The sequence below is a fragment of the Lineus longissimus genome, chromosome 19, assembly GCF_910592395.1.
Source record: "Lineus longissimus chromosome 19, tnLinLong1.2, whole genome shotgun sequence".
Taxonomy (NCBI): domain Eukaryota; kingdom Metazoa; phylum Nemertea; class Pilidiophora; order Heteronemertea; family Lineidae; genus Lineus; species Lineus longissimus.
Genome location: NC_088326.1, coordinates 9018428 through 9090516, shown reverse-complemented (window position 1 = coordinate 9090516; position 72089 = coordinate 9018428). Strand labels below are relative to the sequence as shown.

At 42.4% G+C, this 72089-nt stretch overlaps 5 protein-coding genes across 7 annotated transcripts in view; 4 read left to right on the top strand and 1 right to left on the bottom strand.

Moving 5' to 3' along the window:
* Positions 1-11874, top strand: part of LOC135502923 (uncharacterized) — a 12542-nt gene extending 668 nt beyond the window's left edge. Inside the window, exons 2-3 of one of the 3 annotated variants that reach the window (XM_064796124.1) lie at positions 9822-10324; positions 11007-11874. In XM_064796124.1, the coding sequence (XP_064652194.1) occupies positions 9842-10324; positions 11007-11273 (750 nt within the window). In that variant the 5' untranslated portion in view covers positions 9822-9841 and the 3' untranslated portion in view covers positions 11274-11874. Of the gene's footprint in view, positions 1-3353; positions 4026-6451; positions 8148-9821; positions 10325-11006 lie in introns of those variants that run through there. The other 2 variants (XM_064796123.1, XM_064796122.1) reach the window with 2 other exon arrangements.
* Positions 11875-17494: 5620 nt separating this feature from the next.
* Positions 17495-20237, top strand: LOC135503124 (beta-1,3-galactosyltransferase 5-like). Its single transcript, XM_064796487.1, has 3 exons — positions 17495-17607; positions 18467-18549; positions 18936-20237. The coding sequence occupies exons 2-3, from the start codon at positions 18511-18513 to the stop codon at positions 20034-20036; spliced, it is 1140 nt and encodes a 379-aa protein (XP_064652557.1). The 5' UTR covers positions 17495-17607; positions 18467-18510; the 3' UTR covers positions 20037-20237.
* A 4421-nt stretch (positions 20238-24658) lies between these two features.
* Positions 24659-33218, top strand: LOC135503343 (galactoside alpha-(1,2)-fucosyltransferase 2-like). The gene is made up of 3 exons (XM_064796887.1): positions 24659-24800; positions 26962-27057; positions 30033-33218. Exons 2-3 carry the CDS (start codon positions 27018-27020, stop codon positions 31112-31114), a joined length of 1122 nt encoding a protein of 373 aa, XP_064652957.1. The 5' UTR covers positions 24659-24800; positions 26962-27017; the 3' UTR covers positions 31115-33218.
* A 3151-nt stretch (positions 33219-36369) lies between these two features.
* On the bottom strand, positions 36370-43478 carry LOC135503185 (uncharacterized). Its single transcript, XM_064796623.1, has 5 exons — positions 43044-43478; positions 40515-41141; positions 39660-40237; positions 38955-39102; positions 36370-38678 (listed from the first exon to the last, which is right to left on the bottom strand). Exons 1-5 carry the CDS (start codon positions 43389-43391, stop codon positions 38586-38588), a joined length of 1794 nt encoding a protein of 597 aa, XP_064652693.1. The 5' UTR covers positions 43392-43478; the 3' UTR covers positions 36370-38585.
* A 16001-nt stretch (positions 43479-59479) lies between these two features.
* Positions 59480-69847, top strand: LOC135503490 (polyadenylate-binding protein 4-like). Its single transcript, XM_064797106.1, has 9 exons — positions 59480-59952; positions 62280-62473; positions 62722-62840; positions 63535-63694; positions 64049-64357; positions 64656-65034; positions 65355-65623; positions 66056-66280; positions 67042-69847. The coding sequence occupies exons 1-9, from the start codon at positions 59760-59762 to the stop codon at positions 67096-67098; spliced, it is 1905 nt and encodes a 634-aa protein (XP_064653176.1). The 5' UTR covers positions 59480-59759; the 3' UTR covers positions 67099-69847.
* The last annotated feature ends 2242 nt before the right edge of the window (positions 69848-72089 follow it).

Sequence of the window (72089 nt, the reverse complement as noted above, 5' to 3'; positions counted from 1 at the left end):
GATTAGGATCTAAGAGGCCCTTAGATATTGTCGAGAAAGTCAAGAGTTTTGTTTTTCCTGGGCAAAAACAGATAAGTTATCTTTTGATGTCATTGCTGTCGTATAACAGTATAACCGAATAATGGTCGTGGGGTGTCAATGATATATCAATTGATCAGACTCCTACACCCATCACACCACTTGACCTAAAAAAGATTCTTGGGAGACCATTTAGATCAACATTTGACGGGTGTTGAGTATAAGTACAAACAGTCGGCAATCTAGGCCATATTATATCATTATCTGCTAAAACTCAGCCTCGTTGCTAAAACTCAGCCTCGTTGCTAAAAGTGTCCCCTGTGACCATACAGTTACCCACATCTGTTTCAATCTTGCTGATATTGGAAGAATAGGTTACTCGCTGACCTTTTATGATATTTATCCTCAAACATATTATCCTATTTAGCTCCAGTAGACTGATTAATAATCCTAAATAATCCTGAAGGGTGTGGTTGCCCTTTTTGGCAATGTTCTGGGAGGCTTAAAGGGCATTGAGGGTGAAATATCCACTAGGCCTCTCTCTTGATATCTTGACTAATGGCATGCAAAATGTTGATTTCATATTTCAACTGGTCTCTGCTATATCATTGGTTATAGCCATGAGGGGCAGGGTTCCAAAATGCCAATCAACAGAAGTGTAGAGGTGTAGTAGTTGCTATGGCTAGGGCATTTTCACCATAAGTTAAGTTAGTTCATTGTCGAGTTTGAAGTAATTAGTACATACAACTTATTGATAATATATCTCAAATGTCTACTATAGCCCCATAGGTTTATAATATTTATGAAATTGTTTATCTTTCACCCATGGGTGGATGGAACCCAAGTGGTCAGCATGAGCTAGTAGCTAGTTAGTTGTCCAACATACAACATGCTTGGGCTTGTTTCTTTTGGATTGCTATCTAGTCAATCACGGATGCCTCTCCTTCGCGGAAATAGTTTATGGCTATATTGAGCGTGTCCTAATTAGAGTCTGACCTGCTTGCAGCGGATATGCCACTCAGCGTAAACCGAACCGAGGCCATCAGATAACGTGGGAACTGATATCAATTACATAATCCAGGTCTGGATCGTAGACTGAAAGAATGCTGAATCTTATTGTTTACAGAATGAACCAAGAATCTTCGTCCTACACTGGTCTATCATTTTGCATGATTTGTTATGCATTTTCTTTTAGGCCGGGTCTATTTGGCAAGCCTGGCTTGCCGAACAGGGCAAAAATACTACCCTCTTTGGCGAGCCGGAGAGGTTACAACATGTTGGCCAATCAGAGAGCAGTGACGTCATATTCGAATTTATATGCGCATATTTAAAAATGGCCGACTTCCCGCTCTTGATTCAATTTCTGTTACTAAACTCGGGTTTTGGTCAATAATCCATGAAGAAGCATGTACATGTACATGACTGTATGGATTTACAAAAAAAGTCATAAACGTGATTTAACTGATAAGCATGTTAAATGCATTAGTGTGCATTTCTAAAGGCGTTTCACTGTAACTCCAGTGTTGCTGACCGTGTTGCCACGAATGTATAATGAGCTCCTGGATGGTTGAATATGCATGAGATCGGCTCTCCATCTAGGGCAGAAAAAAGGCGCTGTTTGGTGAGCCGGGCTTGCCAAATAGTCACTTCCTTTCTTTTATCACTGCGAGATCTTGTGATATTCGGGAGTCGATGACACCGTTAAGCAGACGGAGCTATTTCCAAAATAAAGATCCGGTAAGGTGCGATGATGGGAATGGTGCTTTATCACAACAGGGGTCATGTTTGCTTCAACCGGAAGAAGCGGGCAATATTTTGAACAGCCCACAAAAATAGACAGTTGTGGAATGTGGCGGGAACGGAAAACTATTTGGGATGTTAAGGGGGGTTCTACACTCGGGGGTGTTAGGGGAGTTCTACACTCGAGGATGGGGGTGTGGGGTGGGGGAGTTCTACTATCGGGGGTGTTAGGGGAGTACACTAGTAGATTTGGGGGGGGGGGTTCTACTATATTAGGGATGTTAGGGGGAATTGGCAATTTTTTCGCTGTGTACCGTTTATTTCTCGACCAAATTATGTATGAAATGTCAATGTTATGATTTTTTGGTGGCCATCTGCTTTCCATTCAACGGACGAATCGACCAATTTGCGCTGTTTTGACCCTGGATTCTTTTTTCTAAAATTTAAAAGTACATTAAATAGTCCAACTCATGGTAGTAAGCTTATGTGCCAGTAAATATTTCCCTCCGAGTATATGGATTCTCTGCGCTTTTAAAAATATCTGAAGTATTGACAATCATGGCCGCTATAGAGCCATGTACCATAATCCGTCAGAATACAATAGGGCCGGACACCATTTCCACGAGGCATATTGTACTTCTACAGCTGCCTCGTCGTTGTTCCAACTCTGGACACAACGCGCCAACCATTAGGCCATAAAGGAATTCCTGCATGGCTGACGGGTCAAGCCGTGCCATATAACTTTGGGTACAGAACAGCCGCATCGTTCGCACATCGATCGGACATGTGTTTATGCAAAGGCCTTTGTAATGAAAGAAACCTTTAAAGGGCCAACTTGGGCATAAGACTTGTTGGTTTTCCGTACAGAACTGGCTTCCAGCAGGCCTGCAACTTCTCCAATTTCCAAATAAGACCACTGAAAAATCCTTGAACTGCAATAGACAATGCAATAGAACGACTGGTAGCATTTGGCTGCCTGAAATTTGCAAGCCAAGTCCATAATTGCCTCGCAACACTGGCGAAAATTATTAGCAAATATCAGAATTAGCGTGATGCTACCAGTGGCAGCGTATGCCGTCATGCATGGGCATTATCTTCCTGGCTATGTAAATCCAACGCCCAAGTTTTCCCTTTAAGCAATGTTTGGTTTACTTGGTGAAATACAGAAATTATACCCAGTACACTAGAACAGTGGGCCACACATTGCAAAGACATTCACAAAAACAAAGGGCAACAATTTAATTCTTCATGGAAGTGTTGGAACTGCTGAATATGTCTTTGCCTCACGATCCTCGAGTACACGGAAAGGAGGTTGCACATTTGCAAGCTTTTTTGTCGTACTCTGGCTATAGGAAGGGTAAATACCTTTGCTTCCCCCGTCCACAACAATCAGACCACAAGTGGTCATTTTATGAGGAGCGCTGAACTAAAAAGACATTTTCTTACATGCATGTAATCCGAATTTAGTCGCAAACTACCGGACGACAACATGTCGAATTGAAATGCCAGTGATAACGAGATAATCTGTTTCTCAAATAGATATGGTGTTGAACGCCGAAAGCGCCTCTTCATTTCCCCCTTCTCTACTTTTACAGGGTTTTCTCCAAAATAATTTCAGTCGTCTGCTTCCCGGAAGTTCTCCCCTCATCTTTCCGATAGTCTTGATCGGGCACCGTGATATCCACTCAACGGGTCGCGCATTATCTGCTGTATCATACTTTGCAATCGTTGCATATAGAGATATGGGGATCGCTCTCGCTATAGAGGCTGCAGTTGGGGCAGCGGAGGCCGGCGCAGCTGCAGCGGAGGCCGGTGCAGCTGCAGCGGGGACCGCTGAGGGCATCGCCGGCGCTGCCGAGGCAGGGGAAGCCATCGCCACCGGAGCCGAGGCGGGGGCTGATGCTGGAGCGGAGGCCGGGGCGGAAGCCGGGGCGGCTATTGAATCGGGCGGTGAGGCCATTGCGGGTGTCGTCTCAAAACTTACGGCAGCCATGCTGAAAATCGGCAAAATGGTTGCAGAATTTCTGGTAATCGACGCCATCTTCAAAGCTGCCAAGGCAATTCTGGATGAGTTAACTTCGGATCCGGCGGCCAAGGCCCGGGCTCAGAAGCTGGCGAAACTGGTAGATGTTCTTACCAAAAGCGCGAGTATAATGCAGGACATCTACAAATGGTTTAAAGAGCATGCTGACGACACCACCACACTGAAGGGAATGGATGTACCAATCAGCGGGGTTGTTTCATCGTTCATGCCTCGACTGGGAGCGGTAAGTACGATTAAATTCGCAGGTCACACACTGACAGTTACGGGTAGTTGTAAAACAGGAAACACAGAAACGAAACAGAAACGCAGAAACGCAGGAACGAAACACAGAAACGAAAAAGAAACGGGTTTTCATAAAAGTTGGAATTGAGGCGCAGGCATAGGTGGCACCTCGATTGTAGGCATTATTGAAGGAGCTGTAGAGGCATGTTCCTAAAATATGCAATGTGACGTCAGTTCATGCAAATTAATGAAGTTGTGACCTATATAACACGCATGCGCAGTGATGTGCTGGCGGGAAAGTTGATAATGGCCGAAATGACAGATGTCATTTTTGACAGATCCGATCCATGTAAACACAATACCCCACGCGTTATTGTTGACGGAAATGATTACAACCAATCGCGATGGTCACATTTTCTCATTTAATATGTGTGTTACATACGTCACAACCTCATTAATATGCATGAACTGACGTCATAAGGAACATGCCTCTACAGCTCCTTAAATAATGCCTACCTACTCGATACTTTCCATGACCAAGTCATTGTTATCGTCGTTAAAGTAAACTCTGAGGATGACTCCATCAGGGGCACGAAGGGAGTGCAAGTGTAATAAAAGCTGAAATATGCACTCGAAAAATGCAAGGCCTTGGAAAAAATGAAAGCAATACCATAAAACCAACTCCATTTCAAAATGTAAACAAACACACGTGGCATTGTTAAAAAAACGCGAGCACGGCAATGTGACTTCATCTGGATGACGCGCACGTGCACTATGTTTACATTTTGATGTCAACTTACTTGACCAATCAGAAGCCGGTTGACGCGTTCTCCCTAACAGCAAGTTTCCGGATTTTGAGGGAGGTTTATACTCATTTGCATAATGTATGAACTTCAGAACCTAGGAGCACCGCTATCGCTATCTTGAGGCATTGAGGAGGCTAAATGGGATATTGGAAAATGAGCATTTCTTCTTCCATCCGAGAGAGTACCAGTTTTTGTTACACCAGGTTTCGCGGCAACAACCATGGCGACAGGATGGTGTCTGAGGACCAGAGTTCGCCACAGGAGTGGCGGTTCCTGCGTTTCTGTGTTTCGTTCCTGCGTTTCTGTGTTTTTGTGTTTCTTGTTTTACAACTACCCGACAGTTACTGTGTTAGTCCACAGTCCAACTTTCCCAAAACTTACCCATACAGGTCCGATAATATGATAGTATTTCAGCAATTACATGTACATCTGATTTGATATCATATGAATGTATTGTGAATAGAGAGACACAAAATGCTTACATGTATAATGTCAGTTGCTGTCAAAAGCTTAAAGGACCATTGGTATTATGATGGGTCATCATATTAACCGGCTGTCGGCTGCTCAGTCACCTCTTATTCTACAAATTAAGTAGTTTCCATCAACAAATTGCACAATAAAAGGAACAATTCAAAATCAGACTGATCGCTTTTCCGATGTTGACTCCGATTTGACCCGACCTAGCTCTGTATGCGTCGATCATTTCCATGTGGAGCAATGCACTAGGAAGGCGCTTCCTGTAGCGATGGATCTACCCTATGACGACTTGGTGTAGATATCGTTTTTTCCGACGTCACGCCGATGGCGCTTCATCACCCCGCTACTGCGACGATAATAGAAATGACGTTGCGTCGTAATAGCGGGCTGACGTGAACTCGGATATCGGCGTGCAGTCACCTGGCGGGAAAAGTCTGTCACGCCAGGACTTGTGCGTACCAGAAATAATGAATAACGCGTTGAGCTGAAACAAAATAGGGAAAAGCATCAAACACGTTCAGAAAAAAAGTTTAATGGTGAACCAGAAGAAGAACAAACATACTGCACTAAAAAGTCGATCATTCCTTTAAGCGTTACCCAAAGTGTTTTCACTAGCGACCATCTTGGGGAGTACATGTACTTGTTATCATCTTGATTCCACGACAGTACAGGTACAAATGATCCACTCATACCTTCATAGAAGAGTAACAAAAAATGCCTTCAAGATGGCCGCCTGTAAAAAACAAACTAGTCACCGTGCTGAGGCTACTGTAAACACTAACACAGCTTTACTTCGATCCTCAATGCTATCTGCAGTTTTGAAAAATAAACGAGTTTACTAATCCCAATACTTTCACCAATGCTCAAAAGTGCACGTTTTAGATTTAATGGTGCTAGTTGTAATACGCTTATTCAACATGTTCAACACGACCTGCAATGAGTGTAACAGTCTGCACAGTGGTGTTGTTCATACGGTGTAAAGTATTTTGTGCACAACTCATACGAGGAAACAGAGGCAGGGAACAGGGAACATTTTGCCGTGTGCTTAAGATTGTTTAGTTGTCATTGTGAACGGGGAGAAAGTATGATCGTATAATTAAGCGACAATGCTGATACAGGAATTCTGGTTATCTTCTCTATTCAGGCAGCCCAAGTTCTGCAGACTCTGTCGACACAAGTGGCAGCGAAGAACCTGAAGAAAGACAAGATCACAGACGGGGAGGTGGAGGCCTTGCATCATGGCTTGGACACGGTCGCCCAGTGCTTCCAGGCGCTGAATGAATTCAAGAAGAAGAACGAGGGCAAGGTGCCACTGTTGAAAGGCGTTCCAATTGATGACGCCAAAGTCGCTTCTATTGCCGACCCACTGAAAAATGTGTAATCACGGTTTGCCTAAGAAAAATGCGTGCTTTCCTGGAGAAGAAATGACGATACAAAGAAACATACAAAAGATTGTTCATTTTGAGGGGCGTTAGGCCTGCATTCATTATTTTTATCCGATTTATACCCCTCCAACACTGTTATGGGAGGGCCTTGTTTCTATTGTGTTGCAAAGGTAAACCAATAGCTTTACCCACCAATATTGATATGATTGTTACAACATCGCCTTATTCTGGAAATAATCCACATCGCGAGGTCGAACTTTGCTATTCACCTGTCCAGTGCGGGGCTCGGACAGTGTCAGCAAATCACTGTCCACTACGGTAACAACAGCGCTAGCAGACGACAAAGACAGATATGAAAACTCCAGCAGATTCAACAGCGAATAATTCCTGTTCTATGGCACTCGACGTGGATTTGCTGGTAGACATTTCTAGATGATAACTTAAAGACATCTGTTAGTAGGTTTATATTGATGTAGCTGTCATGAATAAGCAGAAAAAGTAGTTTTTTGTAGACCATATCTGCCTATCTGGAGAAGATAATTGCACGTGCTGTGTTGTGTAGCATGTACACCAGAATAGGAAGATATGATTACAATTCAGGTTACAAAATGCGCTTACTTCTCCCATATCTGCCTAAGTTGTGAAGATTATTGCATGTGCTGTGTTGTGTAGCATGTTCACCAGAATAGGAAGATATGATAACAAGCACTTGGCTCAAAGTGCTTTATCTAGTGTCTTAAAATGCAATAAAAGACGGCAGACTGTGCGCTATGGTTACCCGTGTCACTGTCATGACTGTCCAAGTGTAACCATAGCGGGCAGTCATGGCAGTGCATGAAAGTAACCATAGCGGGCTGTCTGCATTTTATAGAACAATTTAAGCCAAGTGCTTGTGATCAAATCTGCCTATTCTGGTGTACATGCTACACAACACAGCACATGCAATAATCTTCACAACTTATGCAGACATGGTAGAAATAAGCTCATTTTGTACCCTGAATTAGGCATATGACTTCAAAACACTGTTTTGTTCTATACATTCAGGACAGCTACACTGATACAAACATATTCACAGATGTGTTAAAGTTATCATCCTAAAATATCTACCAAGAAATCCACGTCGACTGCCATAGAACAAGAATTATTCGCCATTGAATCGGCCAGAGTTTTCAAATTTGTCATTGTCGTCTGGACAATGACTTGCTGACTCTGTACTAATCCCCACACTGCTATCTTCTAATTGATTTGTAGTGGCATGATCTCTTTAAAAGTCGCGGCCCGACCAGAAGGACTTACCCCGTCTAGGGATAGCAGTATTGATTTGATGACAAATACAACAAAAAAGCCCGGTGAAAAAGCAATGCATGTGTTACATAATTAGATGTTTAGTTCCTTCTTCAGTTAATTAGCAGACATAGAATTTTATATGACAAAATAAAGAAAACATTTATGGAAGACGCACACTTTGCATTTTTTCTTTTCAGTTTTCCAGCAAGTAGTAATACTAAGGTCTGTTTTGGTCTGGGTCTGGGATTATTGAGATCAGATTTGGTCTGGGTCTGAGATAATTTACGTCTGATTTGTCCAGGTTAGAGATAATTCAGGTCTGATATGGTCTGGGTCTGAGATGATTCAGGTCTGATAAGGTCTGGGTCTGAGATGATTCAGGTCTGATTAGGTCTGGGTCTGAGATGATTAAGGTCTGATATGGTCTGGGTCTGAGATGATTCAGGTCTGATAAGGTCTGGGTCTGAGATGATTTAGGTCTGATATGGTCTGGGTCTGAGACGATTCAGGTCTGATATGGTCTGGGTCTGAGATGATTCAGGTCTGATAAGGTCTGGGTCTGAGATGATTCAGGTCTGATATGGTCTGGGTCTGAGATGATTCAGGTCTGATATGGTCTGGGTCTGAGATGATTCAGGTCTGATAAGGTCTGGGTCTGAGATGATTCAGGTCTGATATGGTCTGGGTCTGAGATGATTCAGGTCTGATTAGGTCTGGGTCTGAGATGATTCAGGTCTGATTAGGTCTGGGTCTGAGATGATTCAGGTCTGATTAGGTCTGGGTCCGAGATGATGTAGGTCTGATTTTGTCTTAGTCAGGAAAAATTAAGGAATGATTTAGTTTTGGTCAGGGAAGGTTAATGTCTGATTTTGACAGATAAATTGGCCACACCACCGACGCGCGGGGGCCGCCGCGTCGCCGCCCGAAATAATTGCGCATGCTCACTCAGTAGACAAGGTGCAGAGAGGGTGTAGTATATTCATCTACACACGTGGTTTCAGCAATCTCAACTGCTGGACCCCGGCTGCCAATCTTTTTTCCAAAACAGGATTGCCATTGCGTTGATTCCAAAATGTACCAGAAGGTGAAATTAACATAATTATTGCAACATTCAGTTACCACATTCAGTTACGTCATCGTTTTTTGTGGTCACGTGATCACTGGCAGGAGTCGCGTGATTATTGGCAGAAGTCACGTAAAATTCTGCTGACTTTTCGTCCTGCGCACAAAAAAATCCTGCCCGGAAAAAAATATTCTGACGCATTTTGCATTCTTGGATAAAAAAAAGTTTCAGAGCGATTTTTTTGGCAGAACGATTTTTTTTTGCAGAATATAGAATTTTTCATCCTGTGAAGTAAATTTCGAATTCAGTCTGTTGTAAAAAGGGTTCTGAACAATATTTTCAGAATTTCTGATTGCAAGACGGCTTCCAGCATTGAAAAATAATGTCCTGAATAAATTCCGCTAAGGCATGCCATATATCAGTCACATGAACACTCGGAGTTTGAAAGAGATTTAGTCTAAACGAAAAAGAGAATCACGCGTAGAGAAAATATCTTGCACGCTTCGATGACAGCTAATTTGATTGCACCAAGTTGAAAAGACAGCAGAGAACTTAAGAATGGTGACAATTTTGGTATGAATGGTACCAAAGATGACAACGACCGTACACGAACCTAAATAGCAAAAACAAACTCTTGTTTGGACGGACACAGAATTGAATGCGATGATAATAATAAGAAGAAAAAAACCCAGTATGAACAGATTTGAATAATCTGCACGAATCTGAATTTGAACTGGACGGGAGAATCTTAATTATGTGCTCTGAATATATCATTGCAGACTTACCATCAAAACCCGAAATGGCAGAGTTTGAAGAAGTTTTTGAAGTGTTTGAGGAGGCGGAGTCGGGCATTGCTGAGGAAGGAGAGGCAATGGAAGGATTGGACGCAGAGGAAATGGAAGAGCTTCAAGAAGAAGCCAACGTGGCCAGGCAGAACGTGTCGACTCTCCGCTCGGTGGTCGATTACATCAAGGACCTGAACATTCCCGGAGCACTGAAAGCCTTCACAAAATTCGTCGTGAAGAACGCCGCCGTCGGGGCTATCTTTTACGGCGTGACCGTCCTCCTCAGCAAGCTGGCCAAGCAGTCGAAGGGCAGCAAAGCAGCGCAGGCCAAATACGAAAAGACCTACGCCTTGAGTACTCTCATCGACGACATGACCAAGACTTCACAGAAGGCTGTCGACTGGATGAAAGCACACGAAAATGACACCATCGATCTTGAAGGAATTTCGATACCTCTCATTGACATCTTCACCAAGTACACCGGACCGATGGGTGATGTAAGTGTATAGAAAGCGCAAAGGGCATATGTGCTGTCACTTTAGTCGGTGATATCCATCCTCCTTGTAGTACAAACCGCATGGGTGTATAGGCTTTAACAAATACCAGACTCCTGTCTGGCACGAGATGAAATTAATATCGATGTTTTATTTACTGCTCCCACGAAAAACGGAGGACGAATTTAATGTGACACCGGGGTATGCACGGGCCCGGCAGCGAACATTTTTCCTAAACAGGATTGCTATCGTCGCTGGACTTGTAATTTCTACCAATAAGTTTACAAAGTAGAGAGAATAGGTTGAAAAGGTGACGCCTAGGATGGGATTCGATCCGGGCCTGGGATCTACAGCATTGTCGGCAACAGCTCTACCGATGTAGCCACAGTGGGTTTTTTTGATTTCTTTTAATTAGCACTTCTTCCCTCAAATCCCTGTCATGCCTGTGCGTGGGTTTGTGGCTTTTTAAGACTTTCTTTCAAAAACGGTTAATTAGTTTTTCTTCTCTCCTGGGGTCGTGGTCGCGAACATTGTTCCCACAAAAACATACTTGATTGACTCATGCGCGAAAATATTTTTCCGTAAGAAATATTTCCGTGTAAGAGATATGTAAGTTCCTTTAACCCCCCCCCCCCCCCCCCGCCCATTTTGCACTCGCATCTACCTTTTTTTCCTTATCCTGCAGACAATGGAGAAAGCCTACGAGGTGGCCAAGGATCTTACGACAAAGGATTCGAAGGGTAAAGTGACGTTCAACGTGCCCACCACTGGTCAGGTGAACACCATAGTCGATTCGGCGAAAGGCTTTGTTGATGCTTTAGACGGATTCGTCAAGTTTGCTGAGGAGAAGCAGTCGAGCTACCCTCAGCTCGCAACACTCACTGTAACGCACAGCGATGTCGTGCAGCTCAACACTGACCTCCAGAAAGTCACAAGTATGCCGTACTGTTAAAACGTGTATTAATTATAGATGGTCGTGAAGTATATCGTGTCAATACTTCTATATAATAGAAAATACTAGGCATAGAGAAAGATGGCAGCACATCCCGGTCTAATATAGTGGCGGGTCAAGCGGGAAAAATAGAGAGATCGAGAAAATGTTATGAGAAATTCAGTGTCGCTCACAATCTCTTCTCACCACAAAAAGAAACTTTGCGTCGAAAAAATACCCAATACTGTCTAATGAAAAAATTTGTTATCTTTGCGTGACTGATGTGCGAAAGTGATATATTTAAAGTACAATGTGGTCATGTTTACAGAAAGATTACGAGAATTGAATTCAGGCCACACCAATTTACGAAAACAGGTTGAATCTTCAATGGTTATGTAAGGACTGCTTGGTGCACTGAGATCAGCCGAGTGAGGTTTGTAAATAGAACGTTGATCAGTAAACAGTACTGCTCGAAGCAGGCACGTGGAGATGAATACTACCCTAATCGGATCTGCAGGAATAGGGAGATGAATATTGCCCTTAATAAATTGCTTAGGATTCTTCTGTTTGGCTTGATTTATAAATGTGCGTTTAATAAAAATGGATGATGTATTATAAAAAATGGCCTGAGAGTTTTCACTTGACAATGATCAAATGCCTCTGTACCTACTTTTTCTAATGTGTCTCTGCTGGGCATGTTTTCTGAGACTTCTCATGATGTTTGCCAATCTGGTAATAATAACGTCCATACACGTGGGCAAATGCCATCCCTCAAACAGCAAAACGCCAGTTTCCAGCAGCTAGAGTGCTATACACGATGTAGGTAAAAAAGGTACAGGAAAAAAGGGTACTGGAAAAAGGTACTGGAAAAAAAAGGTACTGGAAAATAGGTACGGAAAAAAGGTACAAGATAAAAAAGGTACAGGACTTTTTTTCCTTAATTATACATAAGGAATTTGAATTGTTTTCTGCATTGTACAGCAGTGCCAAATTATTTTGATCTCGAAGCGAGCTTGTCTTGCTGTTGCTTTTAAGGTTTCTCCAGGATTGGGAAGTACCAGTACCTGTTTTTCCTGTACCTTTTATTCCAGTACCTTTTTTCCTGTTCCTTTTTTACCGTACCTTTTTTACCGCATACCGCTATACACGACCTAATCAACACATTTTGATTTTGCACCACTCGCAAGGAAAACATACAGACCCTGACGAAATGTCCTGTTCGATAAACAATACGCAATAAAATTCACAGACGAATCTACCACTACTAAGACTAATCCTAGCTTGCGACTGTAGTTCCAGAACAGACTATCACTTGGGAACTCCACCCCTGCTAGTCTGAACAGGAGATTGAGGCTGACTGGCGTCTCGCAGATCGTGTAAATAGCAACGAGGGAGATAACCGTGAGTGTAGCTTGTCTTTGGCTGCGGTCTCCTGTTTGCTCTTTGCCACGATAGGCGTTAAATGCGGAACGCTGCCTCATATTCCGTCGGAGGGTGACGAGAAGAATTATATTCATGATGTAAATTAAAAACAAAGGTGTGAATACAACCATGACGATATATACCATGTCAACGTTCAGATTCCAATCCGAGACTATAATCATGAGCTCTGGGCTCCCCGTGCATGGGTTGCTCTGCTCCTTCAGAGAGAGTGAAAAGTACCTCGGTATGTGGCACGAAATTGCAGCGACTACAATGACAATAACTACCTTGTTGAGGGTAGATTTCGTACAATGCGACAGGGCCCAAAGTGGAAAAACAATATTCAAAAACCTCTCAAAGGTTATGATTACTACTAGCCAATTACGAGTTTGTAGCGGGATATAATACAATGGGAGAGTAGCCCAAAAGATTTCCTGGCCGATATGCACATCACTGCGAGTAAACACTTCGTCGCTGTTCTGAACGTAGCTGAGGATATGTCGCACCGAGAAGTACACCAAGCATGTAGTTAGAAACCACATGTCACAGCCCGCGAGTAAGCGGAGAAGATAGACGGAGGTCTGTGAAGCATTCCGAATCTGTCGAAGCACAAGCATGTTCAGACAATTAAGGAGAATTCCGAGAAGGGCCACTGGTGTTATGGCGCACATGTAGAGGTAGAATACATCAGCGTAAACCTGTTTGTACGAACAGACCGGATGAAAGAGCGAATCAATTGTTGAAATCATTTTCCCCAGAATTAGATGTTTTTGGCACTGCCCTGAATCGCGGACCAAATATAGCGAATTGGTCCTTTTCTCAAAAAGCGACCATTCTAGAGACTCGGCGCTCGAAAATGGAGCTGATTGCCAAGCATGACAACAACATCCTGCAGTGTGATAAATAAGCCATCGCCGCGTGAATTAACCCAGAGAGACTTTTGAACATATCAGAAATATGAGATGATACTAATACAAAATCGCTTTTAGCCAGCGGGCACTTCTGCGCTGGCTTATTATCCCCACCGGCTTGAAATTAATAAGCAGTCAAAAAACATAGACTTACCTTATCCAGGCCAATTGATAGAACGATTTGTTTTTACTTTCTCATGTATTGCAATCATTTGAAAACGATTCCTATTTTCGACAAGATTTTCAGAAACTTCAAAAAAATAATGTCGTATATGAATGTTTATTGGAAGTAACAATTTGGCAAGCCCGGTGTGACAGTGGATATATTCCCCTGGAGTCATAGTCCGGTAGCATTGTATTTGACCAATTAAGCAGCATGATCTAATGTACCGCTAACCCTAACCAAAACATTTAGCAATGCGGGCTATTGTTACACGGACTATCAGCCCTAGGACTACTATCCCTTGCACATCGGCTTGATTACCTAATAGCGACTTTTTTGCCGTGAATGGAGAGCCGAACTCAATAATCTTTAGAGTTGTCGAAGAGCTCATTATCATTCAATGACAAAGCGGTCAACAACACTACTGGAGTCACAGCGAAGGACCTTAGCAACGTACCCAATGCATTTATTACGCTTCAGCTAATCACATACTCGAGTATATTCTAAAACAGACATTGAAATAAATAGATATCCTTTTTGAATAATATTTTCTGCATGCACAAGTTACTTACTCTGGGCGTAGTGGGCCTGCTGGTAGCAGAGCGTGTTATATAATTTATATAACTCCGACTCGGCATCATCCCCATTCGTACTGGTGACATCGGCGTCCACACGAACAACGCCAGGAACACTTGGCAGTAAGGCGTGACCATCGGTGGTGATATATTTTGTTGCTTCCATCACACTTATTTCAATTGGCATATTTCTCGCATCATTTGTGTTAAAGATGAGGCTGACGGCAAGGAATGCGGCCAGTTAGACGTCGACCGAAGCTAAATGGGCCCCTTCTCATCACCCCGGAGTGGTAGACCTACTGCTGACTCCAAATCCATAGAATAAGTTTTACTAACGGTCCTTTGCTTACCTCGGATTTGTCTAACTTTGCGCCATAGATTTTCTAAAGTGGCCCGAGAACATTTGTAAATTGTTCACCACTTTGTAGGGCCCTTTGTAAATCCCCAATTTCACTAACGTCATCTAGAATACTTGATAAAGAAGGCGCCTCTGATCCGGTTTCAACAGAAAGAAACACTCGCCTGGCAGCAAGCTTGTCTTCTCCGATGGCTTCCTCATCAGAAAAGTCTTCAAGGTCCGTTGATGTGGCCATTGCCATTGGTGGTGATGAGGAGGCATCGAGCTTTAGGAGGAGTCGATCTGCAGGGGGTGTTTGTGTTTGTTTTTGTTAAGACCGTTTTCTCTTATTTTTAGGCTTGTCCGTCTGCCCCTCTAAGTACTTTTCGCGCAACTGTTGTTGTTCCGATGCCAGAGTTACTCTCGGTATGATCAGTGATAACGATAAGGCTGAGGCGCAACTAGGAACAGTCATATCTGCAGCAGGTTGGTCGCCTTGAGGTAGTACTGCCATTAAGAAGCTGTCGGGAGTAGTAAGATCATAGGCATAGTTTGTCTTTGTTGAAGAATCGTTCGTTTTTGTTGAAGACCTTTTCCTCTTCTAGGTTTGTCCGTCTGCCCCTCTAAGTACTTTTCGCGCAACTGCTGTTCCGATGTTCGAGTTACTGTCGGTATGAACAGTGATGACGACAAGGTTGCGTTGCAGCTGGGAAGGGTCACATCTGCCGCTTGTTCGGCTTGATATTGATTGAGTGCTGCCAATAAGAAGAAGCTGTCGGGACTAGTGAGATCATAGGCATCGTTTGGTTTTGTTGAGGTCTTTTTGGTCTTACTTTTAGGCTTGCCCGTCTGTCCCTCTAGTCCTTTTTACGCAATTGCTGCTCCGATGGAGGCGTGACAGCTATCGGTGTGACCAATGATGACGACAAGGCTGGCTTGCAGCTAGGAACGACTGGGGTGCAGCTGGGAAGGGTCACATCAGCAGGTTCGTCGCCTTGATGCTACTGGATGAGTGGTTCCATTAGTAAGCTTTCGAGACTGAGATCGAAGGTATCATTGGTGATGGAATTGAAAGTGTTTAAGGTATAATTCGCAGGAATAGTGTTTGTCTCTGGCATAGGCGCTTTTGGAAATTTCTGGAGAAGAGACGGCCAATGGTTGTATGGGTCAATCCAGCATATGTACAAATCGGCATTTTTGACATCCTGTTAACAATAATTTGTCGTTGCATTGAAACAAAAGCCCTCTTTTTCGTCAGTTATCACTAAGCAAAATAGGTGTTCATTGACAAGGCTTAGCTATTTTATAACAAAAGCTCGATCTCGTATTTTTCTCGTATTTCGATCGTATACTGTATCAGCATCGAAATCTCCCGTGAATCAGCTGATGTTTCTAATCTTCTTAGACTCCCTGCGGCTAGAGATTCTCGTAATTTCTCCAGTTTCGAAATACGATCATAAAACGACATTTTACGAGATAACTCGATGGCATTGGTGGGATTAACGATTTACCTTGAAATCCCTAGGGGGCACGTTATGGAAAAGCAGATAGTGGTTTAATGGCCAACTTTCAGTTCGAACATGGACCAAAGGCGGCGCTTAACAAAATTAGAGTAGACATCTAAATATGCTGCGGGAAATCCCTGCAACCTATCTATAAATATACATAAATCTGTAATATACAGGAATGATAGAGATTGATTTGTGTCTGAAAGAGATTTTGTGACGCCTTGAAGCACGGTGGTAGGCTAGTGGTTACAGTGCCAAACATCAGACCTGTGAGGGATACTCTGTCTGGCTTTACTTAATTCTGGGCTGAATATTTAGACGCTAGAAATTGTAACAACTCTTGTAGACAAACAGATCTTCGGAAGTTTAATACCCCTGATATTTCACCATCTCGGTACACTGGTATCTCGGAGATAGCTCCCATCACTGATGTACTGCGAGTCCCTGCAGCAATACTGCGTTCACAATTTCAACGAGCTGAACTCTCCCAGATTAGCAAATGTAAACCTCAGGCTCCTGTGAGCGACTGACAAGGAACAGCCAGGGGCCCCCTTTTATACAAAGTAACGGGACAAACCAGTTGTCACAAACAACAATTAGCACATTCCAACCAAACAACAATTAGCACATTCCAACCAAACAACAATTAGCACATTCCAACCAATATGTTTACGCGATTGACGTCATCAACATTACACAAATTCCAATGTGGGGGTTCCCCGATGCGGTTGCTGGGCACGCTGCGTCACAACAACAATTGCTTTTACATCAAAGTAACTAAATAAGAGCCTAGTTACAAGGCAAAAGGCAACTTTGGCCGCAACAAGACCCATTCGGATCATGAGTTCGAGTATCTATCAACCCACTTTTATGATGGAAGACGTTGAAAGTTTTCTGAAGTGCTTGGTGGCCGCACTTTAACCTTTTCCCTTTCAAAGGTGAAATGAATCTAGTTGTAGGGAAAGCTTGCATAAAAGGTTACACGTTTACTACTTGAACCCCCCTCGTGCACCAGGGTCAATATCAGGTTACCTCCATCGTTAGAGTTGTCCTTTGTCCAGTTGTAGGTGCTTTTTCGAAGTCCCATAAAAAGTATCGCAAAAGGGCTCTTTTCAATTTAAACAATTCAAAATATGTCAGGATTAGTATCATTAAATCATCTTCTCGTGCAATACTCGGATCAGCCACTCCCCGTGCGGTTTTGTTATTATAGTCCTTTCAAATGACATGTCACAGCCGGGATTTCGCAGATTTTCGTCCGATTTCAGGTTAATGGCGCTTGATCGATATAATCATACGTGCAGTCGCAATAATAAATGACACTGTGTCTCAATAGCGGGGAGACGAGTCAGCTCGGATCTTTGCCGGAAAATTTGTAATAAATACAAGACAGTTTTCACAAAGTAAACAAATAGTTGGACGGCAACAACATTGATTGTGTAAGTAAATAGTTACTGTCTTCTGTAGCGCATGCGGTGTTAAGATTATTTCTCATATGTTTCGTTGTGAAGAAGTAGTGGTGAGTACGTTTCAGATGGATGTAGTTTGGAGGATATGAGGCAGGCGTTAGGGCCGTTTCGGTTGCGGAATCCACCGATGACTCGCAGCAGCGTTAGTGCCGTTTTTGGTTGTGGACGTTAAAAGTTATGGCCGTTTTGGTTGTGGAAGCAACGTCGGAGCAGCGTTAGTGCTGTTTTGGTTTTGGACGTAGGACCATTTTAGCCATTTTGGTTTGGGACTCAACTGATGACTACTACTCCCACATACATGTAGTTTGGTTGAAAGATGTATTGACGTGTTTTTTCTGTGTTTCTCCTATTGACAAGTCATGGTCTCTCACGTTGTGTATGTATGGAAACACTGATATATATAGAGGACAAGCAGAGATGTTACCCCGTCGGCTACTGATTATTTTAATAAGGAGTTTTCGCAATGTCCACGAAACGCCAACGCCAACGTCTATCGCATTGTTCGACATCGTTATCAGGAGGTCTAACCATGAGATAGGCGTTAACGTTGGCGTTTCCGGGGACTTTTCGAAAACTCCCTATAGTGTTTATGACAAACCCAATGCAGCTCCTGCACTCCATCCTTACTCTCATGGTTTTGGACTCCCTTTGTTTTTCATAGAGTGTACATGGAAGTGTATAGACGTACATGCGGGATGTAAAAACCTTGGGGGGGGCATCGATTTGGCGCACTCTATCTGACCAACCTGTTTCACATTAATGCATGTCTGTGTATTACGCAACGTGCATTCAAATAAATTTGGTTACCAACGCCAGCTAACTTTTTTAGGCACGCCTACTGGTAGACCAAAGCATACGAATCAAGCTGTGGGCATGAGTGCAAGTGTGGACAAGTGTGGACGATTTATGAAGGTAAAGTGTATGGCTTGTTTCAACTTTTAACTGAAATTAATGCAACTATCAACGAATCCAAATATCCTGCACCCCCCCCCCCCCATCCTAAAGGGTTCGACACCTTATCACCCTCATATGAATTATTAAAGGTCAAGCATCAGTTCAGCACATTTAAAAAGAATAGTCAAGACTACACCACTTTGCAATGACGTAAGATGTTCGACCGCAAGAACCCCTCATCAAAGTGGTGGACAAAGCTGCACCACCCCTCTGCACCACCCCAAGGCTACAATGAATACTGGCTCATTACGTGGTCTTCAGGTCTGGATCAGTCTAGACCAGTCTAGACCAGTTTTTCTGGACCAGCTGACATGCATTCATAAAAACAACTTTATTTATTACAGATGCGATCCCTTCGATTATTCCATGGCTCGTGGGGCAGAATGGTTTGGACGGGCATGGTTGTGATTTGCCTGATATTTCTGATGATCGTCTGTTTGAAACATTATAATTGGACTCAATCACAACATTTGACTAGTCATATGGGATTCAGAACCATCTTTAATACCTCTGTACTAAAACGAGTTTGGAAGGCATCGAAAGATCCTGACTCATTTCCGGTGCCAGTGTCGACACATCCCTCTGAATCTGCTAAGTTTGACGATGAAATTTGGCGCCCAAAAGAAAATATGCCGATTATACACAAAGATGCGAAAATATTGATCAACCCCATTAAGCTCTGCTCTCCCATCAACTCTCAGGATGTGTTTCTATTGGTGTTAATACTTTCGTCTACGGATCATGTTAAACAAAGGGATAATATTCGGCAGACTTATGGAAGTGTGACGTCTTATAAGAGCCGGCCAATACGTCACGTATTTCTGTTGGCAGAACCCAAAGACGAAAACCAGCAATCAAGGATCAAAGCAGAGAGCATTTTGCACGGAGATATTGTTCAGTTTGATTTCATGGACACCTACAGAAACCTATCCATGAAATCTAGCTCTGGTTTAGCCTGGGCGAAACGATTCTGCCCACGCGCCAAATTCATCCTGAAAACCGATGATGATTATATGGTGCTTCCGGGAAGAATGGTAGATTACTTTGATCATATTTCATCAGAAGAAGAAAGGGTGCTTTACAGTGGTTACGTTGTGAACACGTCTCCGCCTATTCGAGCAAAATCGAGTAAATACTATGCCTCCTGGATCGAGTACCCCTACCGACATTATCCGCCTTATGTCACAGGGGCGGGCATCATGATGTCAAACAATGTCCTAAATCTTTTTCGTGATGCATCAAGAAAAGTTCCAAGGACTCCCTCTGAAGATGTATATCTCGGTCTACTGGCTAAGATGTCGAATATTACGCCAAAAGAAAACTTTGAGCGTATAAAACCAGATATACCTAACAAACCTAGCAACTTGCCAGAAAAAGTACTTGTTTTCAAAGCTCCACTCTTTGAAATTACCAAGAAAATCTGGTCCAAGTATAAAAGTGCATGAACAGAATGGCATGAGGTGTGTTTTCAAAGGAGCATTGGCCATGTTTCCATCATAATCTATAAGCGAGAACACCGTTTCGTGTGCACATTCTTTTGAGAGTCTGGGCTCATGTATTGTACCACTGTTGGTGAATATATATCGGTTGAGTATTAATCTGGGTTCGTAGCGCAAAAAGACTAATATAACTGTGTTGAGTGGTTGTTTTGGTGGTGGTGGTGGTGGTGGTGTTGGTGTTGGTGGTGGTGGTGGTGGTGGCGGCGGCGGTGGCGGCGGCGGCGGCGGCGGCGGCGCGGTGCCGGCGGTGGAGATGGTGGGGGTTGTGGGGGTGGGTGGGGTGGGGTTGGCGGTGGCGGTGGCGGTGGCGGTGGCGATGGTGGGGTGGTGGTGGGGGTGGTGATAATGATAATGATAAAGATAAATAATTCATTTTCTTTAATTTATTCATAAAACCTTCCCTATATGAGCGATGGAAACAAATATACATTTGAAAGATACATTTAAGAACAATGATATAATATTAAAAAGCTGAGAGCAATAATTTTAAAATCCTGTGGTTGTGCTTATTTATCTGTTCCGATGTTGACTCTGATGTGACCCGAGTTAGCCCTCCGTGAATCGATCCTCTTAATACGGACCGATGCACTAGCAAGGCGCTACCTGGAGCCATGGATCTACCAGTTGACATCATAATTGACGTCAGTAATACAAAGGAGAATGTACGATACCCCTTGATTTATTGGTGTAAATAGCCTATAAGAAAACTGCGTTTTCTTGCCCATATCACTCAATGAAAAAGTAGACAAAACGTCATTCTCTTTTGTATTACTACGGGCAATAATTCGGTCTAAAAAACAGAATCGATCGCCAACATGTACAATTCATAAAATGCACATGCGGCATCTGGCAACTTGGACAAATGTGTTTATTTATTCAAATTCACTGTGCCATAAAAAATATGTACAGAACATAAAACATATACTTAGTACTTTACAAATATACAACATGGCCACATCAGGGACAGTGAATAGGCTAAAGCCTTTAATTGACTGCCTTTAAAAGACAACAATAGCGTTGATGAAGTGTATCCCCAAGCATAGCATACATCATACGATGACCGCATTGTGCTTTAATCGGTTTTCGCGAGTAATTTCTGCACTGTTACTCCAGTCTCACTGATCTAAGATCGTCATTATCTTCCTGGCTAGGTAAATCCCACGCTAGCTAGTAGAAGTAAAACTGGATACCGTCACTGTAGTTTACAACAATGTCCATCGGTCCCTATTGTTGGGCTGTTGTGTTGCTCCACCGACGCGCGTTTCTGCCCCTCTAGGCTTCATCAGGGTGGCTGGTGTTGACTTGCATCCAGATAAATCCCACGCCCAAGTTGTCCTTTTAATAACCAAGTCGGCCTAAAACTTGCACAGTTGAATGCCATTCAACATGCTCAATTTTGAATAGACAGTGGGTTGGTGAGACCAATTTGTCCGATGGTCCTGACATCATGTTACGGGCTGGCCTATATCGATTTTGCAGTAATTAATAATGGAGCCGTCGTAGATCGGTGAAACTTGAGTAACACAAACAAGTGGCATTGTATTAAACAGAGAGACGGCCTTACAACTGCTCTGCCGAAGATTTATCTTCATTACACCCCACCCAATGTTTCCAATTTTCCAGCGATTCCAGTACGGATCTTGATGTGCTGAATTGAAGACTTAGTCAGCAAGAAGCATGCAAATTGTAAGCAAAGGGTTTCTAGTAGAGACGGTTCAAACCTCATTGTCTTCTATCTTTTAGAGAAAATAAATAATGTATTACCCACTGACAACAGAGCGTAAAAATAACTTAACATATGAGTTATTTAATTTTGATGTGTATGTGACGGTAGTAAACAGTTTTTCAAAGGACAAGAAACATCGATAACTCCTGGGGTTTTAAGCTTGAAAAATAGAAGACCGTCTTGGACTTGAGAAAAAACCACTATCATTTTACCAAAACCAGTTTAATATGGCAGTCTGGTCTGCCACGGCTGGCTGTGGTGTTTCAGTAAACAATCACTTGAACAACAGTGATCCGATGATCATGTCATTTAACAGATTTCATGCCTATTATCAAATATGCGAAATTCGGAAAAACCTACAGATTCCGATTCCAGGAGAAAGTAGTTAAAACGAATAATAACATTAACCGGAGAAAACTAGAAGAATTATCAGCGAGTTTGGTTTGTAAAACCCTGCATCTACCTGTCAATCTCATCCCCCATCCCGGTTTCTCCTTCATTGATTCAGCTAGATCCGATTTCGATTGTCACATACAAGAAGGTCCCCACATCAAGACCAAAAAGCCAGTCCTTAACAAACAATTATTCAGTAGCGGTTCTCTATTCACGATCCAATTATATATTCTAAGCCTAATCGCCTTCATTCTTAATTTGTAAACAAGCTTGTTAAAAACAGTATACATCTGTACTAGTAGATTAGTTTGTGTTCACCTGAGGAAGGAGTAAGATTTTCGAAATGCTTCGTGCGCTCAACCAGAAATGAATATAGACAGCGTATATAGACAGTGTAAATAAATATTTTGAAGATGACGTGGAGTGTTGTTGATATTATTATGGATGTTCAAATTCCTGGACTCTGAACCAAAGCTTGTCCTTTGTAATGTTGAAGAAGCTTAGGGTCACTTTCGGCAGTAAGTGCCCATCGACCGGTAGCAGAGACTGTGAACCACAAGAAGGTTCCCATAGAAAATAGATTATGTTATTCCTGTACCTCAAAGTCAATCGAAGACGAGGTTCACTTTTTACTGGCCTGTACGAAATATTTGGATAGACGTATAAGATATTTTTCAAGTACATGTATATCTATAGAAACTGGCCTGGTTTCGGTAATTCCACTTGAACACAAATATTGTGTTTTCTTTTATCAAATTTGGAAACTTATTGTGAACGGGCGGCAGCTAATTAAATCGATGCATATATTCGAAGAAAGAGTTTGATGTCAGGTCAGTAACGTTTTGTCTAGATGCTATTTTCTTGTTAATGATTATTGTTGGTGAGAGTCTTCCCTGCAGAGTATTACTCAGACGTGTTGTCTTTCACTTACGAGTCAGTTTAATGTCCGCTACTTGGCTTTCATTTCTTATTCAGATAGTCTACTGCTTAATTCCAGGCAGTCTGCTCTCATCTGTGGTAATTTCATGAGATCGCACTCTTCTTGGTACATGTTTTTTTTATATCATGATTTAAAAATAATGAGTAGCAATAATGAAACGGTCAAGGATCATTGTGCTCACCATATAGCTCAGTTGGTGATTAGGAATTCCTCCTGGTTAAGAAACATGCCACATGTATAGTATTTAAGTCGAACCAAAGTCGGTATGATATGTGATGTATCGTTGCTTGGAGGACCTACCATAAAAATATCATCGCAAACAAGTCACTAATAAGCGAGATATTGCACTTTTTACTTTTTTTAGTTTCGGCCTCCTGGTGGCCAAGTCGAGAATCAGATCAGATCGAAATTCGATGTCCGAGGTAACGTGACGTAGGAGGTCATGTGTACCAACTTTCAATTGAATGCTTTAGCGGTTAAGAAACATGCCACAGTTGCACTCAAACGGCCAATTTACGCCATTTGGCCTCTGTGGACTTGAAAATTAGGTCAAATCAAAAACCCGTATGATATGTAATGTATCCTTTCTAGGAGAACCTACCATAAAAATGTTATCGAAACGAGTCACTCATAAGAGAGATATCACACTTTTAAGGTTTTCACTTCTGGCCCCCTGGTGGCCAAGTCAAGAATCAGACCAGACCGAAATTCAGTGCCAAAGGTCATCTGACCTAGGGGCTTATTTGCTCAAAGTTTAAAGTTCATAGCTTTAGCGCTTTAGAAACGTGCCACTGTTTTTTAAATAGGATACGACGGACGACGGACGACGGACGACGGACACTACAGTGTTGTATAGACTCCCCTACGGTTAGCCAAAAAGCTACCTTTTTCTTTTTCAAGGTACGACGAGCGGTTAAGGTCTAAAGCCCACCGGATTTCTTGCCTCGAGTGAAATGGAACAGGAGAGGAACAACTTAACTGAAGCAACTATCCTTTTTGTTGATATAAGACTTTGTACGAATGAATCTGCAGGCCGCTGTTAATTCATGTCACGGTCTATGTTAAGATTTAAGATACATCACACATGTTACAGGTGGCAATGGATGTTTAATTTTTACTGTCACTGCGGGCGCATTGATTCTGGCACATATGTTACCCGTTCCAGCAAAACCACTCGCATGTCGCTCTGAGCTTGGCAGGTTGAGATGGACTGTTTGTTCATTTCACTGTTGTCTGCCTTTTGTAAAATCTGACGACATCAATTTCTTCTATTATCTCCTGGTGTTATCTAGGCTGATCTTCTACATCACATATGTTACAGGCGGCAATGGATGTTTAGTTTTTTACTGTCACTGCGGGCGCATTGATTCTGGCACATTATGTTGCTGGATTAAGCTTCTGCAGATGTTGCGGTCGAGAGAACCTCGTCACTAGTGGTAAAAGAGTGGATGCATTAGCTGAACTTGGTTTATATTGTATGGGCAAAAGATTGTCCTGATTCGACCGCTTATAAATATTAATCTTCCCAGCATTGGGTTTGAGGGTCTGCTTGAAGCCAAGCGAGTTTCCAAGAAGCCGTGTCTTGACGCCAATTGAAATAGATGAAACAAAACTGATAAAGAACTTTACAGCGGAACATTAGATTCTCAGGGTAAGTGACGTTTTCACACGTAGCAATTCGGAGGTTCAAAATAAATTGAAATTAAGCGTGAAGTTAGACTAAAGATTCTACAATTGTTATAAATAAGATTTTCAGAAACGGCGCTTTGGTCAAGGTTAGAAAAAGGTGATGAAGTTGACAGTATATTTGTGTATCAACTTCCGCCAGAGCACAATGATACTTGGTAAAATGATACTTGATACGTTGGCAAAAACATAAATGAATAAGTTTATCTCTTTTCAATATATCATGATCGATATTGTCACATGTATCGGGTCATTAATTAGAATATGTACCGAACTTTTATAAAGGATTAAAAAACCCTTAAAGGATTAAACACGTATTTTTCATTGGTAACTGATATTCAGTACACACTAATACATGGATACTACGCGCTTTTGTACCTTTTGTTCAACATTAAAAAAATGCACATCAAAATGCACCATACCTACTGTCAGACCAGCGACCGTGGTGGTGTTCTCAAGTCATGATTCATCTGAGAAGATGGTCGTTCAGTCGAAATGCGCCAATTTATTTTCGATATCGCACCATGATCAGACCATTCACCTCAAATTCAACACCACATGGAGGAGTTTCCACAAGTCAATTTCCATTATGCAGTTGTGACATATGCTGACTCAATTCCAGCTTTATTTGTAGTATCACAAGCACAAATTATCCATAAGGCAAAATTGGGTATTTGTAGCCCCTTTTTTCACCTCTAACTTTGCTTACGCAAGATATTTCCAGGCAGATTCACTAAAACCGGCCTGCATCTTGTAGTGGCACCTCTTCCAATTTTACAGCCTGTAATTCAGCGCACTTAATCTAAAACATTGCCTCTGAGAGACAATACAAGACTTGTGGTAGTATGAGAACATATTTTCACAGGTTTATGGTCTTTATCGATAATAAAGCTTTCAATATTATTCCAGTCTAGGTTGACAACGATATTTTGCTGGTATCAAACCATTATTGAATATATTAAGTGATGTTCGATGCAATCACTTACCAACAATCTAAACAACATTGTCGTAAATCAGTGCAGTTAAACTGGTGTAAAAACACTAAGTTCTATCGATCAGCTCTTTTGTATATGACACCTTGTGTCAGACAACAGCTTGTGATATTCTGAACTGATGAACGGTCTTGTCGGGCGCCATTAAAAAATGTGACTCGCTCTACCAAAACTAGGCGCTTGTCGCATCTGAACTTGACAGGTTGATACGGACTTGTTGTTCATTTCCCTATTGTAGACCTTTTGTGAAATCTATTAGAAACTGATTTGGTCACATTTCACAAAAGGTCTACAATAGGGAAATTAACAACAAGTCCGTATCAACCTGTCAAGTTCAGATGCGACAAGCGCCAAGTTTTGGTAGAGCTGGTCACAAATGTAGTTTCAGTTAATTGGACATGCATCAACCCCAACTAAAGCTGGCACCACTTAATGGTAATGCAATTAACCATGAGAAGTGCTGCTATCTAGTCAATGGTGAGGCTTTAACTAGAGACACCAGTAACTTTGAAAATATGAACATTATTTCGAAATGATTTTAGATAAACTAGTATGAAACCACAAATGTATCATTGTTGGTACGTAAAGGGTTAACATTGTATCTAAATCGGATAGATTTATGATCAAATAATATAATTCGGGTATAAGAATTTAATAAACTCGATTTTTTATGATTTATGACAGGATATGTTTAGCTACTTATAGGGGCTACAGATACCCCGAGTGTACCTTGGTCAGAAAAGTGTCTCTGAAAAATTTACTTTTAATAATGACATCAAATGCCGGATACAACATTCTCTACACTCAATACTGATCACCTGAACCATGTTTCAAATGTATCAATGCTCTGCAAGTGTGGAAAATTCAGACCTGTAAAAAGTTCGATCCCAACTTATTTTGTGCATGTGTCTCATTTGTTTACTTCTTTATCAGGCATTTCCAGGATCAGGGAAATATCAGCCTTTGGCTCACGGACAAGCCGTGTGTTGTATTTAAAACAGAACCTAGTGCTTGCTATTTGGAGACTTGTTGAGCCATCTTATCTGTCAAATTTGTGTAATAAAAGCCACCATAATATGGTACCAGTAGTCTCTTACATGATTCTTAAAACTACTACCGGTCCCTTATCCACAGGTAAATAGGTCATACTGATAAAACGGGTAAAACACGTGTGCAAACAAGACTGGGTGATGGACAATGATGAAATTGTGTCAAAGAACTGGTTAACAGGTAAGTAGGGAGAAGTAAACCATCATCCATGCATTGCCCTTCCCAGGCCGGAAATCTTGTAAGATTCTTGGATTAGATATCATCCAGTTCATTGCATATGTACATACACACTCTTTACAGGATTATTTTAAGATCCTTAGTTAAAAGGGTGGCTTTTGCTTATTGATTCTATCATAAGACTCCTTTTCGTTGGTTTTCGGTTCGCGCACAATGGGTTGCATTTTTCTCAGGCATCGATTTTACCCCAGCACAGTAGAAAGTACGAGTTTTATTAATTTTAAAAGAGTTTGTTGGCATGTACCAACGATTTTCCCGCCTAGAAATACGCTTTCGACTCCTGCCAACACATGGGCTACACGTGCCTTCCTTTAGCCTGTTGCCATTGGGCTCCGCGGGTGGCACTGATCGGCCACTGCCGCTGGGCCTAATTTTAAACGATTTTATTTATAATCCTGTCTTCGGCTGGAATAAACTGAAAAGTTTTACTTAAACATATTCTATATGACGCGAAAAAATTGTTGCCTGTTAGTTCTCATATGAGTTGCCTGTTTCATTCATAAAATATACGAATTTGGTTATTATTATTGTTATGCACTGTCAGATTTAGTATAACAAAATCTTTCATGTTCGAAAATCGGCGAACATATACGTTTACCCTACGGCGAGGTTGGGGGGGGGGAGGGGGCAATTAAAAGTCGTATAAGAATAAAGTGGCCGAGGCGAAGCCTTTCAGAGGTGACAGCGGCCAATTCAAATTTTGTTCATGCGCAAAAATAGGATGTTGCATAACAAGGTGGTTGTATACGTGATTTTAAACGAGGAGGTTACGAAACGCGAGGTCGTACTTCTTTTAGACGTTTGGTGGCGCTGGCAAGACGTGTTCGCATGTTTTTTTAAACAAAGTCGTACTTTTTATAGACGTTTGGTGGCGCTCGCAAAAATCCAGCAGACGTGTTCGTGTTTGTTTTTTTAAAACGGGGTCGTACTTTTTATAGACTTTTCGTGGCGCTCTCAAGACGTGTTCGTTTGTTTTTGAAACGAGGTCGTACTTTTTATAAATGTTTGGTGGCGCTCGTAAAAATCCAGTCAGACGGCAATTTTGTACCCTGTGGCCCGGGGGCTCTTGCAATCCATCACTTCTGAACTGTGCACAACGACATTTATTGAGTCTCGAAGGAGAGACTCTACTCGACCATGAAGACAGCATTGTCTATCAGATCTACATCCATTTCTATAGATATGTGTACCTCGGGAAGAATACGATTCAGGCGATAGGCCGAAGTTACATAGGCCTCATTCGTTCATTTACCACGAGTCGCTTTCCGGGTTTTTCTTTCATTCCTCGGTGAATGTACGCCACAAGGCCGTGCTTTTACAGGGGAACGAAAGCAAAAGGGGAAAATGAGTCCTGGGAAATGAACGAATGAGGTCTATGTAACTTCGGCCTAAACAGCAAGGCCTGTGACATCATCGTAAAGCCCTGAATGTCGATCGCGCGTCGCTTTACATACAGCAATAACAAAATTCTTCGCTAATAGCAATAACAAAGTTTTCAAGAGCGCCCCCAAACGTTTATAAAAAGGACGACCTTGTTTCAAGGCAAAAAACATACGAACACGTGTTGCCAGCGCCACCAAACGTCTATAAAAAGTACGACCTTGTTTCAAAAAACATCATAATCATAATAATCATAATAATAATTTATTCCTCTCAAAAATTCCCTCGCGGGACAATGAGGATAACACAGAAATACATCTCTTTTCAATATGGCTATGACAGAGAATTCATGATGACTTTACAAAAGGTTGACAGGTTTAATAAGGGAGATAGGCCTTTGCCGTTTATAAAGGTTTTATAATAGTTTCTTTGTAACTGCTCAGGTATGTTTCCCAATATTGGGAAGTATGACATTCTTAATTGGGTTAGCCCAATACATGATAAAAAATAATGAACTTCATCTAAGATATCCGGTTTACCACAGAATTGATGACAAACTGATTCTGATATGTTATTTTGAAATAGTCTGGATCTTACACTTTGAATTTGTAGAGGCCCGGTTCGGAATCTACACACAGTATCCATTTTATCTAAGGGATTTGTTTTTTAATATGGGTCGAATCTAAAATCTTCTTTGAAAGTCCTATATACAACACAAGTTACATCTTGATTTATTTTTTCTTTGCGAACACGTGTTGCCAGCGCAACCAAAAGTCTATAAAAAGTACGACCTCGCGTTTCGTTTAAAAACTCATATACAACCACCTTGTTTTTCAACGTCCTTTTTTGCGGATATAACCGCCCATACATGACGCTATTAGAGAGGTTGCGAACCGTCCCGACTCCCACTCCCACTCCCAGTTCAACTCGAGTCGTTCTCGGAACTCGTGACGTCGAAAAGTAGGTTGCGCGCACCAACAGGAACCGAGTTGGGAGACGTCATTCGGCCAGCCTGCGAGTCACACGGCCAAACTGGAAATCAACCAAATTAACGACGTACGAGAAAAAAAGTAAATAAAGCAGACGAAATATTCTATTTGTAGCGCTGGGCACGCCTATGTGGACATGAGTGAAAAGAACGTTTCAAGGCGGGTATGTCATTAGTGCTAATTAACACTTGTGAGTGGGTATCAAATTGATAAAACTTAAATTTCTGCTGTTCTTGGCAAAATCTGAATCTGATGAATGCAGTAGGATAGATTGTGCGCCAACCGGAAACCAACCAAAAGGAATGATATAATCAGTTAGCGAAGCCATTCAACGATGATGATGATGACGATGCTGATGATGATGATGATGACACCACAGTTTTCGCCAATGACGCTAAATTTGTGTGACTGTTCATCCCTTTTGGAAGAAAAAAACAGGCATAAACTGGTATTTTACAGATTGACTTTATTTTGTCTGAATGGAACGCGCATAAAATCAAATGCCAGGTGCGCACTAAACTGACTCTTGTCGTCTTTGTTTTTTTCCAGATTTTTTGTCGCAGGTTTGTAGGATATCCAAACCCAGGTGGCTAATCCCACGCTTAATTACGGTAGTAGTTATCTACTTAATATGCATGTACTCATTCATAACGCCGTTCAAGCTGGCAACGCCCGGTAAACACATTGGACCCAAGTCCAGTGGCAAACAGAGGATTGGGAATTTGGCCAATAAAACAGACGAGAGAAATAATCGGTTCACCGTCAAGCCTTCACTATCACCAGGGGGGCTAACAACAAGGGACCCAGCTAGAGAATTCAGCGGCAAGGTCACCATAAATTGGATGGGTCGCATCGGGAACAATATTTTCCAGTTTGCAAGCCTTTTCTGTATTGCGTCTATGAACAGTCTTGAGCCATTTGTAGAGAATGGCACTCTATTTAAAATGTTTACGATAAAGGACCCTGTCAGAATAGACACTATTAAGCAAAATGCAACTAGGTTGGTGCAGTTCGGGGAACGAAAGTCGTGCGGATATGATAATCGCGTTGAAAAGCTAAAGAAAAACGGATTTGTGACACGACTTCATGGTTATTTCCAATCCTGGAGATATTTTAACAATTGTGATGAGGCTTTAAGAAAGCAATTAATCTTTAAACAAGATTTACGTGAGAAAGCTTCAGCTTTTTTAAAAAGGATACCCGGGAATCTCAAAAAGGAGATAGTCTATGTTGGAGTGCATGTTCGTCGTGGGGATATGATTAACCACCCCTATGGTTATCGGGTGGCAGAGGCTGGATACTTTAGGAGAGCTATGGACTTTTACCGAAATAAATTCAAATACGTAAAATTCATCGCCTGCTCAGATGATGTTCACTGGACCAAATCAGCACTGAAAAATGTAAGTGGTGATGTCACATTCGTTGAGGGCAGTACACCGGAGCGTGACTTCGCTATCTTGGCGCATTGCAACCACACCATAATGTCTATTGGATCGTTCGGATGGTGGGCTGGATGGCTGGCGAATGGAGAAGTGATTTATTTCCAAACACCGGCAAGGCCTGGTTCAAAATTGGATAAACAGTTCACATATACTGATTATTACCCTCCAACGTGGAGGCCGATGACATAAACAAAATGCGACACATCGTGAGAAACACGAAAGCACAGTGGCTAAGGGCGTTGCTTGAACATTTCTAATCAATCGGGTGAACAAGCAAAAGTTAATCGTCCGCTGCATAAACATTTGCCAGTGATAAAATTGTCACAATAGTTTTTTTAATTTTGAAACTCTGGAGAAAGGTATGCTGTCGATTTCATCTGAGACCATGTTCGCACGAACGTCCAAGTGACGGATGATAGTTTCAGATGGGTGAGAGGATGTGTCAGCCGCGTTCTTGTTCGGCGTCGGACTGGCTGCTCTTTAAAGTGATTGCCTCGTTCAAACCACCTCGGTTCAACCTCCCACACTTTAGCAAAACTAATGTTGATACTTTGTTTCGATCCGGCCGTGTGTACGTGACGCGGCACCTCCGATGTTGTGGGGCTAGGGCGTCTATGCTCAAGAAATCAAGCTTTGAGAAATCTTTCCGCTTCCCCGATCTATAAAGCCGGACCATCCTCACACTCAATGTGATATACTTGGCCCGTGACCTGATGTACAAGTAACTGCCTCAGAGTGGTAGTGGACTTCAGATAGGCCAGGATATTGTAGCCTTTGAAGATTCTCTGTAGCTCCTCAGAGAAACCTTCGATAAGGGGATAACGACTGGGCAGCGTTTCTTCTTCGCACTCTCAGGTAATGGCTGCATTCAAGTAAGGCTGTTGTTCCGTCTCTTTGTATTGCTTCGACTTGGGGTCTTTCATGATCCAACCCGGGTAGCCATTGCTGACGTGTTGAAGCTCTATCTCCTTGTCCTCTGGCTTGCTGACGATTAATACCACGCAGTGAACCAAGCCAGACATGTCAGAAGAAGAAAGGTGAAGATTTTCTATCGATCAATATTTTTCATACCAAAATAAAACCTTTTAACTTACTTTAAACATTTTTGTACATATTTCTCTTCTTTTATGAGGACAGTTATGGGCGGTTATTTCTGCATAAATAGAGGTTGTCTCAAATAGACATTTTATGTCGTGTTATGACTCGAATAGACGTTTGGTGGCGCTCGTTTTAACGGAGACGTACCTGAAATAGACATATTGTGTCGTATCTCAAATAGACATACACTCAAATAGACGTTTGGTGGCGCTCGTATCTCAAATAAACATATATTATTGTCGGGTTTTCAGCTTTTTGTTAATAACTCAAATAGACGTTTGGTGTCGCTTTCAAATAGACATGCACTCAAATAGACGTTTGGTGGCGCTCGTATCTCAAATAAACATATATTGTCGTGTTTTCAGCTTTTTGTGTATAACTCAAATAGACGTTTGGTGTCGCTTTTCCGCAAAAATGGAAGTTCCCCAAATAGACGTTGTGTCAATCGGTATCCTGAACTATTTCACAAAATAGTTGAATGACGGTAAAGTGATGGTGTCATGGCAATACGTTTTGCAATGATAGGCAGGTTTCGCAACCAATACGAAAGACGAAGGACTGAGTATGATTGCCTGTGGTGTCATCATGAAGTCATATGTGCGAATACATTCACACGACACGTACTAAATCGGTGTTCATACTTAGCAGCAGAAGCAATCAGAGAACCTTTGAAAAACAATTCTAAAATACCTTGGTACCGTAAAGTCAACTTTTAAATGGAAAATGCATAAGCCTCGTTCTGAGAGTGGAGTGTTTTGGACACGCAACCAAGATGCTCTACCAAAGTTCCCTCGGGATGCACTAAAATGTGGAACCATGCACACAGCTCACTTCAGAAGTTTGAGGCTCTCAAAACACTGCTTCAAACACAAATCAGCCAAGGAAGCATCAACCACCCTAAGTTTTTTAATGAGCACTACACATATTTGCTGAGAAAAACGCTCCAAATAGCCCATTTGCGCGGATTTTAGCGTCACTTGAGCGAGCCGATCCGGACTTCCTATACGGGCTGCCGTAACATAATGTAAACAACGGCGCTACCGGCGCTCCGGGCAGGCGATGGATGGAATTTGCCAAATTTGCACATATTCAAGTTATTTCGTGGCCTATCTTTTTAAGTTTGAGGTATTTTAGAATAGAAATTGAACCCTCGGCTTCGGACCTTGGTTGAGTTACCAAGACACTCTCGGGTGGAGCTAAAATTTCGTCCAAACCCTCGCCTGTCGGCTCGGGTTTGGACTGTATTTTAGCTCCACCCTCGAGTGTCTTGGTAACTCAACCAAGGTCCTCCGCCTCGGGTTCAATTCCTTAATCCTCGACGCAAGGACCAAACGCGCCGCGTAGCGGCAAAATTTCGAAGCTGGCGAAACATTTATCACGGGTCACCGTGATCTCATTATGGAATTATAGCGCGATTATGGGGTTGTAACTATTTTGCTGTATATTGTCACGAGGAAAGGAAAAGCACGCGACTTAACGCCGACCTATTTATGTAAAGTGATAATTAGAAGGTATGCAGTTCAGGAAATGTAAATAAATAATCATTCCTTATCGTCTTTTTAGAGCATTTTTAATTGTAAAAAGTAAATTCCTACGACACAGAGTCTCTGCAATGATCATTTTTATCACAGTAGTCTCGCGCAGCCAGACCTTCTTCACTTATTAGTCTGGCGCAAGCCAGGCGTTCTTTGTACTGGACGTTTTCCACCACAATGTATCTGGGCCGAAGAAACACTGCGCAGGATTACATCGAGCTGGAGCTAAGAATATATTATGCTAATGAGCATACTTCCTCATTGAGTTTTCCCAGAATGGTGCATATCGCACGAAGCTACTTAGCCTAATACCATTAGGCCCCGCGTGGTGGCGCTGAGGCGGCCGCTGTTATCAAGGGAGTGTGTGGGTGAGTCACTTTAGAAGCTACTTGGTCATAACAAATGACGGACCTAACCAAAATTGCTTACATTTTCGCATTTCTACAATGAAAGACCTAATACTGAAACCACATGTCTCTTGACTGTGCTTTAAGAGAGACTGGCATCATGCCTAGTCTCTCTTTAAGCACAGTCAACAGACACCACTATACCCCCTCACACTCAGAAACCACAAACGCCCACCCCTTCTTGCTACCTTAATACTTCTGAATAGTATACATTGACATACTCTGTATTTCGTCATTCGTAGCTCTTCGTATGCCGTTTTTCCGGTTGAAACGAGATGGCAGAATCGCCCGTTGATAGTTGGTGTCCTGCTATTATTGCTTCGTCAGAAAACATGAAAGATATTGCGTCAATAAAGTGTAAAAAGAGATGCTGCATCGATTGTTTAAGTATAAAGGATGGCAATGGATCGAGACTCTGCACGAAGTATTTACAGGATGGATCAAGAAGGGGGATTTTTTGCTGCTCAGAATTAGGTGTCAATAGTATGAAAAAATGTATCATTATTGAATTTGATGAGCTACCGGCCCCTTGTCAATTTCATATTGAAACGAGCAGTATTGTGTAGACATGGTAGAACTGCTAATACAGTACTTAGATAGAACATTGTCAATACAGCCCCTCGTTGATCTGGAGGGTACACGGGAACCAGTCAATGCCATTAGTCCTACATGTACGTTGAGCTATTTATACATGTATATATGCTACACTGGTATGAAATGAACACCTAGCTTTTTTTGTAAGCTTTCCTCCGAGTGGTTAATATTGGATTTTAAATTTCGGATTTCGAATTTCAGTAGCCTCCTGGGCTTTCGTAAGTAAAGGACGCACAGTTAAGCATTGTAAATTTGCGTTCATTTACCCTTTCGCTGATGAATTCTTTGACTGAAGTTACCTTTTGTCCATTTGTTGACCATCTTGAGAAGCCCTCCCCGCACATACACAGTTGAAGCAACAACTCCCTCTTCAAAAACCTCGGACTTATCAGCAGAAATCACAAGAAGATTTAGGATGTTTAGTGACGGCGATAACCTATCATCAATAATCGTTCAACTTCGCAGCAGTTGAAAATGTCGTCTTTGCAGATGTTTTCTAATGCAGAATCGAATGCTCATTTTGTCTCGCCTCCTTTCCCAGAGAAGAGTTTTCATGTCCTTTTGTGTTTCCAGGAGCATCATAGTCTGGTGGCAGCAGTGTATGACCGGCAGAATTTATCTTGCTTGGCCACATGCATCCTTATCAGCTGCATGTCTATTGCCAAATATCACGTGAATCTCGGCATTACTAAAACACGGAATTCCGCGGATTTCCGCCGACTACGGAACGGATCGTGGACTGAGACTGCAGACGGCCTGTATGGGAAGCCAAGGAACTGTACGGGAAGCCGTTGTAGTTCTAATTTCATACTTAGCGCATTTCATTTCATTTTATATCCAAAAAAGCCGCCAAAAATGCCGTGAGACCGAAATGCGACTTGAGTGTGGCGCGCAGCATTCATTTTTCAGCCCCGACCTTCCTCGTGGTCTCCACACCCGCGTTTATCATATTATTATGTGCCTTCCCTCTTCGTTTTTAAGTTTCATTCAGTTGTTGTGTACCATTGACAGGGTGTCCCTTTGCACAGCTCCCATGATGTAGTGCAGCGACAACCACCTGTACAGTAGACAGCGAGTTACATACTTGACACTATACGTACCGTAGGCCTGATGTACACACTGTACATGTGTACTATCATTTATTTGCATTCATGATGCGAGGATCAGGAGGAGAGGCCTCTCACTCGCATGTGACAACGAATATACCCCTGCCGCGTGTGTCTGCGGTGATTCCGTGTGCAATATCTCCCAGGATTTTGGAAACGAGTTTGGTTCCGTAATCCGCGAAATTCCGTGTTTTTGTAATGCCGCGCAAATCTACCCGAGTTGGACCAGCTCCAGATAAAAATAGATGCTACTTGAGGTTGTTGGTGGCATCTTCCTCTTAGTAATGAGGGGGAGCATTCGTTGCAGCCTCGACTCAGATGTTTGCTCCATTAGAAATGGTGTGCGAATCACAGCGCATTTTGATATTTTGGCCAGAATCCCAATTTCATAGCAATGAAACCTCCCTCCCTCCCAAAGTGATCTTGGCATAGTCCATTATTTGAAAAAGTGTCAGTGGCAGGTTTCTTTTTCACCAAGTGCTATTACAAATACACAATACAAAATGTGTGATCTGCTATACTCATTTCAAGTATGAACTGTGTACCTATTGAGAATCCCTCCTTGGTGGTCAAGCCCATGTATGGCTGTGCTCTTCTCACACTAGACGGGTAGATTCAATGATGAAAAAAATCAGACACTTTTATATTAATACACTATAAGTACACAAGCAATTATTGGAACTTGTACCTTGGTTGTTTTAAATGTCTCAACATATCAATAGATTACATTGAGTGCTTACATATAATTACCCCTGCTCTAACTTTGATAAACTCTGCCCCTGCAAACGTCACTGCTTTGACTTTGATCAAATGCACATGAACCCCTGCAAACACCCCTGCTCTGACATTGATGCTGATTGGCTGATGCATGTTTTTCATTGATTGCTAAACAAAGTGCCACATTAGGTCAGCCTCATTTTCAGTCAAGCTCCATTTTGATTTCCTTCATTGTTTTTGGAAAAATAGTCTTGCAAAACGCCAAAATATGCTTCGATTTGTTGGACTGTACCTTCAGAGAATGAGAGAATGCCTGTTGTTTGCACTGAGGCAATAAAAGAACTAGTGCATGATGCCATGAGTGAAGAGTGTAGGTGGGTTCTGTATTGTCTGTGACCGTGTTGATGAGGAAGTTCAGTCACGATCACGTTCATTTATGAATTGAAACGACAGGGACCTACCCTGCATTTTGTATAGGCCTACTTGATTTGGGAGCTGAGTCCATGGCTTAGCTAGGCCCTGGCTCATCTGGCCAGACTACCACGGGCATGGATCTGCTAGTCCGTAGCTATGTCGGCCCGGCGCCCTGCTTGTGATTGCAAATAGGCCTGCTATACCAACTTATAGCCTAATATAAAGCCCCACAGCACAATGATGAACGTTTTTTCCCTTTCGTCTGCAGCGTGCATCCTCAGAATGTCAGGGACAAGGTCAAACAAAAAGTCAAACGGTCATAAACACTTGACATGGCCCTATATCCCTGCAAACACCCCTGCCCTGTACCCCTGCAAACACCCCTGCCATGGACCTCCAGCAAAACTGATATAAACCCCTGCTCTCCAGGTATAGCAAGATAAATACTGCCGCTGGTGGTTAACACTGTTGGCTTACACAGTTCGATTCCGGGGAGAATCAAAGATTGTATTTCAGGATGAACCTGAGAGGCTAGCTGCAACAAGCTGAGGTGCTTTCACTTCAAACGAATATCTCAGTGTGCGGGCGGCATACCGGAGTATGATCAGTGCGGACAATCGCATCATGCAAGTAAAATAAGCCCAGACTCGTTTCCGTAAGTGGTCCCCCCCACGACTTACTAAGTCGTCCCCCCGAGATAATAAAAAAAGACGGCAAAATGCAAGAAAAAACATTTTCTCTAAAAAAAAATTTTTTTTCGTTTTTTGTTTTTGCAAGTCGTCCTCCCGACTTAATAAGTCGTCCCGCCAGAAAAAAAAGTTCGATGTCCTTTCCCAGCCACCGTTCTACGTTGACTTCTTTTTAAAGTCTCTAACCTGGATATTGTGTTGGGTCCCAGAATTAGATTGAAGAAAAACCAAACTTTGAAGAAATCGGCCCAGTATTTTATGCACTGCAGACAAAAAGGGCAGTGGCATTTGGAAACGAACCTTTACCACCCGGCAGTATTTCCTATCGTTCCAAATACCCAGTATTTGATTTAGCAAGAAAAGCTTTACTTCACGACACGCGTGCTGTCCTCTGGATACAAACACCATCAACTGAGTCATGGCATGTGTGGAAGGAGCTTCACGTCACGCACGCCCTCTACACTACAGGTTCTCCGATCTGAACGACTCGGGGATAATCCGATGATGCCAGAATGATATCGTTCGGACATTAAAAGAACACGATGTCAGAACAGAGCTTCCGTGGCGGTTAATGATTATTTCCATAAACTACAAAGTCAATCTTTTGAGGACCAAGTCACAACCAGAAGACTGGGATGAGACGAAATCAATTGTCCATTACATTCAACCTGGAAGGGTGTCATGTGTTCATGCTAGTAAACGTTGAATTTACAAGTCTTTTAGTTATAATATCCCAGACTTCTGGTTGTGACTTTGTCTGGATATGACTAGTCTGGGATGTATTGAAATTTAAATCAAACACCACGGAATTTCATAACCATAATCAATCATACTAAATAAAAGTTTCACCCATAAGGCCTAAACGCCGGCCATGTGCAAGACGTGCAATCTTAAGTCAGTCACTGGACAGCAGTTATTAACAGGTGTAGCAGTCTGAAATGTCCTCCTAGAAAAAGTGTCCCATGTATGGTGGTGGATTAAATATATGCTTCTCGAAAAACCATGACGGTCAATTCTTCCGAGATTAAAGGGCCTAGATTCGTCTGTCCCCCTGAGACTCTATCCTAGGACATTTCAACATTTTACAGCTGCCTGTCAGTCTACGTGTTCTTCACAACCCCGGACATCAATGATTTCAGCAATTCAGCATCGGCCTTCTGGTCAACGTGGATCGTGTCTCTCCTCTCAGCAACCTTGAATAAAGTAAAAATGATAATTAAATAGGAAAACGAGAGAGGAACGTTTTGAGTTTCTAAGTTTTTAAATTAGCTTATTTGCTAACAACGTATGCAACATGTACCTCAGGCCAACCAGAAAAACTAAAGCCATATCCAAAAGTCTTGCATAAGATGTAATATCAAAGAATACAGTATATTAATTAGCGCTACATGGAGCGGCATGTATTGGCCAAGAGAGGTTAATCTATTTCTCCAAAAAATTCCCACCCGATATTGTCCGCTCAGGTATACCTTCTTCTCCAAAGCGAGAATCAGCTCGGGCATCCTCTCCAATGCCGCTTTCCTGCTGGGGTTGTCTGCGATACTGCTTTGAAGGTTCCTTTGGATCGGCTCCATGGCCTCTGTGAAGGCCTCGCACATCATTCGCAAGGCAACCCACCTGTGAAAAAAGACAGGTGAGAAAGTGATGTCCGACCCTCAGGAGAAAATCAGGGGACAAGAGATAAAACAGCGAAGGACCTTGGTTTTCCACTGGCGTCCACAAGTGTCCCGATATCCCGTGATTTGGGATAATTCGGCCGATACTGACGGGTGACGCCATTGTCTAAGCTGGGGTTCTCAATACGCGGTTTGAATACGTATAAATACAATATGCAATAAAAGATTTAGAAGATAGTGTAGTATTCCTGCCGCGTTGTGTTGGTGGGACGAAATATTTCAAGTCACTTTTGTCCTGACATATGGGTCCCTCTAGGAGAATCGGACATTCAACAATAGACTACCACACCAGTAATTAAGAAAATGGTCCAGTTGCAAAGTTTGCTGCGCTTAAGACCGACTATTCCCCTAGCTACGCTGCAACGAGACGTGCAAAACTCTAGCTGTGGTTCTTCTGTGATGGCTTAGCAAGGAAGCAACCCCAAGCCAGGACTATTGAGACTGATGTCATCACTACTCTTCGAAAACCCACTTCTGAACAATCAACCTGCTTCTTACTTTCCAAGGTATTCCACAGTGCCAACTTGGAAGACTCGTGACTTGAAGAACTTCTCCCTTTCTTCCTCATCCGACTGTTTCTCCATCTGACCAAAAGACCCGCCACCAAAGGTGATGACAGACTCGGACTGAACCCCCAGGTCGTCCCAGAAGTTTATAATACGCTGCACAGCTGATCGTAAGGTCCTCAGGCCAGTCTCTGCCCCTCGGAGAGCATCCTGGATAGAGTCGCTAGGATCTTTCAATGGATCATCCTTCTTCAGCGCCTCAGTAAACTTCAACAATTCCTCGAAAGCCTCTTTTTCAGCTTTTCGTAGTTGATCTCTTTCCTCCAGTGCCTGGATGCGGCCAATTAGCTCCCGATCAAGCAGATGGCATTCAGCGGCAGTGACGAATTGCAGCATCTCAGTCGTTTTCGAATTCACACAGTGGTACCGACGCGTGTGGCGACATAAAAGGAATTTACCACTGCAGCAATTCCTACAGCATTCATCCTTCTCACATGTACAGGAACCCCGTTTGTATTGGTCCAAGACATTTTTCACCCTCTGTAAGTTGTCTCCTGTTGCCGTTAAAGCCTAAAAAATAATGAGAATAACACTTAGTCACTTCCTAAAGAATTGAGGCCTAGCTCAACACATGGTGCATCGTCTTTAAACAAAGCCTGCTCGCACCTTGGGCTAAATTTTCATTGTTAACAGTCTTATCAAAGGGTTATCCAGGCAAATCGTCGAGCCCCATCGACCTCCACGAACAGCTTTCATGGAGGTCGCCAGGCCTAGCCCGGCAAGGGCAAATAAACATAATGTGCCCAACTTGACTTTCGCCCCGACCTGTGACGTACTAGATATTTACCTTAAACCGTGCCTCTGCCTCTGTCCTGTCCAATTCTGCCTGCTGTTGCCTTTTCTCAAGCATTTTTTTACGGTCAGAGTTGACTTCGGCTTCAACAGTAGCGTGTTCTTCGGTGTGGGCTGAATTCTCCTTGGTGACCTTGCTGCAAACGCCCTGCACAATCGTTTGTAAGTCCTCAAGAAAAGTCTTGAGGTTCGCTGAAGTATCTTTTAGTTTTTCACTTGTTTGAACGATATTCCTGAAATGGTCCGAAGCCATGCTTTCATAACCCTCATTCAGACACCCAATCGCGTACTTCATTGCAGACAGAATATCTCTTGTTTTCATTCCGTATTGTTTCACCGCTTTGGCGGAGATGTTGCAGAGGTCATCGACCTTGGCCTGCATTTCAACAACCTCTAGCTCCAAATGGCGCTTCCCGATTACACCATACAGGGCAATTCGCATACACATCGCCACGATGTCAATCTGCCGGATGATGCCGGGAATATCGAAGGCTGAAACCAGTTCTATCATCTCTCTCTGAACGACGCTACTTTCCGGCGGGGGTGCTGCGTTGACAGGGTACATGACGCCGTGTATTTCAACCTCAAAGGACTTTTCGCGACTGACTTCACAGCTCCGGTCCTAAAACGAAAGACATTAGAACATTTTTAAGCATTTATCCAGAATTAATATGACTGTATTACTAATGCAGTTTACGTTGGGAGTATCTTAATTTAAGGGGTGGGGGTCCCATGGGGAGTGCAGACTGGTGGATGAATTGACCATGAATTGTTCTTATAATTCGCAGCAACGAAATCCTACTCGAATTTCTGGCTACGCATAAAGCTATCACGTCAGATACAGAAATAGAATAATCACGAGTTGGTGCCGAAAAACAATGCAAATTCCGTCATATAAAATAGCACTATATTCCAGACAAGGAAGTAAACAAACCCCAGAGGGATAATTTGGGACAGTTGGCATTTATCACTAATTTGCCGTTTCGAAAAAAGGCCGAGCTGAATTGATGTGGATTGATAAGGCATGGTCGACATGTGATCGATCTTGTTTCCAAAAAAGACAGAAGACAATAAACCCCTGATTCAGTAATAGACGTGTTGGTTGTAATCTGCAATGTCCAAAGCCGGTGTAAAGGGAATGGACGTCCTAGGAATGCAGGACCCCATACAATAGCTGTGGATTGTCAAAGAATGTGGTTAATGGTTTGGTTAGGGTGAGCTACATAATCTTCAACAAAGGAACTCGGCGACTCTATTCACTTTAACAAAAGGACTGGACTTAGATTCCGGGGGGACTTGCATTTCTTTTACACCGGTGAAGAAGTAGGAAATGTCCCCCAGGAAAAAAATGTCCGACCTATTGTACTGAAGTATTCTGACGGATGGTTCCTATAAGGCCATGACCATCAATGGCTCAGAGATTAAGAGCATACAATAATCTTTATTCTCCGGACATCCTATCTAAGACATTTCAAACAACCGGCCAATCTGTCAGTGTGACCCACATCGTTTTTAGTGTTTACCATATTGTTCCCCACGCAAAAACGGCGATCACTAACAGAACAACAACCATGCCCATTCGAGCGCTGATATACCAGGGTTTTCAAATCCCCGAAACGCCAACGTGAATGCCTATCCCTTTATTCGGCCTCCCAATAACCTGTTACAGCTAAGAATGGAATGGGCATTCACGTTTACATATCGGATGTGTGGGTGGGGGGGGGCGGGGGGTGAGTAAACACCCTGCTGGAGGGGGAACTCTTACACGCAAAAACATTCGTAGATAATACCAAGGTGTACATTGAATTCATGACGTCACCTGTCACCTGTCACTCACTGTTGAACCAGCATACGCAACAGACTTTAGGGTTTAAAACACATCATGAAGTGACAAGGGGTAAGGCTCGTGTTATATTAAGTTCGCGTTTTTTATAGGTAACTTGTCACTTTTCTCTTGTCATTCGTGACATAAAGAACGAACAAGTCATTTCCAAAGATCGAGCGAGCTACCTACGATTCACGATGTCACCTACCCTTTAGGCTCTATTACATACTGTTTTCAACACTTACTCCGTTATTCTGAAGTTAAATGCATGATGCGCCTACTAAACCTCGTTTTGAATTCAGCGGTTTTGGTTCGGCAACCAAAACCGCTTTCTTGGTGCAAATTATGTCAATAAGCTTTTAAATCGCATCATTCGTTATTTAATTTGAGATGTTTGAGAATAGAAATTGATACCTCACTGTCCAAGTCGGTATTGATTGTCTCACCATAACCGCTTTTAGTCTACATTTTAGCTCCCTCTTGGCGGTTTTGGTGAAACAACCAATACCTCCAGTTCGGTGTCAATTCGTCAAACGAACATGCTCGTGGCAAACGAACAGTGGTATGACAACATGTATCCTCCACAAATCCGGCCGAGGGGATCCTACTCGCTAGAGAGTTGGGCCTATGCGATTGAAAGTGCCACCGAAATAATGTGTTCAATTGACAGTTTAGAGTACTAACAGCTTTTTTACTCACCTCAGTCGCTGGTTCTACGCTTTCTTCATAAGCGGGTGGAAAGCCGAATGATGCAGCTTCGCCAGGACGATCAGGCCCCAGAGTCGATCCATACGCAAAAGATGCTTCGCTGTCGTCAGACAAAAGAACCACAAAATTGTCACAGTCTTTGAAACGATCCAAATCCTGATCATCATCAATGTCGTATAATACGCCCCTCGCCTCGGAATCCGCTTGGAGGACAAACCTTTGTTTAAGTTGCAGTCTGGCTCGGATGATTTCGTTAGTTTTCTTCAAACTTTCGAAGTCGATGTTGACCAACTTCGTTTTTGTTCCGAACTTAACCGTTACTTCCTTGAGGTTGGCCATTTTGGGCAGATTTTATTCCGTGCTCGATTTGTTATCTTATCACTCAATAAGCTCGTCAATTGAAATTATACTATGAACGAGGAGGGACTGGATGCGTATGAGTATAAACAATGTGATTTTACTACCAGGCACCAGCATTCGATGACGTATTTTCTGCCAAAGCCGAAATGTTATTTCGGTATTCTGGGGATGCTGACGTGATTGGCATGGCCTAAATATCTAAATATATTCTAAATATCATGAGACCATGGCCAGTCATTGCACAATAAATGTTAATTGGCCAAATGGGAGATGATTTGAATAGAAAACCTAGACCTGTAGGGTGTCTCACATGAGAAATGCGCGATGAGATTCATCCTGATTTTAGTTTCTTTGGCCGGTCATCTTGAAAAATCGATATCAGCACCATGACGTCAAGGGGTAGATCATAGCTCCAGGAAACGCCTTACTAGTGCATCGTTCCACGTGGAAAGAGTCGATGCGTGGAGAGCTAACTCGGGTCAAATCGGAGTCAATATCGGAAAAGCGATGATTCAATCAGAACTTTTCCTTTTTTTGTGCGATTTGTTGATGGATACTAGTTATGTAGAATAGGAGGTGACTGGGCAGCCGACAGCTGGGTAATGTTGCCCTTAAAATTGCCAATGGTCCTTTAACGGCCTAAAATAATTTGGTGCAAACCGAGCCCCTCAGTGTACTCTTCAATTGTGTTAAGATCTTTCGCGCCTACCACTATCAATGTATAGCCCGCTTCAACCTACCCGCATGGCGGGCTATTTGGTATAGTCCATTCGTAATTGATATGACCGTATCGCTTGGGCTCTAAGGCACCTATTCCATAGAGCTATACCCTATACTATACTATACGCGAACAATAGTTTCATGGTCATGCACCCTTTGTGAAGCCATTGTTCGCGTATAGTGTAGTATACCGTATACCTCTATGGAATAGGTGCCTTAGGCACCTATTCCATAGAGCTATACCCTATACTATACTATACGCGAACAATAGTTTCATGGTCATGCACCCTTTGTGAAGCCATTGTTCGCGTATAGTGTAGTATAGGGTATAGCTCTATGGAGAAGGTGCCTTAGGCACCTATTCCATAGAGCTATACCCTATACTATACTATACGCGAACAATAGTTTCATGGTCATGCACCCTTTGTGAAGCCATTGTTCGCGTATAGTGTAGTATAGGGTATAGCTCTATGGAGAAGGTGCCTAAGGCACCTATTCCATAGAGGTATACGGTATACTACACTATACGCGAACAATGGCTTCACAAAGGGTGCATGACCATGAAACTATTGTTCGCGTATAGTATAGTATAGGGTATACCTCTATGGAATAGGTGCCATAGGCACCTTCCCCATAGAGGTATACGGTATACTACACTATACGCGAACAATAGTTTCATGGTCATGCACCCTTTGTGAAGCCATTGTTCGCGTATAGTGTAGTATACCGTATACCTCTATGGAATAGGTGCCTTAGGCACCTATTCCATAGAGGTATACGGTATACTACACTATACGCGAACAATGGCTTCACAAAGGGTGCATGACCATGAAACTATTGTTCGCGTATAGTATAGTATAGGGTATAGCTCTATGGGGAAGGTGCCTTAGGCACCTATTCCATAGAGCTATACCCTATACTATACTATACGCGAACAATAGTTTCATGGTCATGCACCCTTTGTGAAGCCATTGTTCGCGTATAGTGTAGTATACCGTATACCTCTATGGAATATGTGCCTAAGGGGTGCACTACTGGTTGGATTTCTTGGAATTTGTTATTCATTGGTCTTCGAATCAAAATCAAGCAAATGCCAAGAATGAATAAGAAATATCCAGAAAGAAAGTATCACCTATGCGGTGCCCCTTCGTCCCTTCCAAATGAATATTAGACTTTTCTGAAGAATTTTTCTTTATTTCTGCACTGAGAATGCTAAAATCCTGTTTGGTTTTGAGGCCAGGATCAATAAAAACCAAGTTAAACTGCAAGGAAATCGGATCACGTCTGAGCATATCAGATGCGGGGAAGTGAAAGTGATGTTGGTCTCAAAAATAAACACATCATGAAGTTACAATAGGCCTAGAGATTTGGTCGTGTTATATACATGTAAATTATGATGAACAGGAAAATGCTTTTTATTACTCTTTCATTACAAGTCAAGCCAAATACAATTGATACGAACGAAACCACCCCTACCAGGTATTTCGGAAAAGCGAAACTAGGACTTCCCGGTATTAGCAATGGAAAATAACTGTTCGAGTATTGATCTATTCACAATAAACAGAAAACCTCTCTATTCGGACCACCCATGTTTCAGAAGATTCTGTCCTCTGTATGCACGGAGGTGTCCAGATTTAGAGCTAAAACTGTATAAAAACAACTGTTCTGCATTTCCTGGGACGAAAATCACTCTCTCTCATAGGCCTTTGCTCATCCGAACGGAACCAATAGTGTCTGAGGTATTTCGAGAGAAAAATGAAACCTGGAATTGGCCCGGTGTTAAAGGAATGGACGTCCTAGGAATGCAGGAATCATACAATAACTGTGAATTGTCAACGAATATGGTTAATGGTTTGGTTAGGGTTAGCTACATAATCTTCAACAAAAGAACTCAGCGACTCTATTCACCTTAACAAAAGGACCGGACTTAGATTCCGGGAGGACTAGCATTTCACACCGGTATTAGCAATAGAAATGACTGTATTGATCTATTCACAATAATATACAGATAACCCCTCTATTGGGACCACATTTAGTACTGCGAATGCTGTCTTCTGTGGTGGGTGTCCGAATTTTAGAGCTCAAACTCTATAGAAACAACCCTTCTGGGACGAAAGTCGCATTTCCTCAGAGAGCGAGTGTGTCTTGCTACAGAGGTGTCCACTAAGGGAGGTTCCACCTGATATTATGATACGATAATATATGATATCAATATTAAAAACCTCCATGACTACCCACAGACGACAATCTGACGACCCTGAGGTAAGTCGTTATTTTAGGGCGATCGAGCTATCCGTTCCTTTATCTTTTTTAATACCTCAAATCAGTTCTTGATATCATAACAGGAAATCAACCTTGCTTTCTGAGTAACGACTGCAAGAGAAGATCTAACCGACCCTTTCTAAAGGTGGATTCATACTCCGACGCACGACCATCGCCGGCGTCGAACGCAGCGTCCTGCGTCGGTCGCCTATGCCATCGCACGATTTTGTAGGCGTCGTATCGCGTGACTATGAATGCTCACGCGATTATACCATTCTGCCACGTCAAAATGGAGGAGGACGCACTGCTTATTTTAAATGTCCAGGCAATGGCTGTCCTCTACAGGCTGCGAAGGAAACGCCACCGACGAGATATGTATGTAACGTTTTACTTCACATATTAGTAGCTCTTCTGCGTCCGACATTTTAACTTCGTTATGTGAGGAAGCTCAAGCGTAAAACGACGTAATCTATTCCCATTCCCCGTCTTTCCAGTTTGAACTAGGCGCCTTTGAAAATATGCATAAACATGAGTCCTTGGTCCCATGACCAGAAAAGTGATCATTCATTGGTACGACGCCGCGATCGGACGCAGAGAGTTCAAATTTGTTGAACTCTTTAATATCGCACGCCGACCGAACGCGCGTCCGGACGCCGATGGCCATCGCCTTCGCACGCGAAAGTATGAATCAACACCACGACGTCGGCGTCGAGAATTTGATCGTGCGTCGGTCGCGGGCGGTCGTGCGTCGGAGTATGAACTAGGCTTTAGGCGTGGTCTCCAATCAAGACAGAATTATTTTATTCGTTAGCAATTTCATTCATGCATGGTGAATACTTTTGTAGTTCTTCAGGTCGGCAGTAGACAGCATATTATGTAATCACCCGTCACCTCTTTCATTTGCCAGATTAACTGCGAATACTACAACCAATTGCAATATCGCGTTCGAATAAAATAATTTTGTCTTTGATCGGAAACCGAAACAAGAACTTTAGAATTTCCATTCCGTGGTGACATTGAACACTGGCACAATAAAGGAGCTGTTCCACTGATTTGTAATGCGTTGAGAAACTTATGATTTTGAAACCTGCAGCTATGACACATGTGCCTAGGTCGGATACATTGATTATGGCTATACCAAATTTGATTTAGAACTATCAATGGAACTGTAAACCTCCGAAAATGCAGTAATACAGGATGTTAAAAAAATACCTGCTATGTTTATTGGCTTGATAAACAGAGATATGATGGAGAAGAAAATTCAAAATATGCATCCGAGAATACCAGTATTTGTATATAGTTACGAAAACTTTTTTTTTTAAAGATTTCTTCATTTTAAAGGGAGAAAATGTGGTGTTGTTGTCATTTCTTATTGTTTCATTGTGGACTCTAGAAACTTTGGGAATGACCATGAATATCCTTGGGAAAGGGTGAAGTGGGACCGGGTGGGGCCGAGTGGGGCCTAGTGGGGCCGGTTGGTGTGGGCGAGTAGAGGGGAGTGGGGCTAATTTGAGAAAAATGTCAAATGTACGTACAACAATACACGAAGGCCCTTTGCCAGGTACGCCTGTAACACCTAGGGTCGGGAAACAAACTAACTTTACAATAGGTGTTTACGGTCAATGGAGCCAGACGATCCCTCGCGCGCCATTGTCTGGCGTCTACAACCGTGAAGATCTATTGTGAAGATGGTTTGTTTTCTCGACCCTAGATTGTAGGCCTACATATGTATCTGGCAAAAGAGCAATTGTATCAGTAATGCCCGCCGTTCACGATCAAATTTTTTGGTCAAATCTGTTGGTCAAACTTTTGTGTCAAATTTTCTAGTTCAGCCGCCCGTCGTGCACGATGGATTTATTTCATCAAATCTTTTCCAATATGGCTCCCGTGCAGTCAAGACTGATTGCGGCAGCTGCTGCATGTGCAGCCATAACTGCAATTGTTGCGAGCCCTATACTCTTCGATCAACACATCTACAGCATTTTGTGTCCAAACCATCTTGGTACAAGCCTGCGTTTCGACCGAGTGTGCAGGTATGGTGCGAGTGTACCTGAATTATTTCTTGGCGCATAATACTCATTATTATAACTATTAACTGTCTTTGTCGCTGTCCCGGCTCACAAAGGATCGGTACAGTATATGAATAGGCCTACCTATTTGGACAGCTCGTATAGTGAAAGACCATGCTTTAATTGTTACTAAAAACGCCAATGCGCGTCACACCTGAAAAAAAACCCATCTAATTGATCTGTTCATTGATTGATGGCCCGATAATATTGAAATGGCTACTTTGACTCAAACGGTTAATCGTACAGAAAAAATCCAATCCCGCCGCTCACGATCCAATATTTCCGAATCGTACTAAATAAATAGGACCGGTTCTATCCACAACAATTTTTATCCTAGGAACATATTTCATCCAATTTCCCGTCGTTCACGATCAAACTTTTTGGTCATATTTTTTTGGTCAAATTAAATTTGATCGTGAATGGCGGGCATTAAGCGCTTTAAGATGTTGCACATTATAAAGCGCTGAATAATAACCTGTCCTTTTTATCCGCCTTGAATAATTACAATACACTCCTACTGTGCATGTTGTGTTGGTTTCAAAAATAGAGATATAATCAATTCATAAACTGTTGACAGATTGGCAGACAGTGATGTTGGACTCGAAAACAAAGACAGACGGCGAATAACAGTAGGACAGCGGAGTGATGACATGAGCTCAAAACAGACATAATAAGATTATTCAGGTCATAATCATAAGGGGTAAAGCAGTATTTTTCTTTTGGGTTAAAATTTACAATCCCCGATCGGAAATGACGTAGTTCAATCGCATTCAACTATAAATCCATTGAACAGTGGTGCTTCGTTAGTCAACCGATGACCTTTTTTTGGGGTGTGATCGGGGATTGTAAACTCTCGTTCCTTATTTTGATACCAATAAAGCGAGGATTCAATCAATGATCAGAGTGTCATCAATGCAGACTAATGTTGTCAGCCTACGATTCAACCAATAGTGTTGACAGAGACCATGCTCTTGTTTCGAATGACTCCTATTCTTTGCGACCGTTTTGAAAAACCTGACGGGTGTATAGGTTTATTTCATAGACATTGACAACTGCCATTGTGGTTGTAATGGAATAATTTCATCACAATGTAACCGAAACGAAACTACATTCCAATACAGGCAGTTACGATAATTATATACTACTCTAGTTTCTCACTTCGAACGTTGAGCCAGATCTTTACATAGTGCACATTTCTAGGCCCGTAATGGGGGAAATTTTAGGCCTTCTATTCAAGCCACTATTGCCATTGATGCTGCTGGTCAATCAATCAAGAAACTTACTTCCGTCGTGGGCCTACCAAAATAAACACATACACTGGCTTACAACAGTGGACGTAGCGAAACCCGAGTATATGAGGCACTTACCCATGGGCCCTGTTGAGTTCCCAACTCCATGCGAGGTCCTCCCGAAGTTCCCACATAATCAAAGTTTTTCAGAGCATTTCGAAAGGAAAATGATAGGTTCCAGTACACGAATAACATCCCTACACAAGAAAATTCCTCCTTAACATTCACACATTTGACAAAGGGCCGAGATGCTATCGTCCTAATGAGAGTCTCCGCGTGACCAATCCGAGTTTCGCTTGACCTGTGAGACGTCTATACTCCTCACATGCATGTGATTACATCACGTCGATTTTCGTTGTTACGGATCTCCGTGACGGCCGCAAGATTTCTCTCTCCGGCCATTTCTCGTCTTCCTTAAGGATGGTTACTCTAAACTTTATCAGATTATTTGAATAGCGTTGTAGATCATTTCAAATGCACATGTTGTGCTTGAAATCATGCTCATTAGCTGAAATGAAGGAATTAGATTTACGTAACGCGATTTTGTAGGATGACAGCTATATAATCATAATATGTAAAGAGCAATCTCTAGTGAACTCACACAACTGTCCTTCTGACATATATAGCCAGTACATTGGGGGATGAGTCCCCCAAACCCCCTCCCCCGTTCTCTGAAAGTGACAGGTTTTAGTCAATACATTGGGGGGGAAGCCCCCCCCCCCCCCCCCATTGGACTCTAAAAATAGAATTCCTTGGAGACGCTGAACAATAAGGCCCCACAAAGAAATAGTCCCCGCCCCGGTAGCTGTCTCATATCTGCTGAAAGAAGCAGCTCTTTGTGGTGAAATAATAATTGAATGCATGTCATGACACCCAGGAGCTTTTTCTCATTTCTGAAACAGTTGCATGGTTGGAATGAATTTCCAAATCAGTCCGTCAAATCTCTATACAATGAAAATTGAAATGTCACAACTGTCTCCACCGACGTTGTCCTGTATGTCCTAGCAGACGATTTTTAAATAAATGATGTGATTGATATACTTGTAGATTGGAATGAATTATTTCTTCAATGATATGAAAGTTGAAAACCCTCGAGTACGAAAATGAGGAGGCAAGACACATCATGCATGTCATAACACCCTGGACCTTTTTCTCATTTCTGAAACAGTTGCATGGTTGGAATGAATTTCCAAATCAGTCCGTCAAATCTCTATCCAAATGGAACATTATGACCACTCTATATTTGTGCAGTAGTGTTAAAACTGACTTTTTGAAGTAAAGTACGTAAATCGAGAAGAAGAGGACGTTTACATCGTCTGCAATGAAATGTCACAACTGTCTCCGCCGACGTTGTTGTCCTGTATGTTCTAGCAGACAATTTTTAGATACACTTCAGGACAGTGGCGCCGGTGTGAATAAATCTACTTGCGTGAATGGTCAATGGCTCATGACGTCATGAAATAATTGCGTCAACAACGGGAATCATGGTAACTGTGGTTGCGGTGCGTCGTGAAAGCAGGATCGGCAAGCGCGGCCCGTATGGAATGCAACAAACTGTACCGAAACCGGAACTGTCATGGGTCTGCACAAATTTTTTCAGATTCGATGGACATGATGGATATATGAATTTTCTTTACACTTTATACATACACGTAACTATTACACTCACTACGTTGTGTGAGTTATCATCTTGACATCGCACCTTTTATTTTGCCAAACTTACGAACACGAGAACTCTATCAAACACCAAAAATCTGACAAGATATTGTTCGGAGTTCAAGCAGGGCACAAGTGACAACGTCCTCCGGGGAACTGTTACCATTTTGACTGAGGATTTTCGATGAGTTCTGGTGCGTCTTTGATTGGTATGGAGTCACTATAGTTTCACCCAACGGCCTTTTTTCTTATTCATCCAATTCTCAGAGTTTGGAGAGCTTCATCAGAGGTAGCAAAACAGGTAATCAGCAGATATTTCAATACTCTGTCAAATTTCAAAATTGTATTAGGCGTGCAGAATAGATAAAATGACAGGGATCTTCGTGAGTCGTTTTTCGAAACTTCTATCTTAAAGGCTAGGTTCGTAATTAATTACTGGTATTCCAGGGAAATAGAATGCAGTAACAATGACACAGTGTGTGTGTCTGGCATGCCCAGAAAAAAACCTAGTCAACTTGACTTGATGCGACGTCAACTGCAAACACAATCACCTCGTTCTCCTGTTCTCATTCTCGTATCAAAATCTAAACCTTTCTATTTTCAACCAATTATTCCGCTTTATTGTTTTAGGAATCGCAACTCGAAAATGGCGACGGTTCATCTGGAGCCAGCTTTCATGGAGGCCATCCACCTCCTTACCGGCAAACTGAAGAAATTCGCGTCAGTATAAGCCCACATATAACTCGAGATTCCTTACGAGATCTTTTTATGCTCCAGTACAAGTGGGTTAATCTCAATATCTGACGACGCCAATAGTGAAAGCATGGTTAAAAATATATTCTTAACATTCACCGATCGAAGTCAAAACGAAGGTCAAGCCGGTGTCAAGTTTGAAATGTCCTAGGAAAAAATGTCCGGAGAATTCTATTATGCGCTCAGTCTCCTTATAAATTGAATATTTAGACCGGGCTTAGAACGGTGAAACTGGAGTATATACTCTAGTTCTAGAGTATATACTAGAGAATATTTCATATATTCCTAGGGTATATACTATAGACAGGCTAGAGTATACGCTCTAGTCCTAGGATATATACTAGAGTACATGTATATCTATACCACCCGTTAGTATTTCCTCTCGATCCAAATACCCGGTATTTCATTTGCCAAACATCAAACATTTTTTGCGCCGCACATCATTACCAGCAATTGCGGGCCTGGCCAATTACATCCTGACATAATCAGTGATTTTCAGTATACTCGAGTTGGGAGTATCAGAAACCTGTAACACAGGATGGGCCAATTAAGCCACTGAGCACACATGCTAAATTGGTCCTGGCAGGCCGAATGGAAAATGCATAGGAAATATCAATAAAGTTGGCTTTTTGGGCAGTGTGTTAGAATAATCCCGGCTCCCGACTTCTGACACAATTCTATGGTATTTGCAGACAAACCATGGAGCGATTTGGGTGGAAATTCGATGTGGTCATCTACAGGTTGAACATTTTGGCAGATTTGTAATGCTTAGCTCATAGCCTGTAGTGTAAATTCTTGAGAAATCGGGATTTGGGGGCTTTTCTAGTTGTGCTAGCCCTGAAACTGCTCATTTGATAAGAATTCCCGACTTCAAACCTGGTTGGTAGTACGCTTGGCATCATATTCCGAAGATTTCAGCTTTATTGGAAAACAATTTTTTTGTGGCCAGAGAGGCGGGGTTGAAAATCTGGTGATTTCCAAAAAATCGCACAAATATTGCGAAAAATATTACTTTTCAATTAGAATGAATAAATAAGTAAGTACTTGTGAAAATCATTTGTGAAGTTGTCGTAAATTTTGGCTGATTTATTTGACCCTAAATTATTAAAAACCCTACATTTTATTGTCTGCCATGCATTATTGTGCAGAGACTGAATTGGCCTCTCCCATCTCAAACAACAGGAATGATTGAGTCGCCCTCTATTCAAAACGGAGTGTGCTAGGCCTGCCATTGCTGGTAATGTGCTGCCCTCTGGGTTCAACTAAATCCTGACTTGTGAGACAAGACCACAATTGATTTTTTAAGCCTTTTAGCAGTTAAATTGTCAATGTTTGACCGCGACGCATCAAAGAATGCGTGGTGTTGTTAATCTGAAATTTAGATTATGTTATTCCGGACAGTCGGGCAAGTAAATGGTAAAAAAAAAATGGTGATTGACCACGGAAATTTTTTGATAATCGACAAATTAGACAGACTTTGATATTTCCACTCTTTTCAGCCAACTGGCAGAAAAACTCAAAACACGCCCCCTATTACCCAATTAGCAAAATTCGAAATTAATGTTTTCATCAAATAATTTCTTTATATCTGTAGACTTGCCACAACAAATATTTTTTCAATACCTCTCCAAATATGTACTTGAGAGTTAAAAACATGCACTCGTCTAATTGATAGGCCTCGACCCTCCAACCGGCTATGAATATTCATTAGTGGTCTTGTATCTTGTGTGCGATATTCACTGCATATCACATGCGCCCACTACACAGTTTCTCGGAACTAACGCAAGGGCAATCCGATGATGACCGAATGCATATCAACATCACAAACTTGTCGACATCACTTCGCTAATGTGATTCGACATGTCTGTATTGAATAAGGTATCACAAGTTTTTAATGCTTTTAATTTCCTTACGTTCTGCGAAATAATAAGGCAAAGATCACAAAAAGTTTACCAGCATAGGCCCCAATACTACGGGGAAAAAAATTTAAAATCAGCAGCCTTGTTCATAACATTAGTTCGTCGGTCTTGTTTTAGATTCATCTAAACCCTTAATGTATTGCCATTGCTCAGCTTCTAGACAAAGCGAGTCAGTATGGGCGGAGGCTGCGGAGGCAATAGCGCTGGAAGTTCAGTGTGTGTTTCACATGATAATAAGCCACTTTCCATTATAATAGAATCATTGATGGGACCAAGGAAAAATCTATGATGATTATTACAAACCGCGCTTTACACCCGAACCTAATCATAGATTCTATGATGGGTTCGATCATTCCGATGGTAGATCCATTGATGGGGATACCATTGAAGACGCAACGACGGTGATAACAAGTCGTCCCCCCGAAAAAATGAATCGTTCCCTCCACTTATTAAGTCGTCCCCGAGACTTGATAAGACGTCCCCTCGACTTAATAAGTCGTCCCGTCCAGAAAGAAATACCGAATCATCCTTACCCAGCCACCATAGCAGTTATGCTGAAAGGGTGGATGTCGTCCTGGGTGCCGACAAATGGTACCCAGGTTCGAGATCGACTGGACAATAAGCACCCTGGGTGCCATTACACTAGACAAACAGCACCCAGCTTCTTCTTCTACACTTTTCTTTACCTGCAACGAGGTTGGCCCCACGCTCACGGAGGTCACGTACTGTGTCACGATGCCGCGCTCTAAAAACCTTTCTTTCATCAATTCCATCTCATTCAAACGGGGTATTCGTCTCTAAGGGGAAAGAGATAAAGAACCCATAGGCCTAAACGCTTTTTTTTCTGTTTATCTGTTCTTTTTATTTCGCGCACTGCTAATGCCGCAATTACCACGGCGCGAGATAAAACGAGATTGCAAGAAACGTCCTCGTCCCTAAGATCCGTAAGCCAGGCAAAAAGAAGCTGGGTGCTGTTTGTCTAGTGTAATGGCACCCAGGGTGCTTATTGTCCAGTCGATCTCGAACCTGGGTACCATTTGTCGGCACCCAGGACGACATCCACCCTTTCAGCAGCAGTTGTGCCTACGCAATCTTGAAAATGGTTATCTGTTTTACATTACATTATTGTATGCAGCGGTTTTCGTGATCTGTTGTAAGCAAACATATACGTGAGGCAATCATAACCATGGTGACTTATCATTTCAGATCAAGGTATGGTTATTCCCAACGTGACCCTAATATCTGAGATTCAAACCATGTCGGGTTGGATCAGGACACAAGTTCTTTCGCCTTAGTCCCTCACTTTTATGGACATGTGGTAAGTATCAAGTTTGTTATCCCCCAGGCCGTGAATAGCAAGAACAGACAAGATGGCGCATTGGTTGACTTTCTATGTCGTTACTGACGGACATTGATAAGAAATTGGTGGTTCCGCTTCGGTTTTATCCCAGCATACTTCGCGCAGATCCCCGTGAAGACGTCCTCAATGGGAAACCTCTGCCACGGGGTACCCATGGAATGACGCCCGATAGATGGCGTTGATCGCTTCCTGATGCGGCGGAAACAGGACCGCAAATCCCAAGTTGTAAAGAGGAACTGTTTTATTTCTGTAGACCTCGTAGGGGATCGTACATTTTCCTTTTTACGCGAAAAGAACTGATTATACGATCTGAGTCCGTCGTAGACGACCGTCTTATTCTGTGCCTCAAGACTGATTGCGTAATCCACAATATTCCTTGGGGAAGCTTTGACGTCGTCGTCGATTTTAAATACGAATTTAACACGTGGGCGATTCTTCAGCGTCCATCTGAAACTTTCCAAAGTTTTCAAGGTGAAATTACGATAGTCGTCTTGAAAATCTGCTGGGATGATGTCGGAGTTTTCGGAACATTCTTCCCGGAGTTGCTGCTCTACGCATGCGTCACCCATCTGCGCCGTGAGAAAAACTACCCGGATGTATCGTCCCCTTAGAGATCGTCTGCCTGTAAGTCTGGCGGCGGTGAAAGTTGTTGACAGCACGCACAACCATCAACAGAAGGTAGAGGTCGTCACCGCATGCCTCGGGAGAAATTGAGATATAGTTGGAAGAGATTGACTTCCGGTACAACTCATCGAACTTGACCTTGTCAAAGTTGGCCAAATTTTCAAGATCACTGACGGTCATGTGAACAGTGTTCTCATTCGAGCGGTGCAGCAGATCTGAATCGACAGCTGCAGAGCTCCTTCGGACTGTCTCTTGCTTTTTTAATGTTCCGGTGTATTTTGGTGTTGCAATAGTTTTTAACATGTTCAGGTGACAACACAAGTACACCAGGTGTACGCACGTCTTTTTAATTTTCTGACAGAATTGGTGTTAAAGGATCACAAACCTCTGGAAACAGAGTCCAAAGAACAAAATGTTTCATAAGTTATTTGAATCTCTCTCAGCTACCTCCAGTCAGAGTCTTGACTCTGCTATAGTCAACGAGTCAGGGGTTTATAGCGGTGTTTCCCTTTAAATGGGCCGTACCGTGTCAACCAATCGAGTTTGTCCACTGAGTCCGGGTTTTGACCGTGAGGGAGAGCAACAGAGATTCGCCCTCTGTCAACCAAAACGTGCTCAAACGCAATGATTTCGTAAACCGGTTGGGGGCTTGGTGTAGTGACTCAGATGGCGTGCCGCATCGGCCGCCTCAAATCACATCCAAGCTAGCAAGAACATGTCGGGCCAATATCGGCCCACTGTTGGCCACGACATCGAGCCGATGCTGGCTGCCGATATATTGTCGTTTTGCTCATCGGCGCGATATCGGCCATGTTGAACCAAGCATAGGATGGGCCGGGAGACTTTAGGGCGGCTCTGGAATTTGGTCTAATATTATTTGATCTAAATGATCCGATTAGAATACCCTTATTTTCTTTTCCGCAAGTCTCTCAGTGTGACCATGGGAGATGGTGGGAAATGGTGAAGGGTAACCCTCCTAGGGTAGTCAAAAAGCCCAAAGTCGTCTACACTGCCTTTGAAAAGTTGCTTGCAGTCTTCAAAGGGTCCTTATTGTGGCTGGAGTTAACTGCGCCCTGGGAGATGATGGGAAATGGTGAGGGTAACCCTCCATACCGCCAAGTTTTCTCCGTTAAGCTCGCAGCACACCTGACACGACTTCGGCGTCCAGTGGAGTTTTTTGGCCGCCAGTGTCTGAACGCCAGAAAACTCCCAGGTGTGCTACGACTTGACGCCGTTGGGCGCCGCTGGCTGCCGGCGAACTCCACTCGACGCCAGATATCAAATGGGTTTGATTTTGGACTCCGGTAAACGCCAGTGAACGCCTGAAGCAGCCAGGTGTACTACCGATTCAGCGGCGAGCGGCATTCAGTCGAACTTCTCTGGACGCCAGAGTTGGAGTCAGGTGTGCTGCCAGCCTTACACATAACGTTTCAATGATGGCCACTGATCCCATAATCGGACATGCTGTTGTACCCCTTTGGCCCTCCCAATTACAATTCCGACAGGCTTAATGACAGATTCCATCAACTTTTCTCAGTCTTCTTTTATGATGTCAAACTATAAATACTTGAAACGTGGTAAAAAAAACATCGAACGGGATAATATGGCCCAACCCCAGTGGCCAAATGCTTTAGAATGAGTTGCGAGAAACCCATTTTTCGATAGTCCAATTAGGCATATATTCAATCAAAGGGTTCCGATTTTGATATCGGATTTATGTGTTTTGTTATCCAATAACAAATTTGTGAAGGAGCAATTTCAAATTTCCCGCTCAATCTAGAGACTCAAGAATTTTATCATATGACCATCACCGTCTGCTTACGCCAGCCAAAATGGCGAATCAAAAAAGCATTATCTGTCTTTTCTTAGAGTAACCAGATTAAGACTAGTCTGGTTAATTGATTGACTCTGACCCTGCTGACCTCGATTTTTAAAAACTTTTAAAAAAAGCCCATTCAAACGTTATATCAACTGCAAAGATAATCATTTATATCACTGGTATATAAATACGATATGTTGAGAAAAATATGTACAGCTATGGAATTATACGATTACTTGGAACGATTTCGGCCAATCACTTTGCCACCTGCGCGACCGTGTTACAATTGCGGCGCGCTGGTTTGCATACCGCATATAAGAGGCGAATATAATCTCCAGTTCAGCATGAAAGCCTTGACGGTTCAGCGCTAAGAGTGTTTGACTGTGGATCGGCTGGTCACGGGTTCGACTCCCGGTGAATCTGCCGCAGTTTTCTCTTTTTTCTTCTTCCTTATCTTGTTATCTAATCATCCATGTACAAATGTCTAAATGTTCATTATTATCATAATCATACCCCGCACCCAAACTTTTCAAACTGCAGCACATACCGGGCGTTCGAGTACTACCGAGGATGGGTCGAATCGACAGCTGGTATTTTCGAGGATACATTGGGGCAAAAAAGTATTAATGTCGGACCGTGACTTTTCCGATCAGAATTAGTCAAAGGGTATCCTGAGCTTCATCCCCAGGCTTGTTATATCCCTTCGTCATATCGAGAGGCGGAGGATATTGAAAACCACTGGTGCCTAGATGGTTAAAGGGGTACGCTGGTCGTTGACGTATATTTACTGTCGGTCCAATTATAGAAATAAAATGCCCGATTTAACATCCCGCAGAATCAGGGGAATCGGGCGTGTCCAGTGATATACGACACAAATGGGTTGTCCTCATGCAATCACTTTGGAAACGCATTTAAAATAGATGTTACGTCCTATCAATTGGGTACGTCATCATCGCGTACATTTGGGAAAAACTCCCTTACGAGACCTGAGGCGAAATGGCGCCGTGATCAGTTGTGCTGCACCTGATCACGGATCACGGCAAACACTGGGCGCCCGTGACTGCGCCATTCATTGTTAAAATCTATATCTTTATTACGCATATGTTTGACACAAGTACACTTTACAGTGTTATGAAAAAAGCTATCACGACATCCTTAAAATGTTTTTTTTATCGAAACATAACAAGAAGGCTTTTCAATCCATGTTACAAGCAGCGCACTATACATACTGGATCAATGTGTGGACGATCAAACTGTGGCAGAGGGACTATGTGACAATTTCAGCGGGTGCATGAAAATTGGACTTTTGGCCCCGTGCTCGGGAGATTGGCGTGGTCATTCGGAAAAACTGTGAGCTGATACCGCGGCGATCAGTCGATCAGTCCGCAGTGATTAATCCATCCTTGAATATATTTACAATTTTATTTTTCTTCTAGTCCTTTTGATATAAACTAGTTACTGACTTCAAACAACTACGTGCAGGTCTGAAACTAAGTGTCATGATTCGTAAAGATAACTGCACTAATTCAGGAACTATTTTTATGACGTACGGCGGATGGCAGTGATTCAACCTATATATAGTTACCGCAAAGTCTGTGTGTCCTCTTCGTCCAATTTTACTTCGTAGGTACAAATTCACGTGTTGTGTGTGTGTTTTTACGATCACACAACACCGCAGTAAGCTATTGTATAAAAAACTAAAAACACAAAAAAAGTTAAAAACATTGAAATCATAAAAAGTGTTGTCTGTGAGACCAGGAACTCCAGAGATTGAGAGGAAAGAACGTCGTCTTGGTATCATTCATTGCATCAACGGAATCGCCATTTTTGCACGCATTGAATCTCTCATCATTGTTGGAACGAGTCGACGGTAAAAATGAATCCAGCTGGACCCAGTTATCCGATGGCTTCCCTTTACGTGGGGGATTTGAGCCATGATGTGACCGAAGCCATGTTGTTTGAGAAGTTTTCAACAGCAGGACCAGTGTTGTCCATCCGTGTGTGTCGAGATATTGTCACGAGGCGTTCCCTTGGCTATGCCTACGTCAACTTCCAGCAGCCAGCAGATGGTGAGTATTTGGGTCAAGTTCACCCAACCTTTTCATATTTTCCATGATGAGTTGTGGCATTTTGACTGTCCTGTGACTGTTTTGTTATCATAGGGCCTAATTGTTTTGGCACTGTATAACTAAGGGGTCCACCTAATGTGCGTCCGGAACTCTGTTTGCGCGTCCGGAGCGCGTCCGGAAGAGAAAGTGCGCGTCCGGAACAATTTCCTATGTAAATATGAACCTATTGTTGCATTAGATGGCTTAAATAGCATTTTAATTCCATGTAGAGAAAATAAAATTGAAAAAAATCTGGTGACTTTGTATTTTACAATTTTCAGCGAGGTGGTTAATTACTAATGCCATAATCATATCCCAACTTCCTTACGCGCCTTCTCCTGTTGTGGTCGTCTAAGTCGGTATGAGTTTGTCTTTGCGTGCCGTGGGATAAGGGGCAATAGCAATTATTGTGAAGCCAATTTGCGCTTTTAGGGGGGAGGGGAGGGGATCGAGGGGGAAGGGGGTCAACAAAATTCAGTGCGGTTTTAAGAGCTTCAACTAAAGATGAGCTTAATGATTATTTTCCTGGGTATATATCTTATTCATTAAAATAAAAATGCCAGTTTTTCTACCATTCGACAGAGTGGGCCCGGGAGGGGGGGACTTATTTTTTAGATTAATTTCTAATTGGCTACACTTAAATTTAGCTATGGCTTATTATCAAAGGATCTAGTGATGACAGTGGATTTAAGGATACACTCACATCAAAGAAGTAGTACAATTTTCACTTATTTTTCTCACATAATATATTTTTGGGGACTTGGGGTTTGGGGGACTCATCCCCCAATGTACTGGCTAAATATGTCAGAAGGACGGGGGTTGGGGGGCTCCCCGGGTCCCCCATGTCAAACAGTTGTGTGAGTTCACTAGAGATTGCTCTTTACATATTAATGTGAACACATCTCACTAATTGACACTTTGACTGTATAGTGATTTTCAATAACATATTTGATTCCGATTTTTTGTGAAATTAACAATGATAAGACACTCTGACGGCATTCCATGTGCTGAGACACCAGATACCAGTCTAATCCATTACAACACGGCTACTATCGAAATTCTGCAACTGCAACAACAATTGGTTGAGGAGAAACGTCAGTAAACTGGGATTTGATGGCTGTGTAACACCCAAATCACCCCGCTGAAAATTGTAAAATACAAAGTCACCAAGGAGATTTTTTCCAATTTTATTTTCTCTACATGGAATTAAAATGCTATTTAAGCCATCTAATGCAACATTAAGTTCATATTTACATAGGAAATTGTTCCGGACGCGCACTTTCTCTTCCGGACGCGCTCCGGACGCACAAATTGTTCCGGACGCGCATTAGGTAGACCGTAACTAAGAGTGAGATTTTGGTCAGAAAATATGCCATTGGCATTCCGTGACAAGTTCACAACAGCAAGAAATAATTCAATCTTCGTAGGCCCTGTTGCTGTAGTGAACGAAGTTCTTCACTCTAGCATGGAGGTATTATTAAGAAGGAGAGAGAACGGAGCCCGCTTCAAAGGATACAATCATCCTTCCGATGTTTGGACAACGATAGATATGTGTATTCGAAACCCCTCGCGTTAATGCCTTCCAATACCCCGGCCGGCCGAGCGCGTTATGTCGGAAACTGCCGAGCTAGTTTCCGAGTCGCGATCGGCAACTTCCGTGACTAATCGGCCATAGAAAGTAGCTAGAGAGAGGAGTGTGGCCATACTGCTTTTCCAGAAAACGGTGATCTTCAGAAACAAAATTCTAAATGTTCGCATCAGTTCGCATGCATTTGACAATATGTATACAATCATTCAAACCTTCATCTATTTATTGGTCAAAATCGTTCTTTCTAGAAAGTTTTAGAAACACTTAAATTCTTAATTTGAAAGTAAGTATAGTTCAAACCTTAAATCTACTGTGCGTCTGGAATCTATCAACCGATTTTTGCGATATTGGTCTCTTTTTTTCGAGAATTCTGTCGCGAATTCGAAGAACTCGCGGCCATAACTAAATCAACAACAACAAAGCGCGAAACACGAGAATAAAACTTTCGACTACGGGTCGAATGTTATAGAGGGCGCTGCAGTTCGGTTCGCTGTCGGAAGGGATGATCGTTCTCAAAGAGCGCTGCCGCGAGGAATGTGTATTGGAGAACAATGGGGCAAACAATGCAAGCCGGGGATTAGTAGGGGATTAATTCTGAGGTCTTAGGCCGTTCTCTCTCCTTCTTAATAATACCTCCATGACTCTAGGTAGGATTTTTTAATGCCAGTTGTATGAAAAATACCTCTGATCTTTTCTTCAGCTGAGCGAGCTCTAGATACGATGAACTTTGACCCCATCAAGGGTAAACCGTGTCGTATCATGTGGTCACAGAGAGATCCCTCGCTCAGGAAGTCAGGAGTGGGAAATATCTTCATCAAGAACTTGGATAAGAGTATTGACAACAAAGCCTTGTACGACACATTTTCAGCCTTTGGAAACATCCTGTCCTGTAAGGTATGCATACAAAACATGAAATGTATCCCATTTTCAGCAGATATCTCATCAAATTTAACGACATCAGCAATTCCCTGCAAGAGGGAGGCAATAAGCCGATTGCCAGATACGCCGGTGCCACCTAGGGTCGGTTAAACAAACCATCTTTACAACAGACTGTATGTGAAAATAAATTTCAGCCATTTTGCAGGCACTAGAGTTGAGTGCAATACTAGAATACGTTTGCAAGTTAACGTTTTGTCTTTCAGATCGCGTGTGATGAGAACAACCAGCCTAAAGGATTCGGTTTTGTTCACTTTGAGACCGAAGAAGCTGCCAGAAATGCCATAGAAAAGGTCAATGCTATGTTGCTCAATGGGAAGAAAGTGTAAGTCACATGTCCATTCTGAAATGATAATGTGGCTGATAGAACATGTTTCATGAGCTGTCATTATTGATTTTTTGACCAAATGTAGCCACCATTCGTGCTTGTTGGCATCTTCAGAGAGTGTTTTGGCAGTACTCGCCAGGGACATGGGTTGGATGGTATGGGTGTACGGTATGTACGCCCAAGATGAAGGAATCTGGAAGTCTGTTGCTGCGTCCTCGTTCCTCATGTAGGCTTGTTATGAACATGTTTTCACGAAATCAATGTCTTTTCATCTGGAGTATTCAAATACAAAAACGGCACAGTATTCACTATCGACTACAGTACAATACCAATGGCTGGTTGAATGGACTGATCTTGGCGGACTCATTGCCATGCCTAAGCCTGATATCGGGGCACAATTATTAGTGGCTAGACTGAACTGTTTCAAAGGGATAATTTTCTTAGAAAGCTCTTCATACATACATGTATAACGTTGTTAAAATGAAGCCATTACATTTTCCACAGAACTCTAACCTCTTCACGCAATGTATGAACTCCACTGTTGCACACTTCTGGTACTGTATCCGCCTTGGGTGTACGTACAGTATTACCCAATCCTCTCTAACATGGAGTCTGGCGATGTACAGGTTTTTCAATATTTGTAGTTTCTGTTGAATTAGAGCATGTGTTCAGAACTCCGTCTACATTTCAGATATGTAGGCAAATTCATCGCCCGTCGCGAACGCTTGGAGCAAGTTGGTGACAGGCAGAAGAAGTTCACCAATGTGTACGTCAAACATTTAGCTGAGGAAATTGATGACGTCAAACTGGAAGAGCTCTTTGCCGAGCATGGCAAAGTGGCCAGTGCTAGGGTATGTATATTTAATCCTCTGTTACATATTTGCATCAGTGGTCTCTGAGGTCTTTTATTTGCAGCACCGTTGCAATTCATATTCTGTTTTTTACCATGCCAACAGTGGCTTCTTTCCTGTAAAAAAAAAATAATACAGACAGGGCATTGAGTTCTTTCTCAAGTGTTTCACTCTTGAGAACCCTGTATAGCCTTGGGTTTTTGGCTTTATATTTATAGTGGCTTCACTTCTCAAAATATCAACTGTGGCTTTAAACTTTTCCAAATAAACTTTGTTCAGATTCAAGAATGTTTCTCCTTGCACCCCCTGGTGATATGCAATCACAGAACTTAACTTCCTTCATCTATTGACCAGGTCATGTGCGACCATGAGAGCAAATCCAAACTATTTGGCTTCGTCGCATATGAAGAGCCCGAGGCAGCTGAAGTGTCGGTCCAGGCTATGCACGGTAAGGAAGTAAGTGGCAAGATCCTGTATGTCCAGCCAGCGCAGAAGAAGGCCCAGAGGCAGATGGAACTGAAGGAGAGATTCGAGAAGCTCAAGATGGAGCGCATCAAGAGTTACGAAGGTGTAAATTTGTATGTGAAGAATCTTGATGACGTCATTGACGATGAGCGTCTGCGGAAGGAGTTTGCACCATTCGGCAACATCACAAGTGCAAAGGTGAGTATTGAAGTTCAAGTGACTGCTGATTATTACACCAAAAGTTAGTTGCCTAAGCTTCATCTTTGATAGTTGCGCCCAATCATAACTGGGTCCTCTCAGAGGGGCACTGCCTTTTTCAGGGTCAGCAGCATGCAACTGCAAGTAAATAAATGTTGACGAATGTGATACGAAAGCTCATGTTTCATTTAGACAAAGTTTACACATAAAAAGTCTGGTCATTACAATATAAATAAGAAAGTTATCCGCTGTTCCTTGTACAATGTGTTTCAATTTTGACCATTGTTTACCATTGCAGGTAATGAGAGAAGACAAGTCGACCAACTCGAAGGGATTTGGTTTCGTCTGCTTCAGTTCCCCTGAAGAGGCCACCAAAGCTGTGACAGAAATGAACGGACGTATCATTGTCTCGAAGCCTTTGTATGTTGCTCTGGCCCAACGCAAAGACCAGCGACGTGCCCAACTGGCCTCTCAGTACCTACAGAGACTGGCCAGCATCCGAGTACAGAATGGTCCCCAGATAGGCCAGATCTTCCAGCCAGGTGCTTCAGGTTACTTCATGCCCACTATGCCACAGGCGCAGCGTGGCTACTTCACTCCACAGATGCCTCAGATGAGGGCGGCTCAACCCCGATGGGCATCACAGTCCCAGGTCAGACAGCCGCAGCCTAACACTGGTGAGTGACACTTGAACCTTAGCACTACTGAATTTCTAATAAAAACGTGGAGTGGTCATCTATTTTTGATCTGACAAAGTATAGATTGTAATTAGAATTAAGTCTGGCCTGACTGTAGAATTCACTGCCACTTTTTTGTTCTAATGAGTTTGCCCCTTATTTCGTCACTTGAGTCGTTTATGAGTTTGGTACTGTGAACATCTGAGGCGTTAAGAAGGAGTTGTTGACAACAAACGTTTCATGTATTTCCTTGTTGTAAACTGCTAGTAGAAGGTATGAATCCCATCCAAAACTTCCACTGAAATGTTCATTTTCTTTAGGCTTCCAAGCCATGCCTGGACAAGTTCGTCAACCAAGGCCAACTGGTCAACAGCAGATTCGTACTGCCGTCAATGCTCGCCCAATCACCGGACAACAGCCGACCGGAGCGCCACCCGGCGCACAGCGTGTACAGATGCCACCACAGGCGCGCCCTGTCGCACCAACCATGCCATCTGGTGGAGTCAGGCAGCCGTACAAGTACACGAACGCTGCCCGCAATGCCCAGGTCCAACCAGGAGGCATGCAGCCACAGCCACTGCCATCTCAGGTGAGTCTTGGGGATTGGAAATCAGCGTTTGAGGCCGTTTTAGTGAAAAAGGTCCTCCAAGCAAGGCTCGATATTATGAACGTCTGCCCAAACATGCTTCAGCTGTCGTCTAGATCATGTGAAATGGCTACCGGTGTAATCCCTATCAAACACACTAATTGAATGATTGGTAATTTGAGATGTGGATTGAAAGGGTGCCTGATTACACCTGGTCTACAGAATCAAGGAGTTAAAAGCACCACTTTTTAATCCCCTAAATATCAGATTACAGTTAAATTGAGATTGTATGGCTTCTCCTGACTTTTTTGTTCGGTCGTCTAATCTCGTTTTGTTAGCATTGTATCCAGATCATTTTCCAGAGACCAGTCCAATTGAGACACATAGCTACATAACGTAAAGGGTCCTTGTTCCACTGAACTGTTTATTTTCCAGATTTCACAGCCAGCTGTGCACATTGGTGGCCAGGAGCCTTTGACGGCCTCCAAACTCGCCTCCGCTCTGCCACAAGAGCAGAAGCAGATGCTGGGTGAGCGTCTCTTCCCTCTGATCCAGAGCAAGCACGAGGACCTCGCAGGAAAGATCACAGGAATGTTGTTGGAGATTGACAATTCCGAGTTGCTTCACATGTTGGAGTACCCAGAATCTCTCTCTGCCAAGGTATGTTGAAATGTCACTTTATCTTACATCAAGAATTCATATTCTTGTTTACACGCATGCTGAAATGATAAACAGTACTCAAGAAATTGAAAATCATGTGGACACTTGGAAAACTTCAATGTGTGTGCCATTTGAATCATGAGGACATCGACAGCCTCTGGTTTTTACCTATCCTGGATGTTATCGACATTGTTTTTAGTGGAACCATTGATTAAGCTGCGAGATATTTAAAAATTCAGTTTTCACAATATAGATACCGTACATCTACTGGCTTTTGCCCATTGTTTCTGGGACATCCACACATTTCTGCTTGAACCAGAGTATTCTCAAAAGATGATGAAACACCAACCTAAATCAGCTAGCTAGTCCCAATAATGGGAAAAGAACACCAAACTTATTTTTTCCAAAAGTGTAACTTGTCAGCTTTTACCTTCTGGCGTCAGATTGACAAGCACTTTGCCTATAAGTATGATAAACGATCTTCTATGCCGCTTGGCCTTCAGCTTTTACCTTCTGGCGTCAGATTGACAAGCACTTTGCCTATAAGTATGATAAACGATCTTCTATGCCGCTTGGCCTTCAGCTTTTACCTTCTGGCGTCAGATTGACAAGCACTTTGCCTATAAGTATGATAAACGATCTTCTATGCCGCTTGGCCTTCAGATGACATCTCTTTTCCTTGTACTATCATACCAACCTGAAAGGACAGCACAGATTCACCCTGCACTCGGCTGGTAACAAAAGTTTCATTCTATTTCCAGGTTGAGGAAGCGGTAGCTGTGTTGAAGGCTCACCAGGCCAAGAGCGACAAGGATTAAGATGAGTTTGGCATCGCCAGAGTACTGGATACAGTCTCTGGACCCAAGGAGTAACCTCCAGAAAACCTCCCCTTATTGGAACTGGACAACCAAAAAGGTGGAGTGAATGTAACCATAACGTGTGAAGAACCCATTGTGTATTATTTTTTCAAATGTAATAGAATCATTGCAGAATCCCTCGCCATGACCGTGAAATTTAGAAGTTGTAGATATGAATTTGACCCGATGATTGATGCTGGCAAACGGGGTTTTATTGTGTAATTTGCCGAGGTCAGATCGTTTAAGAATCACATGAAATACCACCATAGACTTTATTAAAACCTGATATAAACACCGATATCACATCTATAGAGATTCAATCTTTATGTGCTTTTATAGAAGCAGGCATTCTCCGGCTTGGGGATTTGATTTGCTGTCGTGTGACTGACCAGGGATTCTGCAGTTCGTCGTTAGTTTGGTTTTGGGGTTGTAATTACGTTGGGCTAACCTGCCTGAGCTAATTGCTTCATATGAATTATAAGTTAACGCTGTATTGGCCAATTAATTACTTCATCATTATTATGTATTAAGTTCATCATGTGGGTTCTAGCATCAGTGTGTGTTGCATAACAAAATAAGCGAAAAAACTGTAAAAAATACCAAAAAAATTGCAAAATGTATATAAAAATCATACAACATATATATTCTTCAGAGAATAGCAACCGGATACTGAAACTTACAAAGCTTATGTAACTAACGTACCTACAGAAGTAACCGCACCGAGCGTGTGGAGAAGCAAATCACTTGTTGAGGAAAAAAATCCCAAAAAACAGCACAAGTATTGAAAACGTCAAATAGAAAATTAATGAAACAGAGCCTACTAGTAGACAAAAACCCATAAAAAAATAGAAAAAACTCGAAAAACATTATGGAAGTTTTGTTGAAACAAGTATAAAATTTGTAACTCTGTTGTCTGATCTGGCACGGGTGCACTCTCTCTCGTTGCAAGACAGCGACATTGCTGTTGTGTTTTAAATCATTATCTTGTTCTCGCTGCAAGGGCGCGCTTGTCCTGCAAACTTGATGAAGTCTTAGAATCGTTTATTTCATCACAGCGACCTGAGCTTTACGTTTGTCACTTTACTGTGGCATGGTTACTCAAATGACATCATTGCCCGAGTGTGGATGTTCATCTCATTGTGATGAAATGAATCATTTTAACAGAAAAAAAGTTTCAGCCATCGTACCCGATTCTGTGTGTTCAGTTCTCGACCAACCGCAGCTCTCTCCTGCTGCATTGTTCGAAAAAAACTTCGTAACCGGTTATTTTGAGTTTCTGTCAACAGTTGAATTATATAGTTTTAGCATGCAAGTATAAGGTGGTGTCAACCCTCGGCGTATTTTTTATCAACTTTTTTGGTAAGGAGATAAGATGTCTCCTTGTTGAAAAGAAGGAACAAGACGGAACCATCTTTTCTTTTTATACGAAGCTGATGAGCATTAACCCTTTGTGGAATGCGGGATTAGAAGCCAATTATCTTACAACAATACAAGACAAGCTTGTCATTTCAGTTCTTGTACCAGGCAGAGTGATTTATCTCGAGATATTTGGACGCAGTCGGCAAAGGGCTGATTCTCCATGTTTTATTATGTATGGTTTGATGATGAACCAAGAGGGTTTTGCCAGCTGTCCACCCTTGCTGCCCAAGTGGTATATTCCATCGTGTATAGTTGCCATACACTATATAGATGGGATAGGGGTGGCAGTACAGAGTCCAACTTCTACTTGCTTGGAGGTTTCCTTGGGCCAATTTGAGCCTCTGAATTAGGACCTCAGACTTGTCATTGGTGTAACATGTGGCCAGCTCATGGGTGTCGTTGACTCGTAGCTGGGGAAGTTGTGTTAGTTTTCCTAGTTGCCGCTAGGGGGAGTATGGAACTACAGCTTGTGACTGTTATGCTATTAATGTGAAATCTCTGGGTATTGTCTGATCTAAATTCCATTGTGTTTCTTGGATGTATAACTTGTGTGACTGTGCACCATGTACGAAGGCTCCATCCATCAATAATGATGGATTCTGCACTTTTTAACTGTTCATGATTTTATATAACGCCAACATCTCCATTTAACGTCGCAGATGGCCGAGATATCTATTCATCAAGAGATTTCATCTTCTTTTGAATTTTGGAAATGATCCGACCTTAGGTTTGTCGAAGAGCAGTGTGTGGAGTTCTTTCATTCCATATCGTCAAGGAAAGAATATGCAACATAAATGAAAATTATGTTTTCAATGTTTAGATTGAAATGAACTCTTCCTTATAAATTCATTTGCGAGCGTGGCAAACCTGTCGGCCAAGAGAGAAGGTTATTTTCAAATAAATCGGCCGTGCATTTTTCACAAGTTGTCTTTCGAGACTGCATCAAACAAAATGTACGACGTTTTTATGGGGGTTACCGGTATATTTTAGAAAAACACTACTGTGAAAAAATTGAAAAAATCTTCATTTGTGTTTGTTTAAATTTAATAGTTTTTCAAGAAAAATTTTATATTTTAGACAAAAGTCAACTCAAATAGCATCGTATAATTCTCACCTTGAGTTGTTTTTTCCGTTCATTTGCCATTGCTGCAGAGAAATGTTAAAACAGCTATCATATTTTATGCCTGGAATAAAACAGGTGTGACTTTATTTGATATTCGCATCCTGTGGTGAGCATATTTATTTGCCCCGGTTGGAGACTGATTAAACAAAATTCCTGTTTCATTAATTACATCATGACTTTGTTAGTTTTGTGGAGACATTTCGACCATTTGTGACTCGCTCTACCAAAACTAGGCGCTTGTCGAATCTGAACTCGACAGGTTGATACAGACTTGTTGTTCATTTCCCTATTGTAGACCTTTTGTGAAATCTATTACAAACTGATTTGATCACATTTCACAAAAGGTCTACAATAGGGAAATGAACAACAAGTCCGTATCAACCTGTCAAGTTCAGATGCGACAAGCGCCTAGTTTTGGTAGAGCGGGTCACATTTTAGTGTGGCTTTTGGTACTTCTTACCTTGAATACAATAGGGGATGGACATCCCAGCAGGTGGCGTGGATTTCTCTTGCCTAGGACAGACCAGTTGTCTTTTTATTGACCACAATTTCTTTCCAACATCCAAGAGGAAATTGTGTCATGACATGAAGCATTGAAGTCAATGCTGGCCAAAACATTGGGTGATATGAATAAAAACTAGCAAATGCTTTTACTCCGGTTTTGTACAGGAAGGCCTAGTGTAAATGTACATGGAGATTTAGATAAAAGCATTTGCTAGTCTTTATTCATATCACCCATTGACCAGGACGTAACCAGGATTCTACGTCTCTGGTTGTGCATTCACCAAAAAATAATTTTCAGCTGGATTGCATGCTCGACAACGGCAAGAACAGATAGACTACAGTAGAACCTCTCTATTAAGGACACCCTCCGGACTGACAAGTGGTGTCCTGATAAGAGGGATCAAATTGAATGGAAACAACCAATTTGGTACCAAAACTAGTGTCCTTAATAGAGAGGTGTCCCCTAACAGATGTTCCACGCGTTCTTGCTAACAGTTACATCAAGTATCCTTAAAGGGCATTATCTCTCAGTTAATCCCATTAAAATTTTCACATTAAGACTTAAGTTATTGAAGACAAGGTCAACTTAAAATGACTTCGCCCAGGTAAACGTCTGGTCATCCCTAAAAATAGCGCTGGGATACTCTGGCCATCCTCCAAACAGCTATCCTGATAAACCGCTCCAGGCACTGGCGATACCTAGGCCTACAAGAGCTGGGGCTTCTGTCTGCACAGTAGACAAAATTGAATGACAGCTGGAAATATATCGTCGTGTTCAAGGGCATGTGAATGTCAGCTCATTTCATCACCCTTGTTTGACTAGCCTCCCCCATCAATCATACCAACATACTAGGCTAAGCACTCCCTGTTCCATCTGGTTGCCCTGTCAATGCCTCTCTGACATATGGCACGCCCACTGCAATGAATACCTTAGTCCCATCCTCTCGCCACAAGTCCCGCCACTGGCCTTGGTTTTGAATATCAAGTATACAGTGGAACCTCCCTTAGCAGACACCTCTCTAGTAAGGACAACCTCTCCATTAAGGACACTAGTTTTGGTCCAAAATAAGTTGTTCCCATTCAACTTGACCTCTCTAATCAGGACACCTCTCTATTAAGGACAGCACTTGTCAGTCACGAGGGTGTCCTTAATAGAGGTTTTACTGTATAATATTATATAAACAAGAGCGTCATCTGCTCAAACACAACCGGAAATATGTATTCCAGGAAACTCCCATTGTTGAGAGCTTAGAGTAAGTTGAGAGGGATAACACGCAAGTCTCCAGCCAAATCATTTGTTATGTACCATCATGATGATAGAACAACAGCTGAACATGACGTGTTCCAAAAGACTGCCATCATAACAACTGCCAAGTAGCAGAATTTTTAGTCAACTGCAAAAAAGCGGCTGCTTCAAGATCTACAAAGCCCTTACCACAGCGACACGACGCGATTGTCTCGTTAGGCCGAGTCTCACGACAAACTTGTCATACCACTGAAGGTGTCCACACTAAACAATGAGGAACCGGCGTTAAGATAAATGCCAGTGGCGGCGCCACAATCGATTGTACCTTCTGACGCCATGACGTCATTTTCTGGTCTGTTGACATCGCATGAGGTCAATCACGGGAAAACCATTGCGTACATTTTTGCAAAGGATTTCAACAACAGAAAACGTGCCCAATAACTGGCATCCCGCATATTTTCCGCAAAATTATCTTAAGAAACTGATAGCTCAATAGATTTAAAACAGGAAGATGCAAACGTCGCCGAAATCGGTCGAAAATAAGCGATCGTTTTCGGGCTCAGAAATAACATGATAATGCATTGGAAATGGAGAGTTTTGGTATGATCGATTGCAGCGCCACGCGGCGGATAAATCGCGCCGGTTCCTCATTACATCGCC

Excerpts from the sequence above, each read along its gene's own strand:
- LOC135503124 (XM_064796487.1), top strand. The coding sequence starts at position 18,511 with ATGAGTGCAAGTGTGGACAAGTGTGGACGATTTATGAAG. Across the intron at positions 18,550-18,935 it reads AGTGTGGACGATTTATGAAG|ATGCGATCCCTTCGATTATT; the intron begins GTAAAGTGTATG and ends TATTTATTACAG.
- LOC135503343 (XM_064796887.1), top strand. The coding sequence starts at position 27,018 with ATGGACAATGATGAAATTGTGTCAAAGAACTGGTTAACAG. Across the intron at positions 27,058-30,032 it reads GTCAAAGAACTGGTTAACAG|ATTTTTTGTCGCAGGTTTGT; the intron begins GTAAGTAGGGAG and ends GTTTTTTTCCAG.
- LOC135503185 (XM_064796623.1), bottom strand. The coding sequence starts at position 43,391 with ATGGCCAACCTCAAGGAAGTAACGGTTAAGTTCGGAACAAAAACGAAG. Across the intron at positions 41,142-43,043 it reads GCGTAGAACCAGCGACTGAG|GACCGGAGCTGTGAAGTCAG; the intron begins GTGAGTAAAAAA and ends CTTTCGTTTTAG. Across the intron at positions 38,679-38,954 it reads TTCTCGCTTTGGAGAAGAAG|GTTGCTGAGAGGAGAGACAC; the intron begins GTATACCTGAGC and ends ACTTTATTCAAG.
- LOC135503490 (XM_064797106.1), top strand. The coding sequence starts at position 59,760 with ATGAATCCAGCTGGACCCAGTTATCCGATGGCTTCCCTTTACGTGGGG. Across the intron at positions 62,841-63,534 it reads TTGCTCAATGGGAAGAAAGT|ATATGTAGGCAAATTCATCG; the intron begins GTAAGTCACATG and ends TCTACATTTCAG. Across the intron at positions 66,281-67,041 it reads CAGAATCTCTCTCTGCCAAG|GTTGAGGAAGCGGTAGCTGT; the intron begins GTATGTTGAAAT and ends TTCTATTTCCAG.